The sequence below is a fragment of the Salvelinus sp. IW2-2015 genome, linkage group LG18 (assembly GCF_002910315.2).
Source record: "Salvelinus sp. IW2-2015 linkage group LG18, ASM291031v2, whole genome shotgun sequence".
Taxonomy (NCBI): domain Eukaryota; kingdom Metazoa; phylum Chordata; class Actinopteri; order Salmoniformes; family Salmonidae; genus Salvelinus; species Salvelinus sp. IW2-2015.
This window is the reverse complement of record NC_036858.1, coordinates 682,229-735,418: the sequence shown is the minus strand read 5'-3', so window position 1 is coordinate 735,418 and position 53,190 is coordinate 682,229. Positions and strand designations below refer to the sequence as shown.

The following is a 53,190-nucleotide window of genomic DNA, read 5'->3' as shown; positions in this document are numbered from 1 at the left end:
AACACCTTATTGTAGACCCCGGACACCTATGTAGACCCCGACACCTATGTAGACCCCGACCCCTATATAGACCCGACCCCTATGAGGCCGGCCGGAACCCCTTGTAGGCCGCCGGACCCCTATGGTCGCAAACCGGCCAGCTCGAGCCCCCCCTTATGCTGACTGACACCAGTCCCTGGGTAGTTGACTGACACCAGTCCCTTGGGTAGTTGACTGACACCAGTCCCTTGGGTAGTTGACTGACACCAGTCCCTTGGGTAGTTGACTGACACCAGTCCCCTTGGGTAGTTGACTGACACCAATTAGGCAGTTCTGAAGGGCCAGTTTCAATCTAAGCGGACATCCCAAGAAGGACTACAGCTCCTCGGTCCCTGATGATAAATTGTTGAGAAAGCCTGGGCCGAAGTGGGTCAATGACCGGGAGGAAACCGGGTCATCTAGTTCTCTCCACAGTCCACACTTTGACTGGCATAATGCTACAACAGAGAGCAGAAAGAGCTGCCATCCTGAAGTTTCCCCCCTGGTCTGGGACCTCTGTCTTCACCGGGTGTTGAATTCATAGTTTCGTCGTTGTAATCCCCTGACTGAGGTATTTAACCCTAGTATTCAGCCGACGGGACTAGAAACTGTAGTGAGTGACTGTCTGCCTGCGGGAGGAAGATAGGAGTAGTGTGTTTGATGCAGTGGGGATGGCAGCGACGTGTCAAGGCACATATGCCATTTACAACTGCAGCTTCCTGCTTCACTCCCAGAGCAGAGCAGGCAGTGGTTTCTGACACTACTTGCCACCGGCCCGGGCAGTAAAAAATCAAATACAGAAAAGAAGAATTGATCATTTATGGCAGGCCTGGGCAACTCCAGTCCTCAGGAGCGTGATTGATGGTCACACTTTTACCCCCAGCCCCAGGTAACACACCTGACTCCAATAATCAACTAATCATGATCTTCAGTTAAAAATGCAGTTTAAATCAGGTGTGTTTGCTAGATGGGGTGGATGGGGGGGAAAGTGTGACACCAATCAGGCCCCAGAAGACTGGAGTTGCCCAGGCCTGATTAATGGAGTAGGTGTACTCCACCTTAATTATACAGGCCGATGGGTTACAACATGACTCATGAGTTAGGCTATCATTCAGCGTCATAACCGACTTCACTGGCACGCTGGAGAAGTGTGCTCTTCAAAGATGAATCCCGTTTTCAAGATGGCGTCGTGTGGGCGAGCGGTTTGCTGACGTCAACGTTGGGAACAGAGTGCCCCGTGGTGGTGGAGTTATGGTACGGGCAGGCGTAAGCTACAGACAACGAACACAATTGTATTTTGTCGATGGCAATTTGAATGTGCAGAGATACAGTGATGAGATCCTGAGGCCCATTGTCTTGCCATTCATCCGCCGCCATCACCTCATGTTTCAGCATTATAATGCACGGTCCCATGTCACAAGAATCTGTACACAATTCCTGGAAGCTGAAAATGTCCCAGTTCTTCCACTGCCTGCGTACTCACCAGACATGTCACCCGTTGAGCATGTTTGGGATGCTCTGGATCGACATGTACGACAGCGTGTTCCAGTTCCCGCCAATGTCCAGAAACTTCACACAGCCATTGAAGAGGAGTGGGACAACATTCCACAGGCCACAATCAACAGCCTGATTAGCTCTATGCGAAGAAGATGTCACGCTGTATGAGGCAAATGTTGCTCACACCAGATACTGACTGGTTTTCTGATCCACACCCCTACTTTTTTTTGTTATCTGTGACCAACAGATTCATATCTGTATTCCCAGTTATGTGAAATCCATAGATTAGGGCCTAATTTATTTATTTCAATTGACAGATTTCCTTATATGAAGTGTAACTCACTAAAATCTTTGAAATTGTTTCATGTTGCATTTATATTTTTGTTCAGTCAAATTACTTTTAAATTCTATCATGGAAATACATTTATTTCCTGTTACCACGTCATTTACAGTTTTCTATGCCTTTTAGTTTTCTATGTTGGCCAATTTATCGGTGAAATCTGAAAAGCTACTGTATTCAAGGATTGTTCCGTAAGGTTGTGTTTTTAGGAAGTGATATTCATTCTTGTAGAATCAGTTTCATGTTCTTCCGTATTATTGTAGTGTTCTTATCAAGTTGTTAATGTTCTTAGAATAGGGTTGCAAAAATTCTGGTAACTTTCCCCCAAAATTCCCTGGTTTACCAGAAATCCTGGTTGGAGGATTACCGTATTTCCGGCTTTATTCCCTTGTAAATCCAGGAATTGTCCAACCAGAATTTCTGTAAAACCAGGGAATTTGGGGGAAATTTACCAGAATTTTTGCAACCCTATTCTAATCTTTTATCTTTACAAAATAGAAACGTGGAAAGATTCTGGGGATGAGCATCTTCAATATGTACCCTTACTTCCTCTTCAGTGTATTTAACTATACAATATGTTGTAACTAAAAGCCCTGGGTGTTGAGTTGATACAATCCCAAGGCTGGGAGGTTAAAACCACCCTCAGATTTATGACGATGTAAAACATTCCTTTTTATTCTGAGTTTTACTTGTCCATATAAAGTCTGTTAAAATAATGTCTTCGGTGGAGTAATTGGTATCACCGAAAAATGCCGCCTCTGTGTGTTCCGTTTATAGAAACGGTGTCACAGAGAGTCTGAGAAAGTAGTTTGTTTTTAATAATTTCCCTCTGTGCAGCTACATATAGCCGGTCCCATAGAAGGAGGACACAATAGGAAGATATGAAATTGGATCTAGTGAAATCAAACCCACTACAGCACATGGACTGTGGCAGGTAGCCTAGTGGTTAGAGTGTAGGGGCGGCAGGTAGCCTAGTGGTTAGAGTGTAGGGACGGCAGGTAGCCTAGTGGTTAGAGTGTAGGGGTGCAGTAGGCTAGTGTTACAGTGTAGAGACGGCAGGTAGCCTAGTGGTTAGAGTGAGGGCGCAGGCAGCTATGGTTAGAGTGTGAGCGGCAGGTAGCTAGTGGTTAGAGTGTAGGGACGGCAGGTAGCCTAGTGGTTAGAGTGTTAGGGACGGCAGGTAGCCTAGTGGGTTAGAGTGTAGGGTGGCAGGTAGGCTAGTGTTTACAGTGTAGAGACGGCAGGTAGCCTAGTGGTTAGAGTGTAGGGGCGGCAGGCACTAGTGGTTAGAGTGTGGGGGCGGCAGGTAGCCTAGTGGTTAGAGTGTTAGGGGACGGCAGGTTAGCCTAGTGGTTAAGTGTAGAGGTGGCAGGTAGCCTAGTAGTTAAGTGTAGAGGTGGTAGGTAGATAAGTGGTTACAGCATTGGGCCAGTAACTGAAAGGTTGCTGGATCGAGTCCCGAGCTGACAAAGTAAAAATCTGTCATTCTGCCCCTGAGCAAGGCAGTTAACCCACTGTTCCCCTGAACAAGACAGTTAACCCACTGTTCCCTGAACAAGGCAGTTAACCCACTGTTCCCTGAACAAGACAGTTAACCCACTGTTCCCCTGAACAAGGCAGTTACCCACTGTTCCCTGAACAAGGCAGTTAACCACTGTTCCCTGAACAAGACAGTTAACCCACTGTTCCCTGAACAAGGCAGTTAACCCACTGTTCCCTGAACAAGACAGTTAACCACTGTTCCCTGAACAAGGCAGTTAACCCACTGTTCCCTGAACAAGGCAGTTAACCCACTGTTCCCTGAACAAGGCAGTTAACCAGTGTTCCCTGAACAAGGCAGTTAACCCAGTGTTCCCTGAACAAGGCAGTTAACCCAGTGTCCCCTGAACAAGGCAGTTAACCCACTGTTCCCTGAACAAGGCAGTTAACCACTGTTCCCTGAACAAGGCAGTTAACCCACTGTTCCCCTGAACAAGGCAGTTAACTCACTGTACCCTGACAAGGCAGTTAACACTGTTCCACTGAACAAGCAGTTATAACCCACTGTTCCCCAGGCTGTTACCAGTTCATGAACAAGGCAGTTAACCCACTGTTCCCCGGGAGCTGAAGACGTGGGATGTCGATTAAGGCAGACCCCCCCCCCCCCCTTACCTCTCTGATTCAGAGAGGTTGGGTTAAATACGGAGGCAAATTTCAGTTTCTCCTTTCCTTCCCTTTACAGGTGGGACCTATTTCCTGTATAGTGCACTGTTTTTCAACAGGTCCATAGTGGCTCTGTTCGAAAGTAGTGCAACTATATCTCTCTCAGTCCCCTCCCTCTCTCTCTCGCGCTCTCCCAGTCCCCCTCCTCTCTCTCTCGCTCTCCCAGTCCCCCTCGGCTCTCTCATCTCGCTCTCTCTCCCAGTCCCCCTCCTCTCTCTCTCGTCTCTCTCTCTCCCAGTCCCCCCCTCTCTCTTCCTCTCTCTCCCAGTCCCCTCTCCTCTCTCTCTCTCTCTTCTTCTCCCAGTCCCCTCTCTCTCTCTCGCTCTCCGCAGTCCCCCTCTCTCTCTCTCTTCTCTCTCTCCCCAAGTCCCCCTGCTCTCTCTCTCGCTCTCCCAGTCTCCCCCGCCCTCTCTCTCTCTCTCCTCTCCCAGTCCCCCTGCTCTCTCTCTCTCTCTCCTCCTCCCAGTCCCCTGCTCTCTCTCTCCTCTTCCCAGTCCCCTTCTCTCTCTCTCGCTCTCTCCCCCCAGTCCCCCTCCCTCTTCTCGCTCTCTCTCCCAGTCCCCCCTCCTCTCTCTCTCGCTCTCTCTCCAGTCCCCTCCTCTCTCTCTCGCTCTCTCTCCCAGTCCCCCTCCCTCTCTCTCGCTCTCCTCTCCCAAGTCCCCCCTCCTCTCTCTCTCGCTCTCTCTCCCAGTCCCCCTGCTCTTCTCTCTCTTCCACCAGCCCCCTCCTCTCTCTCTCGCTCTCTTCCCAGTCCCCTCCTCCTCTTCTCGCTCTCTCTTCCAGCCCCTCTCTCTCTCTCGCTCTCTCTCCCAGTCCCGCTCTCTCTCTCTCCAGTCCCCTCTTCTCTCGCGCTCTCTCTCCATCTCCCCCTTCCTCTCTCTCCTCTCTCTCCCAGCCCCCTCCTCTTCTCTCTCGCTCTCTCTCCCCAGTTCCCTGCTCTCTCTCTCTCTCTCCCCAGTCCCCTGCCTCTCTCTCCTTTCTCTCTCCAGTCCCCCTCTCTCTCTCTCTCTCTTCTCCCAGTCCCCCTGCTCTCTCTCCTTTCTCTCTCTCTTCTCTCCCAGTCCCCTCTTCTCTCTCTCTCTCTCTCCCAGTCTCTCCCTCCCCCTCTCCTCTCTCTCTGCCTCTCTCCCTCTCTCTCCCTTCCCCCTGCTCTCTCTCTTCTTCTCCCAGTCCCCCTCTCTCTTCTCCAGTCCCCTCTCTCTCTCTCTCTCTCTCTCTCTCCAGTCCCTCCTCTCTCTCTCTCTCTCTCTCTCTCAGTCCCCCTCCTCTCTCTCTTCTCCCAGTCCCCTTCCTCTCTCTGTGTGTGTTCCAGGTAATAGCCGTATTTGGAAGTCTCCAGGGTTTACTGGCAGCTTGTATTAAAAACACATGTATAGAGCTAAGGAGAGAAACAACACCTGTTTAATCTGATAACAGACAGAGTACAGTACTTCAGGGTCTGATAACAGAGTACAGTACTGTCAGGGTCTATTCAGTACTGTCAGGTCTGGTAACAGAGTACAGTACTGTCAGGGTCTGGTAACAGAGTACAGTACTGTCAGGGTCTGATAACAGAGTACAGTACTGTCAGGGTCTGTAACAGAGTACAGTACTGTCAGGGTCTGGACAGAGTACAGTTACTGTCAGGGTCTGTAACAGATCTCTGTATATGGAGTACAGTTCTGTCAGGGTCTGTAACAGAGTACAGTACTGTCAGGGTCTGATAACAGAGTACAGTACTGTCAGGGTCTGGTAACAGAGTACAGTACTGTCAGGGTCTGGTAACAGAGTACAGTACTGTCAGGTCTGGTAACAGAGTTCAGTACTGTCAGGGTCTGGTAACAGAGTACAGTAGGGTCTGTAACAGAGTACAGTACTGTCAGGGTCTGTGATACACAGTCGGAACAGAGTACAGTACTGTCTAGGGTCTGGTAACAGCAGGTCTGGTAACAGCAGGTCTGGTAACAGCAGGTCTGGTAACAGCAGGATTGGTAACAGCAGGATGTTAACAGCAGGTCTGTAACAGCAGATTGGTAACAGCAGGATTGTACCAGTCTGATAACAGCAGGTCTGATAACAGCAGGTCTGATAACAGCAGGTCTGATAACAGCAGGTCGATAAACAGCAGTCTGGTAACACGATGGTAATCACAGCAGGATTGTAACAGCATCTGGTAACAGCAGGTCTGATAAACAGCATGATTGGAACAGCAGGTCTGGTAACAGCAGGTCTGATAACAGCAGGATTGGTACAGCAGGTCTGGTAACAGCAGGTCTGATAACAGCAGATTGGTAACAGCAGGTCTGGTAACAGCAGGTCTGATAACAGCAGATGAGATTGGTAAAGCAGTCTGTAACAGCAGGTCTGATAACAAGGATTGGTAACAGCAGGTCTGGATAACAGCAGCTGTAAAGCAGGTCTGATAACAGCAGGTCTGGTAACAGCAGGATTGGTAACAGCAGGATTGGTAACAGCAGGTCTGATAACGCAGGTCTGGTAACAGCAGGTCTGTAACAAGCAGGTTAACCAGGATGGTAACAGCAGGACAGGACTCACACTGAACATGAGAACCCATGAGGTGGTTCAGTGGAGTTCTAGGGTTCTGGAATCATGAGGTGACGAGGTGAAACCGTGATGAATTGTGCCCCTCAACATATGCAGACCCAGACATTTAAGTAACACACACACATATTTGAATGAATTCCCCCATTGTCATGCAACTCTGGATAACGGTGGTGTGACCTTGTAGTGGCCTGACAAGCCCATCAGACACGTCCTCTCTCTGTGTGAGAGGGAGGGACAACACAACCAGACATGTCTGTTATATAGCATCTCGGATAGAAGTTACCCTAGTCAGACACTAGACCTACTACACATCCCACTAATCTGAACCCACCTGTCACTAGAAAAAACCCACCTGTGACAGACTGACAACTGAGAAACCCACCTGTCATCTTGAGATCTGAGATCTATACCTCTCACAGACTGAGATCTAGAACCCACCTGTCACAGACTGAGATCTAGAAACCCACCTGTCACAGACTGAGATCTAGAACCCACCTGTCACAGACTGAGATCTAGAACCCACGTGTCACAGACTGAGATCTAAACCCATGTGTCACAGACTGAGATCTAGAACCCCCTGTCAAGACTGAGATCTAGAACCCACGTGTCACAGAACTGAGATCTAGAACGACCTTCAAGAGACTGAGATCTAGAACCCACCTGTCAGAGACTGAACACTTACAGAATCTATCTAGAACCCACGTGTCACGACTGAGATCTACCCCACGTGTCACAGACTGAGATTCTAGAACCCACCTGTCACAGACTGAGATCTAGAACCCAACCTGTCAACAGACTGAGATCTAGAACCCACCTGTCTAATCAGACTGAGATCTAGGACCCACGTGTCACAGACTGAGATTAGGACCCACCGTGTCACAGACTAACTTAGGACCACCTGTCACACTATCTAAACCCACCGTAAACTAGATCGAGACTGAGATCTAAAACCCACGTGTCACAGACTGAGATCTAGAACCCACGTGCACAGACTGAGATCTAGGAACCCACCTGTCACAGACTGAGATCTAGAACCACCGTCACAGACTGATCTAGACCACTCGTCACAGCTAGATCTATGGAGCTCCAATCACAGACTGAGATCTAAACCCACCTGTCAGAGACTGAGATCTAGAACCCACCTGTCAGAGACTGAGATCTAGGGACCCACGTGTCACAGACTGAGATCTAGAACCCACCTGTCACAGACTGAGATCTAGAACCACCTGTCACAGACTGAGATCTAGAACCCACCTGTCACAGACTGAGATCTAGGACCCACGTGTCACAGACTGAGATCTAGAACCCACCTGTCAGAGACTGAGATCTAGAACCCACGTGTCACAGACTAGATGAAACCCACGTCAGACGGATCTAGAACCCACCTGTCACAGACTGAGTCTAGAACCACCTGTCACAGACTGAGATCTAGGACCCACGTGTCACAGACTGAGATCTAGGACCCACCTGTCACAGACTGAGATCTAGGACCCACCGTGTCACAGACTGAGATTAGGACCCACCTGTCAGAGACTGAGATCTAGAACCCACCTGTCAGAGACTGAGATCTAGAACCCACCTGTCAGAGACTGAGATCTAGACCCACGTGTCACAGACTGAGAATCTAGAACCACGTGTCACAGACTGAGATCTAGAACCACCTGTCAGACTGAGATCTAGAACCCACCTGTCACAGACTGAGATCTAGACCCACCTGTCAGACGAGATCTAGGACCACCTGTCAGACTGAGATTAGGAACCCACCTGTCACAGACTGAGATCTAGAACCCACCTGTCACAGACTGAGATCTAGGACCCACCTGTCACAGACTGAGATCTAGAACCCACCTGTCAGACTGAGATCTAGACCCACGTGTCACAGACTGAGATCTAGAACCCACCTGTCACAGACTGAGATCTAGAACTATCAGAAGTTCTAGTTTCCGCTGCGGCTGTTGAAAGGAACTAATCAGAAGTAAACTGTACTTCCCAGTTTGCTACAGGGCAATAACCTCTCATCATTGTCCTGGTTCTAGTCTTGTTCTGCTGGAATGTTCCCTGGTCACATGATGTCATGTTGCTGTTATCTGTGGCTGAATATGGTTTGTCTCTTCTTCCCCTCCAGTCGAGTACTCTTCCCAGGGACGGTCAATTTGAACCTGTGTACTGATGTCATGGACGCCGAGCCCAAGACGGGCCAGAAGAACGCTCTCCTGTATCGTCACTCCTGAGCAGGAGTACTTCATACGAGAGGAGAACAAGAGATCATCAATGGGTAAGTGTGTGTCTGGTGTGTGTGTTCTCTCTGCCTGGACTGAACAGCTGGTGGTTTATCCCAGACCCTGACTAACATTCTGTTCCTCTCTCTCTGCCCAGCTGGACTGAACAGCTGGTGGTTTATCCCAGCACCCTGACTAACATTCTGTTCCTCTCTCTCTGCCCAGCTGGATGACAGCTGGTGGTCTATCCCAGCACCCTGACTAACATTCTGTTCCTCCCTCTCTGCCCAGCTGACTGAACAGCTGGTGGTCTATCCAGCACCCTGACTAACATTCTGTTCCTCTCTCTCTGCCCAGCTGGACTGAACAGCTGGTGTCTATCCCAGCACCCTGACTAACATTCTGTTCCTCTCTCTCTGCCCAGCTGGACTGAACAGCTGGTGGTTTTCCCAGCACCCTGACTAACATTCTGTTCCTCTCTCTCGTCCAGCTGGACTGAACAGCTGGTGATCTATCCAGCACCCTGACTAACATTCTGTTCTCTCTCTTCTGCCCAGCTGGACTGAACAGCTGGTGGTCTATCCCAGCACCCTGACTAACATTCTGTTCCTCTCTCTCTGCCCAGCTGGACTGAACAGCTGGTGATCTATCCAGGACCCTGACTAACATTCTGTTCCTCTCTCTCTGCCAGCTGGACTGAACAGCTGGTGATCTATCCCAGCACCCTGACTAACATTCTGTTCCTCTCTCTCTCCCAGCTGGACTGAACAGCTGGTGTCTATCCCAGCCCCTGACTAACATTCTGTTCCTCTCTCTCGCCCAGCTGGACTGAACAGCTGGTGATCTATCCCAGCACCCTGACTAACATTCTGTTCCTCTCTCTCTGCCCAGCTGGACTGAACAGCGGGTGATCTATCCCAGACCCTGACTAACATTCTGTTCCTCTCTCTCTGCCCAGCTGGACTGAACCGCGGTTGGTTATCCCAGCACCCTGACTAACATTCTGTTCCTCTCTCTCTGCCCAGCTGGACTGAACAGCTGGTGATCTATCCCAGGACCAACAAGCAGAACCAGAAGAAGAAACGCAAGGTGGAGCCCACCACTTCTCAGGAGCCAGGACCAGCAAAAGTGGCAGTGAAGGGATCAGGTATCCCCGAGGCGGGCTCGGAGAATGTTCCAGACTCCAGCTCCATCATCTGGCAGGAGGAGCTGAGCCACAGAGAGGCTGAGGGGGTGTCTTTGTGGCCTGCTCCTGACCTCCCCAGGCTGGGCTCACCACAGCCCTCTACAGGTATGGAGGAACCACGGTACAGGTCACATCTAGCCCCATAGTCTCCATTTATAGTCTAGTGTATATGCTGCATCAGATATATCTGACGGGATTGGAATGGTGTTAGCAAGCAACACAGCTGTAAAAGATTATAACATTACAATTTAGAGATCATCTGTGTCCGTCTTTGACCCTTCACCCCAACCCTTTTCTAGGTGACTGTGGTTCCGTGGCCCGTGGCTCAGACGCCGGCTCAGTCAACGGTGACGAGGTGGACCGAAGTGGCCTCCACGGCTCGGTCCCTCTCGCCCACCACGACCTCCTGTCTCCCACGGGCTCCAGCCTGGGCGGGGTGCCCCGCTGTTTCTCCCCGCTCCCCAGTGACCCCTTCCCCTCTGGCAGCTCCCTGCTGTCCAACGGCTCCCACATTAGTGGGTCGGTCAGCTCGCTGGACTCTGACGCAGGTGGCAACATGGTGGCCAGCACAGAGAGCCACCTGGCGGGGCGGTTAGGGCTGGCCCAGGGAGGGCACCATGATACTCCACGCTCCAGGAGGCTGGAGGCCGAGGCCAGGAAGGCAGAGAAGAGGAGCAGAGTGAGGAGTCCTGGTGAGGAGAGAGAGGCCGTGTTCAGTCCTGAGAAGAGGTGAGTCTGCCTGTCTGTCCTGTCTTAGTTCGGAGAGAGAGGCCGTGTTCAGTCCTGAGAGGTGTCTAAGAGGTGTCTACCCGTCTGTTCAACCAACTGTCCCCTGTATGCATGTCCTGTCTTAGTTCAGAGAGGAGGTGAATCTGACTGTCTGTCCTGTCTTAGTTCAGAGAGGAGGGGAATCTGACTGTCTGTCCTGTCTTTAGTTCAGAGAGAGGTGAATATGACTCTGTCCTGTCTTAGTTCAGAGAGGAGTGAATATGACTGTCTGTCCTGTCTTAGTTCAGAGAGGAGGTGAATATGACTGTCTGTCCTGTCTTAGTTCAGAGAGGAGGTGAATATGACTGTCCTGTCCTGTTCTAGTTCAGAGAGAGGTGAATATGACTGTCTTCTGTCTTAGTTCAGAGAGGAGGTGAATATGACTCTGTCCTGTCTTAGTTCAGAGAGGAGGTAAATCTGACTCTGTCCTGTCTCAGTTCAGAGAGAGGTGAATCTGACTCTGTCTGTCTTAGTTCAGAGAGGAGGTGAATCTGACTCTGTCTGTCTTAGTTCAGAGAGGATGTAATCTGCTCTGTCCTGTCTTAGTTCAGAGAGGAGGTAAATCTGACGTCTGTCCTGTCTTAGTTCAAGAGAGAGATAAATCTGACTGTCTGTCTGTCTTAGTTCAGAGAGGAGGTGAATCTGACTGTCTGTCCTGTCTTAGTTCAGAGAGGAGGTAAATCTGACTCTGTCCTGTCTTAGTTCCGAGAGGAGTGATTCTGTCTGTCCTGTCTTAGTTCAGAGAGGAGGTGAATCTGACTCTCTGTCCTGTTCTATGAGTAAGTTGAATCTGACTCTCTGTCCTGTCTTAGTTCAGAGAGGAGATAAATCTGAATCTCTGTCCTGTCTTAGTTCAGAGAGGAGTGAAATCTGACTGTCTGTCTTAGTTCAGAGAGGAGGTAAATCTGACTGCTGTCTGTTTAGTTCAGAGAGGGTGACTCTGACTGTCTGTCCTGTCTTAGTTCAGAGAGGAGGTAAATCTGACTCTGTCCTGTCTTAGTTCAGGAAAGGAGGTGATTCTGTCTGTCCTGTCTTAGTTCAGAGAGGAGGTGAATCTGACTCTCTGTCCTGTCTTAGTTCGAAGAGGAGGTGAATTCTGACTCTCTGTCCTGTCTTAGTTCAGAGAGGAGATAATCTGACTCTCTGTCCTGTCTTAGTTCAGAGAGGAGGTAAATCTGACTCTCTGTCCTGTCTTAGTTCAGAGAGGAGGTAATCTGACTCTGTCCTGTCTTGCAGAGAGGAGTGATTCTGTCTGTCCTGTCTTAGTTCAGAGAGGAGGTAAATCTGCTCTGTCCTGTCTTAGTTCAGAGAGGGTGAATCTGACTCCGTCCTGTCTTAGTTCAGAGAGGATGTGTTATGTCTGTCCTGTCTTAGTTCAGAGAGGAGGTGATCTGCCTCTCTGTCCTGTCTTAGTTCAGAGAGGGTGAATCTGACTCCTGTCTTAGTTCAGAGAGGAGGTAAATCTGACTCTGTCCTGTCTTAGTTCAGAGAGGAGGTAAATCTGACTCTCTGTCCTGTCTTAGTTCAGAGAGGAGGTAATCTGATCTGTCCTGTCTTAGTTCAGAGAGGAGGATTCTGTCTGTCCTGTCTTAGTTCAGGAGAGGTAAATCGATATCTGTCCTGTCTTAGTTCAGAGGGAGGTGAATCTGACTCTGTCCTGTCTTAGTTCAGAGAGGATGTGAATCTGACTCTGTCCTGTCTTAGTTCGAGAGGAGGTGAATCTGACTCTCTGTCCTGTCTTAGTTCAGAGAGGAGGTGAATCTGACTCTGTCCTGTCTTAGTTCAGAGAGGAGGTGAATCTGATCTCTCTGTCCTGTCTTAGTTCAGAGAGGAAATAAATCTGCTCTGTCCTGTCTTAGTTCAGAGAGGGTGATTCTGTCTGTCTGTCTTAGTTCAGAGAGGAGGTGAATTTGACTGTCCTGTCTTAGTTCAGAGAGGAGGTGAATCTGACTCTGTCCTGTCTTAGTTCAGAGAGGAGATGATCCTGACTGCAATCACTGTTTGTTACCTGGGATATTTTGTCTAGTAAAGCTTTATCTTTTATTCAGGTATTGACATAGGCTGGTAACAGTTAGTGGACTGTCTGACTGCTGGGTTAGACAAGCAGAAGGACATCTGTAGAGAATCCCATGCACGCAGAGATCACAGGTCCCAACCCCCCCCCCCAACACATCTGCGTCAATACACAGACTCTGTCCCCGAGGAAAAGGCTGTATTTGGTGTAATCCAGACAGTGTAAGATGTGTGAATGTCTACGTTCCACAGTTCCTAGTATACTTCACATGGGAATGAACTATGTTGATTATTGCTAGTAATCTTTCCCTGTTTTATCAGGGCTGAGGTTCAACATAAACATCCTGAATAAACAGGTTTTGTTCTTTCCATTCGCTCATCATCCGTTCAGGACTCTGTTCTAGGAAAGGGTCAAGAGGTCTCACACAACACACACACACACACACACCACACACACACACACACACACACCAACACCACAACACAACACACACGGGTGTGCTTCATCCTTTTCCTCCCAGACCAACCCCAGCGCCTCATCCAACATAGTCCTGAAAGGAAAAGAGAAACGAGAGGGCAGAGAGAGGCAGGGCGAGGGCAGAGAGAGGGCAGGGCGAGGGCAGAGAGAGAGCAGGGCGAGGGCAAGGAGAGGGCAGGGCGAGGGCAGGGCGAGGGAGAAGAGGCAGGACGAGGGCAGAGAGAGGAAGGGCGAGGGCAGAGAGAGGGCAGAGAGAGGGCAGGGCGAGGCAGAGAGAGGGCAGACGCGAGGGCAGAGAGAGGGCAGGGCGAGGCACGACAGGCGAGGGAGAGAGAGGGCAGGGCGAGGGAGACAAGGCGAGGGCAGGACAGCGAGGGCAGAGAGAGGGAGGCGAGGCAGGACAAGGCGAGGGCGAGGCGAGGGCAGAGAGAGGGCAGGGCGAGGGCAGGAGAGGGCGAGGCAGGCGAGGGCAGAGAGAGGGCGAGGGCGAGAGAGGGCAGGGCGAGGGCAGGGCGAGGGCAGAGAGAGGGCAGAGCAGAGACGTCCAGTTGACTGACGGTTCATTTGGTTTCATTTGGGAGCTCTGCCACTCTGGAACCCTGCAGCCAACTAGCACTTTAGTACTGAAGTACAGTACCAGTCAAAGGTTTGGACACACCTACTCATTCCAGGGTTTTTCTTTAGTTTTACTATTTTCTACATTGTAGAATAATAGTGAAGACATCAAAACTATTAAATAACACATATGAAATCATCTAGTAACCAAAAGTTACTAAAAATGTGCATATTTTATATTTGAGATTCTTCAAAGTAGCCACCATTTGCATTGACAGCTTTGCACACTCTTAGCATTCTCTCAACCAGCTTCAGGAGGTAGTCACCTGGAATGCATTTCAATTAACAGGTGTGCCTTTTTAAAAGTTAATTTGTGGAATTTCTTCGCTTAATGCGTTTGAGGCAATCAGTTGTGTTGTGACAACGTTGGGGTGGTATACAGAATATAGCCCTATTTGGTGAAAGACCAAGTCCATATTACGGCAAGAACAGCTCAAATAAACCAAGAGGATAAGCCCTACCCTCCGCTGTCGTCTTATCGGCTCTTAACCAACTATGCTATTTTGTTTGTTTTTACGCGTTGTTCGTAACTTGATTTGTCCATAATGTTGCTGCTACCGTCTCTTATGACTGAAAAGAGCTTCTGGACATCAGAACTGGGATTACTCACCTCAAGTTGGACGAGGAGTTCTTCTTCAATGAGTCGGGTGGGATGGATATAATACAGACACCCGACCAGGCCCAGATCCCTGTGATTCGCTGGAAAAGAAAACGTAGGTTTTGCGGAAAGAGATCAGGATGCCTTGTGAGGATCAGGAGACGAGTGGCTAATCTGCCCTTGCCTTCCATTCTGCTAGCTAACGTTCAATCGCTGGAAAATAAATGGGACGAACTGAAAGCACGTATATCCTACNGACGAGTGGCTAATCTGCCCTTGCCTTCCATTCTGCTAGCTAACGTTCAATCGCTGGAAAATAAATGGGACGAACTGAAAGCACGTATATCCTACCAACGGGACATTTAAAAACTGTAATATCTTATGTTTCACCAAGTCGTGGCTGAACGACGACATTAAGAACATACAGCTGGCGGGTTATACACTCTATCGGCAGGACAGAACAACAGCCTCTGGTAAGACACGGGGCGGGGGCCTATGTATATTTATAAACAATTGCTGGTGCACGATATCTAAGGAAGTCTCAGGGTTTTGCTCGCCTGAGGTAGAGTATCTCATGATAAGCTGTAGACCACACTATCTACCTAGAGAATTGATCTGTATTTTTCGTAGCTGTTCACAGACWGAGGCTGGCACTAAYACCGCACACAATGAGCTGTATTCCACCATAAGCAAACAGGAAAACGCTCACCCAGAGGCGGCGCTCAGAGTGGCTGGGGACTTTAATGCAGGGAAACTTAAATCAGTTTTACCTCATTTCTATCAGCATGTTAAATGTGCAACCAGAGGGGAAAAATATTCTAGATCACCTGTACTCCACACACAGAGACGTGTACCAAGCTCTCCCTCGCCCTCCATTTGGTAAATCTGACCATAATTCTATCCTCCTGATTCCTGCTTATTAGCAAAAATTTAAGCAGGAAGCACCAGTGACTCGGTCTATAAAAAAGTGGTCAGACGAAGCAGATGCTAAGCTACAGGACTGTTTTGCTAGCACAGACTGGAATATGTTCCGGGATTCTTCCGATGGCATTGAGGAGTACACCACATCAGTCGCTGGCTTTATCAATAAATGCATCGATGACGTTGTCGCCACAGTGACTGTACGTACATACCCCAACCAGAAGCCATGGATTACAGGCAACATTCGCACTGAGCTAAACGGTAGAGCTGCCGCTTTCAAGGAGCGGGACTCTAAACTGGAAGCTTATAAGAAATCCCGCTATGCCCTCCAATGAACCATCAAACAAGCAATGCGTCAATACAGGACTAAGATCGAATCGTACTACACCGGCTCTGACGCTCGTCGAATGTGGCAGGGCTTGCAAACTACTACAGACTACAAAGGGAAGCACAGCTGAGAGCTGCCCAGTGACACGAGCCTACCAGACGAGCTAAATAACTGCTCGCTTCGAGGCAAGTAACACTGAAACATGCATGAGAGCATCAGCTGTTCCGGACGACTGTGTGATCACACTCTACGCAGCCGATGTGAGTAAGACCTTTAAACATGTCAACATTCTCAAGGCCAGACAGATTTCCAGGAGGTGTACTCCGACAGCCTATAGGGAGAAGGTCAGAGTCCTGACCGTGTGGTGCAAGGACAGCAACTTCTCCCTTAACGTGATCAAGACAAAGGAGATCATTTTTCTACCCAATTTCGTGGTATCCAATTGGTAGTAGTTACAGTCTTTTCTCATCGCTGCAACTCTCGTACAGGGATAGGCGAAGGTCGAGAGTCATGCGTCCTCTGAAACACACCCCAACCAAGCCGCACAGCTTCTTGACACAATGCATATCCAACCCGGAAGCCAGCCGCACCAATGTGTCGGTGGAAACACCGTACACCTGGCGCCCTGGTCAGCGTGCACTGCGCCTGGCGTCGCACAGGAGTCGCTAGTGCGCGATGAGACAAGGATATACCTGCCGGCCAAACCTTCCCTAACCCGGACGACGCTAGGCCAATTGTGCGCCGCCCCTTGGGCCTCCCGGTTGCGACAGAGCCTGGGCTCAAACCCAGAATCTCTGGTGGCACAGCTAGCACTGCGATGCAGTGCCTTAGACCACTGCGCCACCCGGGAGGCTACAAAGGAGATCATTGTGGACTACAGGAAAAGAAGGACCGAGCTACAGCCCCATTTTCATCGACGGGGCTGTAGTGGAGCAGGTTGAGAGCTTCCAGTTCCTTGGCGTCCACATCACCAACAAACCTAACATGGTCCAAGCACACCAAGACAGTCGTGAAGAGGGCACGACAAAACCTATTCCTCCTCAGGAGACTGAAAAGATTTGGCATGGGTCCTCAGATCCTCAAAAGGTTTTACAGCTGCACCTGCGAGAGCATCCTGACAGCTTGCATCACTGCCTGGTATGGCAACTGCTCGCCCTCCGGCCGCAAGGCACTACAAAGGGTAGTGCGAACGGCCCAGTACCGGTCTCTCACTCCCCGTGAATTAATTATTCTCCTTATCAAAAGAGAGGGTCAAAAGAAATCTGTGTGTGGAGGAAGGTTGTCGGTGTATCTGTGTGTTTGTGGAGGAAGGCTGTCGGTGTATCTGTGTGTTTGTGTGGCAAGGTGTCGTGTATCTGCTGTGTTGTGGAGGAAAGAGCTTTCCGGTGCTGTTTATTCATGTGTGTTTGTGAGGAAGGCCTGTCGGTATCTGCTGCTGTTGTGGGAAGGCTTGTCTAAGCGTCCTGCTATCTGGTGTTCTGTGGGAACGCGCTGTCGGTCTTATTGTGGTAGGTAGGTGGAAAGGGCTTCCCTGTGTTATCGTGGTGTTGGAGAGGCTTATCCTGTATCTGAGTGTTTGGGGTGAAGAGGCGAATTGCTCTGTATCTGGTTGTTTGTGGGCAGGCAAGCGCCTGTCTTGTATACTTGTGTGTGTGTGGAGGAATGGCTGTCCCGGGTATCGTGGGTTTGTTGTGGTGGTAAGGCTGTCGGTGTATCATGTGTGCTTCGTGGAGAAGGCTAGTCGTGTATCTTGTTGTGTGGATGTCAAGCTGCTCGGAGTTATCTGGTCTTAATGAAGAAGTCTCTGACGCTTGTATCTTGTTGTTGCTTGAGGAAGGCTGTCCGGTATCCCAAATGCATACTGCTAATTGGTCGGTCGTGGAAGCGGCTTGGTCGTTGTTGATTGTCCATCTTTGCGGATGGAGAAAAATGATAGGATGCTTTTGGGGACAAGGCTGCGGTGGAATCTGGGTGTGTGCTGGTGGAAGGCTGTGCCCTTCGTGAATCTGCTGTGAGGAGCAGGCTGTGTCAGTCCCAGCTGTATTTCTGAGTCTTGTTTTGTCGGGCAGGCCGGATGTAAATCTGTCATGTCGTTTGTTTGGCCTCTGGGAAGGCTGTCCGGTCTGTATCTGTGTTTTGTGGTCACAGGCAGTCTGGTAATGTATCTGTGTAGTAGGATAAGAGCTGCGAGTGTACTGAAACTGCATGTGTGGGAGAAGGCTGTCGGTCTGATCATGTGGTGAGGGAAGGCGTGTCGGTCGTATCTGTGTGTGGAGGGAAGAAGCCACTGGCGGTTACTCTGTGTTTTTGTGGTGTACAGGCCGTCGGTGATCTGTCTGTGTGAGAGGAAGCGCTTGTCGGTGTATCGTGTTTGTGGAGAAGGCTGTCGGTGTATCTGTGTGTGTCGTGTGAATCTGTCGGTGTATCTGGTGTGTGGGGAGGAAGGCTGTCGGTGTAATCTGTGTGCTTGGGAGGGAAGGCTGCGCTGTATCTGTGTGTTGTGAGGAAGGCTGTCGGTGTATCTGTCGTGTGTGTTTGTGGAGGAAGGCGGTCTGGTGTATCTGTGTGTTTGTGGAGGAAGGCTGTCGGGTGTATCTGTGTGTTTCTGTAGAGTTTGAAGACGGTCACAGAGCCTGTCTTTTCTCAAATCATCATGTTAATCTATTTCATTTTGTGCAGTTGATTAAGTAATATATTAATGCTATGTGGATTATGCAATGTTTACTTGTACTAACCCCCCCCTAACACACACACCTACACACACACCAACACACACACCACAACACACACACACACACACACACACCACACACACACACACACACACACCACACACACACACACAACACACACAACACTGCACTATCCAATAAAGTTGTTTTATTCTCTCCACTGAGAAGGAATTCTCTTAGATCCATTTCTTTAATCCACAGTAAGAATAATGTAATAAGTTCAATAAAGGCATCTGACCCTTCACCCTTCTGAACTCTACTTGCTCCCTGTGTGTTCCAGCCGTTCTGGTGATAGAGAAGCTGGGCGCTTGGAGCTGGAGAATCCAGGAGGAGGATGGAGCTGGAGGTTGAGGACAAGGAGCCAGGCGAGCAGGCCGCAGCGAACACAGACGCTTCCACACAGAGTACAACTCCAGGACCGCGGTGTGTGTGTGTGTGCGTGCGTGCGGGCCGTGCGTGCGTGCGTGCGTGCGTGCGTGCGTGCGTGCGGTAACAGATACTATGTCTTTAACGTCATTCAGTTTGAGGTCGATCAAAAGAGAAGTTATTAACTATGTAACACAGCCCTTGCCCAGACATTTTGTCCGTCTGACACAGGACATTGTCTACTTGTTTTAAAGTGTTTTACACAGCAACTCAACGTGAAATAGCTCAGCTAATTAAGTTAGCTGTTGCACATGAAGCACAGATTCTCTATCTCACTACACACACACACACACTCTCTTCACACACACTCACACCACACACATCTCTCTCACAGACACACACACACACCACACACACACACACACTACACACCACACACACACACACACCTAACCACACACCACACACACAACACAGTCCTTTTCCCTGTCAAATCACATTGTAGTTGTCACATGCGCCAAATACAACAGGTGTAGACCTTACAGTGATATGCTTACTTACAAGCCCTTAACCAACAATGCAGTTTTAAGAAAATCCCTAAAGAAGTAAGAGATAAGAATAACAAATTAAATTAAGATCAGCAGTAAATAACAATAGCGGAGCTATTTACAGGGGGTACCGGTACAGAGTCAATGTGTCAATGTGCGGGGGGCACCGGAATGTTGAGGAAATTGAGGTAATTATGTACATGTAGGTAGAGTTATTAAAGTGTTATTATCTATGCATAGCCAGAGTAGCAGCAGCATAGGGGGGGGAAATGCAAATAGTCTGGGTAGTTATTTGATTAGCTGTTCAGGAGTCTTATGGCTTGGGGGTAGAAGCTGTTTAGAAGCCTCTTGGACTAAGACTTGTCGCTCCGGTACCGCTTGACGTGCGATAGCAGAGAAAACAGTCTATGACTGGGGTGGCTGGAGTCTTTGACTATTTTTAGGGACTTCCTCTGACACCGCCTGGTATAGAGGTCCTGGGTGGCAGGAAGCTTGGCCCCTGTGATGTACTGGGCTGTACGTACTACCCTTTGTAGTGCCTTGCGGTCAAAGGCCGAGCAGTTGCCATACCAGGCAGTGATGCAACCCGTCAGGATGCTCTCGATGGTGCAGCTGTAAAACCTTTAGAGGATCTGAGGACCCATGCCAAATCCTTTTAGTCTCCTGAGGGGGAATAGGTTTTGTCGTGCCTTCTTCACAACTGTCTTGGTGTGCTTGGACCATGTTAGTTTGTTGGTGATGTGGACACCAAGGAACTTGAAGCTCTCAACCTGCTCCACTACAGCCCCATTGATGAGAATGGGGGCGTGCTCAGTCCTCCTTTTCCTGTAGTCCACAATCATCTCCTTTGTCTTGATCATGTTGAGGGAGAGGTTGTTGTCCTTGCACCACACGGTCAGGTCTCTGACGTCCTCCCTATAGGCTGTCTCATCATTGTCGGTGATCAGGCCTACCACTGTTGTCATCAGCAAACTTAATGATGGTGTTGGAGTCATGCCTGGCCGTGCAGGCATGAGTGAACAGGGAGTACAGGAGGGGACTGAGCACACACCCCAGAGGGGCCTCCGTGTTGAGGATCAGAGTGGTGGATGTGTTGTTCCTTACCACCTGGGGGCGGCCCGTCAGGAAGTCCAGGATCCAGTTGCAGAGGGAGGTGTTTAGTCCCAGGATCCTTAGCTTAGTGATGAGCTTTGAGGGCACTATGGTGTTGAACGCTGAGCTGTAGTCAGTGAATAGCATTCTCACATAGGTGTTCCTTTTGTCCAGGTGGGAAAGGGCAGTGTGGAGTGCAATAGAGATTGCATCATCTGTGGATCTGTTGGTGCGGTATGCAAATTGGAGTGGGTTCAGGGTTTCTGGGATAATGGTGTTGATGTGAGCCATGACCAGCCTTTCAAAGCACTTCATGGCTACGGACGTGAGTGCTACGGGTCGGTAGTCATTTAGGCAGGTTATATTAGTGTTCTTGGGCACAGGAAATATGGGGGTCTGCTTGAAACATGTTCGTATTACAAACTCCAACAGGGAAAGGTTAGAATTGTCAGTGAAGACACTTGCCAGTTGGTCAGCACATGCTCGTTGTACACGTCCTGGTAATCCGTCTGGACCAGCGGCCTTGTGAATGTTGACCTGTTTAAAGGTCTTACTTAGGTGTTGTACGATTCGATCTTAGTCCTGTATTGATGCTTTGCCTGTTTGATGGTTCGTCAGAGGGCATAGCGGGATTTCTTATAAGCTTCCAGTTTAGAGTCCCGCTTTTTTAAAGTGGCAGCTCTACCCTTTTGTTCAGTGCGAATGTTGCCTGTAATCCATGGCTTCTGGTTGGGGTATGTACCTACGGTCACTGTGGGGACAACGTCATCAATGCACTTATTGATGAAGCCAGTGACGTGTGTGGTGTACTCCTCAATGCCATTGGAGGAATCCCGGAACATATTCCAGTTTCTTTGTTTTGAAATCAGGAGCTTGTGCTTTGTTCATTTCCTGTTTCCATTATGTGGCTCGATTCCCCTGATACTTACTTCCCTTTCCACCCCTCTGGTCTGGCCTGCTCTGCTCTGGCCTGGTCTGGCCTGCTCTCCTCTGGCCTCCTCTGGCCTGCTCTCCTCTGGCCTGCTCTGCTCTGGTCTGGCCTGCTCTGGCCTGCTCTGCTCTGGCCTGCTCTGCTCTGGCCTGCTCTGCTCTGGCCTGCTCTGCTCTGCTCTGCTCTGGCCTGCTCTGTTCTTGCCTGGTCCGTTCCGGCCGGGGCAAACCAACCTCTGTAATAGGAATAACAACAGAAAGAGAGCAATTGTCCCCCCCAAAAACAATCCTGAGAAAAATGTCCCCAGAAGTGAGACTGTTTAGAGCAACTTTTAAAACCTGTACACCAAGTTTGTCCTGTCTTTATTGTCAAGCATGTGTGGAATTTTCAGACTGGCACAAATAAAGGGTGCTTATAGTAAACATCATGCCACCTGCACATACACACTCCCATTACCTTCTCTCTCTCTCTCGTTCTTTCTGAGACACACACACTGCTCCTGGATGAGGCTTGTTTTCTTCTGTGTCAGTGTCTTTGTTTCCGTTCTCTCTGGTTTGGTGAAAGGCTGTTGGGTTCAGGTTAGAAGATGTGTGATTCTGATTAGAAAAATGACTTGTTCTTCTTATGACAGCTGTGCGGAGATCGTATCTCATTTTATCATATGTTAAACTGTTCACATTGGAGGAGTCGATGTTCTGTTCATAAAAACACAAATAACATACATGAAGGCTATTGTATAATGTTTGGATCCTCTGAAATCCATGAGGTAGGTAGGTGTTCTGTACGAGTGCACACTCCAGGGAGAAGGAGGAGCAACGGAATTAGGCTCATGATACATTGATGTGACCTTATCTTCAGATATTGACCATTTTGACTAGAGGTCGACCGATTATGATTTTTCAGCGCCGATACCGATTATTGGACGACCCAAAAAAGCCAATACAGATTAATTGGCCTTTAAAATAATAATAATAATTTAAATATTTTTTTACATACATACATACAGTTGTATGTATGTACATGCAGTGGGGCAAAAAAGTATTTAGTCAGCCACCAATTGTGCAAGTTCTCCCACTTAAAAAGATGAGAGAGGCCTGTAATTTTCATCATAGGTACACTTCAACTATGACAGACAAAATGAGAGAAAAAAAATCCAGAAAATCACATTGTAGGATTTTTAATGAATTTATTTGCAAATTATGGTGGAAAATAAGTATTTGGTCAATAACAAAAGTTTATCTCAATACTTTGTTATATCCTTTTTGTTTGGCAATGACAGAGGTCAAACGTTTTCTGTAAGTCTTCACAAGGTTTTACACACTGTTGCTGGTATTTTGGCCATTCCTCCATGCAGATCTCCTCTAGAGCAGTGATGTTTTGGGGCTGTTGCTGGGCAACACGGACTTTCAACTCCCTCCAAAGATTTTCTATGGGGTTGAGATCTGGAGACTGGCTAGGCCACTCCAGGACCTTGAAATGCTTCTTACGAAGCCACTCCTTCGTTGCCCGGGCGGTGTGTTTGGGATCATTGTCATGCTGAAAGACCCAGCCACGTTTCATCTTCAATGCCCTTGCTGATGGAAGGTGGTTTTCAATCAAAATCTCACGATACATGGCCCCATTCATTCTTTCCTTTACACGGATCAGTCGTCCTGGTCCCTTTGCAGAAAAACAGCCCAAAGCATGATGTTTCCACCCCATGCTTCACAGTAGGTATGGTGTTCTTTGGATGCAACTCAGCATTCTTTGTCCTCCAACACAACGGAGTTGAGTTTTTACCAAAAAGTTATATTTTGGTTTCATCTGACCATATTGACATTCTCCCAATCTTCTTCTGGATCATCCAAATGCTCTCTAGCAAACTTCAGACGGGCCTGGACATGTACTGGCTTAAGCAGGGGGACACGTCTGGCACTGCAGGATTTGAGTCCCTGGCGGCGTAGTGTGTTACTGATGGTAGGCTTTGTTACTTTGGTCCCAGCTCTCTGCAGGTCAATCACTAGGTCTCCCGTGTGGTTCTGGGATTTTTGCTCACCGTTCTTGTTGATCATTTTGACCCCACGGGGTCAGATCTTGCGTGGAGCCCAGATCGAGGGAGATTATCAGTGGTCTTGTATGTCTTCCATTTCCTAATAATTGCTCCCACAGTTGATTTCTTCAAACCAAGCTGCTTACCTATTGCAGATTCAGTCTTCCCAGCCTGGTGCAGGTCTACAATTTTGTTTCTGGTGTCCTTTGACAGCTCTTTGGTCTTGGCCATAGTGGAGTTTGGAGTGTGACTGTTTGAGGTTGTGGACAGGTCTCTTTTATACTGATAACAAGTTCAAAACGGTGCCATTAATACAGGTAACGAGTGGAGGACAGAGGAGCCTCTTAAAGAAGAAGTTACAGGTCTGTGAGAGACAGAAATCTTGCTTATTTGTAGGTGACCAAATACTTATTTTTCCACTAATTTGCAAATAAATTCATTAAAAATCCTACAATGTGATTTTCTGGATTTTTTTTTGTCTGTGTACCTATGATGAAAATTACAGGCCTCTCATCTTTTTAAGTGGGAGAACTTGCACAATTGGTGGCTGACTAAATACTTTTTTGCCCCACTGTACATACACCCATACATACATACACCTTAGCCAAATACATTTAAACTCAGTTTTTCACAATTCCTAACATTTAACCCTAGTAGAAATTCCTGCTGTCTTAGACCAGTTAGGATCACCACTTTATTTTAAGAATGTGAAATGTCAGAATAATAGTAGAGAGAATTATTTATTTCAATTTTTATTTATTTCATTACATTCCCAGTGGGTCAGAAGTTTACATACACTCAATTAGTATTTGGTAGCATTGCCTTTAAATTGTTAACTTGGGTCAAACGTTTTTCGGGTAGCCTTCCACAAGCTTCCCACAATAAGTTGGGTGAATTCTCCTGACAGAGCTGGTGTAACTGAGTCAGGTTTGTAGGCCTTCTTGCTCGCTCAGCTTTTTCAGTTTGCCTACATATTTTCTATGAGATTGAGGTCAGGGCTTTGTGATTGCCACTCCAATACCTTGACTTTGTTGTCCTTAACCCATTTTTCCACAACTTTGAAGTATTTTTGGGGTCATTGTCCATTTGGAAGACCCATTTGCGACCAAGCTTTAACTTCCTGACTGATGTCTTGAGATGTTGCTTCATATATCCACTAAATTTTGCTTCTTCATGATGCCATCTATTTTGTGAAGTGACCAGTCCCTCCTGCAGCAATGCATCCCCACACATGATGCTGCCACCCACGTGCTTCACGGTTGGGATGGTGTTCTTTGGCTTGCAAGCCTCCCCTTTTTCCTCCAAACATAACGATGGTCATTATGGCCAAACAGTTCTATTTTTGTTTCATCAGACCAGAGGACATTTCTCCAAAGTACGATCTTTGTCCCATGTGCAGTTGCAAACCGTAGTCTGCCTTTTTTATGGCGGTTTTGGAGCAGTGGCTTCTTCCTTGCTGAGAGGCCTTTTAGGTTATGTCGATATAGGACTCGTTTTACTGTGGATAATGATGATTTTGTAGCTGTTTCCTGCAGCCTCATCACAAGGTCCTTTGCTGTTGTTCTGGGATTGATTTGCACTTTTTGCACCAAAGTACGTTCATCTCTAGGAGACAGAACGCGTCTCCTTCCTGAGTGGTATGACAGCTGCGTGGTCCTATGGTGTTTATTATACTTGTGTACTATTGTTTGTACATATGAACGTGGTACCTTCAGGCGTTTGGAAATTGCTCCCAAGGATGAACCAGACTTGTGGAGGTAAAAAAAAAAAAAAAATGGCTGATTTCTTTTGTTTTCCCATGATGTCAAACAAAGAGGAACTGAGTTTGAAGGTAGGCCTTGAAATACATCTACAGGTACACCTCCAATTGACTCAAATGATGTCAATTAGCCTATCAGAAGCTTCTAAAGCCATGACATCATTTTCTGGAATTTTCCAAGCTTTTTAAAGGCACAGTCAACTTAGTGTATGTAAACTTTAACAGATGGTCAGTCTGCCACGCAGTCTCCTCGTGGAGTGCAATGTAATCGGCGTCCAAAATGGCATTACCGATTGTTATGAAAACTTGAAATCGGCCCTATTTAATCGGCCATGCCGATTAGTCGGTCAACCTCTAATGTTGACCCAAATGGCTGCTGGAGTGTTGATGTTACGTTTGGTGTTTCAGGAGCAGAGACATGACCTGGGCCAGGACTTCCCTTCCACTCTGCCCCCTCTCAGACGAGCCAAGTCCCTGGACCGTAGGCCACCGAGTCTGTCATGACCGTGAGTACCATTTCAGTCTTACACCTGCATTGCTTGCTGTTTGGGGTTTTAGGCTGAGTTTCTGTATAGCACTTTGTGACATCAGCTGATGTCACAAAGAAAAAGGGCTTTATAAATACGATTGATTGAGTGATTGATTGACTCTCCTGTCGTTCAGTGTTTCTATGTCGCCTCTCGGGTGTGTCTTTCTGACATACTCAAATACACCAGGTAGACTTTTCAACTGAGAACATTGTAATCAGTTAGCGCTGATTGTTTACCCAAGGGGGGTGTGTGTGTGTGTGTGTGTGTGTGTGTGTGTGTGTGTGTGTGTGTGTGTGTGTGTGTGTGTGTGTGTGTGTGTGTGTGTGTGTGTGTGTGTGTGTGTGTGTGTGTGTGTGTGTGTGTGTGTGTGTGTGTGTGTGTGTGTGTGTGTGTGTGTGTGTGTGTGTGTGTGTGTGTGTGTGTGTGTGTGTATAGGGGAGCTTTCTCTCCAGGTCCAGATAGCATCACAATAGTTCTTCTGTTCTCCTAAAGCTGCAGGGTAAGAGGTCATCAGCAATGCTAGGGGACGACTTTCTCCCTGCTGAGTGGAGGTTTTTAAAGGGGTCGTTGGGTTGGTTTACCAGTGTTAAGAGTATTCACGTTTTATTAGGCGTACGTACTGGAGACACGTTCTGTAAACCGTCCGCTGAAATGCTTACCGTCCAGGTTCCTGCTCGACAAGCCAACAGCAGTACTAAAACACAAGGACGTAAAGTGTCTGGGTTGACAAAGGGTGCGGCCTTAGCTGACGATAATGTTATGATAATGTTATGATAATGATGAGTCACGGTGTGCTATGAAACCACTCAATCTTTCAGCCACATGATACTGAACATGTTGATACAGCAGCCCCTGGCTCAGCTGTAGTAATGAAGACATTATGGTACGCCGTGCCTTTTTGTTAGTTTTAATGAAATAGGTCGTCGAGGGATTGTTGTGGTTTATGATCTATTAGTCTGCACCTCTGAATCTTTTGGTTCCTGCTCTTTCTGGCTGTTCTAGTGGCCGGGGTTTTCATGTCTGCGTTGGTGGAGGATTATACTGTAGAGAGTAGTCCAGGGGGCTGTGATGGGTGAAGTGGCTGGGACAGTACAGTCAAGGGGGCTGTGATGGGTGGCGTGGCTGGGACAGTACAGTCAAGGGGGCTGTGATGGGTGGCGTGGCTGGGACAGTACAGTCCAGGGGGCTGTGATGGGTGGCGTGGCTGGGACAGTACAGTCCCAGGGGCTTGTATGGTGGCGTGGCTGGGAACGTACAGTCCCAAGGGGAAAGTGAGGTTGGCGTGGCTGGGACAGTACAGTCCAGGGGGCTGTGATGGGTGGCGTGGCTGGGACAGTACAGTCCAGGGGGCTGTGATGGGTGATGTGGCTGGGACAGTACAGTCCAGGGGGCTGTGATGCATAGTGGAGTAGATACATGTTTCCCCTAACCACTGGTCCAGGGTCAGTTATTATTGTATCCTCCAAATGATTAGTGCTAAGGCAATCTGGTCCTAGGTCTGTGTTCAGGTCTGTGTCCCCGCTCTTTCTCAGACATTAAGTTAACTAATGAAGTGTATTTTTTAGCTATGCAAACGATGATTCAATGATTCTTGAAATGATTCAAGATAATCATTGCAAATATTCAAAATTGCCCAAATACGTCAACATCTATTTAACAAAGTGCAGAAAATGCAGCGTGTTGGAATTGCAATGTTTCTGTCAGCTCTGTACTGTAGTCATCCAGTCGTGATAACTTATACTTTTCTTTCAGCTGTGAGTATGACATGTAAAAGTTAGGAAGTCCTGCGTGGATCTCAAATAGAAGTTGTTTTTAAAAAGCTGTACCTTTGGTCACCTGGTATCTGTGTGTTTCAGCATCTCTTGGTTCGTCTTGCGTGATGTTGATGTGTGGCGTCACTAGACTTTACTGGGCCGGGGCTTGATTTCATTGGCATTTTTAAAAGAGTCGATGTCAAGTGATGCTTTTAGGGATGGTGTGTAACACTGTCTTTTTCTTTGAGATATTAGCTGATGTACGAAGGGCTATATAAAATAAATTTGATTTGATTTGATTCTCTTTTTTCCCAGCCGGACTTGCTGAACTTCAAGAAAGGTTGGATGGTGAAGCTGGATGAGCATGGACAAGTAAGCAACTAACCATACCGACAAACATCACCAAAACAACTCATGTTGTTTTTTTTGTTTTGTTTTTCTTGAAAATCGTATTTTTAAAAAAATGTTGGGGTCAGATCATCAAATCAGGGATTTAGTAGCCGTTCAAACAGTCATCTGAACGTTCACCTAATGCCTTGTAGAATGTTCTAGTGTTCCATGGCCTTTCGAGCCGAGCGTCAGTCCGTCTTTGATGACACCGCTTCGACGGGCGACCGTTGAAAGGGTTATGTGGTGCTTCTCTTTATACAGCAGATCGATGTTCTTTTACAGCTACGTTTAGTGTGTAGACCGGTGCTCCAACGCTGTATATTTCTACAGTTTGCTGCGTTGTTGGAGCTAGAAACATTAGCGTTTCGCTACACCTACGATTAAAATCTGCAATACTGTGTATGTGACCAATAAACTTTTGATTTGATATATTGCACAGTCCAAGTGAACACACAGCTTTCATAGAAATCCTTGCTTTTCAGAGGGCTACCAACATCACTTCAGTATCCTCTTCTATGGGGTTGTTCTGGTATGTGTCTGTGCTGTGTGTAGTGTAGCTCAGTTGGTAGAGCATGGCACTTGTAACGGCAGGGTTGTGGGTTCGCTTCCCACTGAGGACCAGTACGAAAAAAGTATGAAAATGTATGCACTCACTACTGTAAGTCGTTCCGCTAAATTACTAAAATCTTTGTATTGCACACAGAAACCACGCTCCTAATTTCATTGCTCTGTGATAACTCTCACTGGCGCCAAATATAGGTTTTATTCTTCTATATCTGCATTGCATTTTGGGGGTTTTGGCTGGGTTTCTGTACAGCACTTTCTGACATTGGCTGATGTAAACAGGGCTTTAAAAAATCAAATGTGATTTGATTATTCTCGGTCTACTGGACTAACAGAACAGTTGATGTATTCCCAGTGAATTCTGTGTTGAGCTCTCTCTCTCTCTCTCTCTCTCTCTCTCTCTCTCTCTCTCTCTCTCTCTCTCTCTCTCTCTCTCTCTCTCTCTCTCTCTCCCTCTCTCCCCCTCTCCCTCCCTCCCTCCCTCCCTCCCTCTCTCCCTCCCCTACAGTGGAAGAAGTTTTGGTTCGTACTGACAGACCACAGCCTCCGATACTACAAGGACTCCATTGCTGAAGAGGTGACTTTTTTCTCTAAATCCATCCGTACTCGTCAGTCGTGCTAGTGTAACTGTGACCGACTATAGCAAGGGCAGTAGTTATCTTTCAAATAAATGGAAAATGTTCGTCAATACAGTATTGGTTTCCTATTGATAACGTTGTATACTAAACACAAATATAAACGCAACATGTAAAGTGTTGGTCCCATGTTTCATGAGCTGAAATATAAGATCCCAGAAATGTTTCATGTGCACAAAAAGCTTATTTCTCTCCAATTTTAAGCACAAACTTGTTTACATCCCTGTTAGTGAGTATTTCTCCTTTACCAAGATAATCCATCCACCTGACAGGTGTGGCATATCAAGAAGCTGATTAAACAGCATGATCATTACACAGGTGCACCTTCTGCTGGGGACAATAAAAGCTGGCCTCGATCATTGTTTTAGAGAATTTGGAAGTACGTCCAACCGGCCTCAAACACGCCAGGCCAGGACCTCCACATCTGGCTTCTTCACCTGTGGGATGGTCTGAGACCAGCCACCAGGACAGCTGATGAAACTGTGGGTTTGCACAAACTGAATACTTTCTGCACAAACTGTCTCAGGGAAGCTCATCTGCATGCTCGTCGTCCTCATCAGGGTCTTGACCTGACTGCAGTTCAGGGTTGTAACCGTCTTCAGTGGGCAAATGCTTCATAGACGAATTCCGTTTTCAACTGTACTGGGCAGATGGCAGAAAGCGTGTATGGCGTTGTGTGGGTGAGCGGTTTGCTGATGTCAACGTTGTGAACAGAGTGCCCCATGGTGGGGTTATGGTATGGGCAGGCGTAAGCTACGGACAACTAGGACAATTGCATTTTGTCAATGACAATTTGTATGCAGAGACACCGTGAAGAGATCCTGAGGACCGTTGTCTTGCCATTCATCTGCCGCCATCACCTCATGTTTCAACATTATAATGCACGGCCCCATGTCGCAAGGATCTGTACACAATTCCTGGAAGCTGAAAATGTCCCAGTTCTTCCACTGCCTGTGTACTCACCAGACATGTCACCCGTTGAGCATGTTTGGGATGCTCTGGATCGACGTGTATGACACTGTGTTCCAGTTCCTGCCAATATCCAGCAACTTTTCACAGCCATTGAAGAGAAGTGGGACAACATTCCACAGGCCACAATCAACAGCCTGATCAACTCTATGTGAAGGAGTTCTGTCACGCTGCATGAGGCAGATAGTCACACCACGCCCTTTACCTTTTTAAAAAGTTATCTTTGAAAACATGCATATCTGTATTCCCTAGTCATGTGAAATACATAATTAGGGCATAATGAATTCATTTAAATTGACTGATTTCCTTATATGAAATGTAACTCTTTGAAATTGTTGCATGTTGCGTTTTGTATTTTTGTTCGCCGTAAGTACCCATTACCCAGTTTCAAAGGATTGTTCCTGCAACTGGCTGCTTGTATGCTGATAATAGACTATTCTGTTCCTGACTTCACCATCTGTAGTAATGCTGTATTTCAGGCTTCAGATCTGGACGGGGAGATAGACCTGTCTACGTGTTATAACGTCACTGAATACCAGGCTCAACGCAACTACGGCTTCCAGATACATGTAAGCCTCAATCACTCACATACAATCTCAGATTATTTAATGTAGTAATAATGATCTGATTTGCGTTTATCTAGCCATTTTTGTCACTTTTTATTATCAAAAAGCACGTTGTTGTATGGATGTAACAGCCCTTCACTGTCACCCAATAGGATAGCTGTTATTGTACAGTGTGAATCTAATGCCCTAGCTGTCCTCCTCAGACCCAGGAGGGCATGCACARCCTGTCGGCCATGACTGCAGGCATACGGAGGAACTGGATCCAGGCTGTCATGAAGAATGTCAGACCCTCCACCGCTCCAGACGTGGCTAGCAACCACAGCTCCTTCTCCCCACTGGAGGGGCTGGTTCAGCCGGACGTGACCCAGGACTCCCCTTCCTCCGAGACCTCGTCCGTGGAGCGTGAGCCAGGTCCAGGCCCTAAGAAGAGCCGGGCACGCGAGCGCCGACAACAAGGCCGCTCAAAGACCTTCGACTGGGGCGAGTTCCGACCCATTGCCCAGGCTTTGGCCCAGCAGCGMGCCCAGAAGGCTGAGCCCCTGCAGACTGACATAGGAGACCCCGATCGGAACCGGAGGAGGGAGGAACGACGGAGGAGGTATGAATCTGTGACTGGCTCCTCCAAGGACCAACCAGCAGGCTCCGAGGGCGGGAGGATGGACTTTGAGAAGGGGGGAGGGAGTGAAGGCAGCCCTGGGGGTGAGTGCGTGGGTCCCCCCTCCCTGGAGAGGCAGCAGAAGGTGGAGGAGGAGATCGAGCAGCACTGGCAGCAGGTGGAGCAGACACCCATCAGGGATGAGAGGAGGGTACCTCTGCCCCCGACACTGCAGACCAGGGAGACGGCCGAGCTGGAGAAACTGCTGGAGAGCTACAAGAAAGGGGTGGGTGTTTTTATGGGAACCGAGATCAATGTCAAAGGTCAGAGGTTGCTGATAGGTCAGTGTTCACCTTGTCCATTGTACCTTGCCTCTCCCAGGTAGAAGAGCTGAAACTGCAGTTGGGGAGCTGTCACCAGCAGCTCCTGCACTCCAACCAGCARAAACAGAATCTGGAGGTCCAGCTGAGGACGGCTCTGGAGAGAGAGCAGCACGTCCGTTCTGGATACGTCTCCCAGGTAAGCACCTCAGAGCTTTTCTTCTCCTCGGAGCTGTTCTATTCTCTATAGGCAGTCCTGTTGAGTTAACATTTCATGAAGTAAACCGTACAGATTGAGCAGTGTGTGTTTGTTCCTCTTTTCATTTCGTAACCWCCTTTGCATGTTGTATTTTTAATTGTGAGAAAACATCAAACTGACTGACATCAAAGCTACACAACGGCTCCAGAATGTTCCTTTGCATGAGTCCGTTCGTTGCATGTGAGGAGAAACTTCTTGTTTTTATGACTCCTTTTACAGCTTCTTGCTGATGTTTCGTTGTGTTTATAGGTAGGACAGATGTCGCAAACTCATGCATGTGTATCGAACGTTGATGCATTCAATTTAACGATTAACATTTAGATGGATAAGTTTCCTTTTCGGTGTTCCTGTGATGCTGTAAATGGCTCCTTGACTTCAACAGTACAGCCATAGGAGTTGAAATAATGACGTTTGGCTCAGAACTGTATAAAATATGGCTGGTCTCCTGACGATTTTTATTTGAATGGATTTCAGATGTTTTGTTTTCTACTGCTGTTCCAGACCATGCCTTCTTCTCTTTACTGATGTGCGCGCCAGACCTTTATGCAGATTATATTTTTCTGTTGTATTTTTGCTTGTGTGTATGTGTGTGTGTGTGTGTGTGTGTGTGTGTGTGTGTGTATGTGTGTGTTAGAGAGCGGGTCAGAGTGTGTCCGTATGGAGGGCTAATGTATGCTTTTTTTGAATTCTTCACCACTTATTGTGTAAATCTGAGTTTTATCAAAGATAGTTGGTTTGCTTGGATAGCTTGTGTAACAAATACAACTTTGATTCAGTTCAAAAGGGATGTTTTTGTGTTGACGGCTTTGATGTTTAGAAAGGGAGAGAATGTGGTTAGTTTATGCGGTCCTTTGCATTTTTTTGCTAAAGTAAAAAAAAAAAAGTCATTTCAGGGGAAAATAATTAATTTCCTGTTCGTGTTGTTTTTACTTATTTTTGGTTTTAAGAAGCAATTTTCATGTTCATTACACTGATTTTAGTTCTGACCTGCATTGTTATTGCTATTACGCAATGAAATGCGATGTGATGAGTGCCTTTTTGAGAAATGTTTTGTGAAGAGCGGAAAGAATTCAGAAKAAGGATATCTCAAGAACATAGTTTATTCCAAGAACCTGGTATGCCTCCCATCTCTAATTAAACCACCTAGCTAGCACTAACTTTGCATTACTTACCCCATGAATTAACTCCTTAACCATTTAATGTGCATGCTAATTTGTGATTCACTAACCATGGCCATTAAATCTCTTTCCAGCGCTCTAATTCTCATAATTTGGSCTAATGATAGAAGCTGTAATGTTTTTCATCGTTATTGTTAAATGGCATAATGTTGAATTCAAAATTATATACGGTACCGGTCAAAAGTTTGGARACACCTACTCATTCAAGGGTTTTTCTTTATTTTTACTATTTTCTACATTGTAGAATAATATTGAAGACATCAAAACTATGAAATAATGGAATCATGTAGTAACTAAAGTGTTAAACAAATCAAAATATATTTTAGATTCTTCAAAGTAGCCACCCTTTGCCTTGATGACAGCTTTGCACACTCTTGGAGTTCTCTCAACCAGCTTCATGAGGAATGATTTTCCAACAGTCTTGAAGGAGTTCCCACATATGCTGATGCAGTATGTACTGGAGCTGCTTTTCCTCACTCTGCGGTCCAACTCAGCCCAAACCATCTCAATTGGGTTGAGGTTGGGTGATTGTGGAGGCCAGGTCATCACTCTCCTTCTTGGTCAAATAGCCCTTAACAGCCTGGAGGTGTGTTGGGTCATTGTCCTTTTGAAAATAAAATGATAGTCCCACTAAGCGAAACCAGATGGGATGTGTTCACTGCAGAATTCTGTGAGCCATGCGGTTAAGTGTGCCTTGAATTCTAAATAAATCAAAGACCGTGTCACCAGCAAAGCACCATCACACCCCTCCTCCATGCTTCACGGGGGAACCACACATGCGAGATCATCCTTCACCTACTCTGCGTCTCACAAAGACACGGCGGTTGGACCAAAAATCTCAAATTTGGACTCATCAGACCAAAGGACAGATTTCCACTGGTCTAATGTCCATTGCTTGTGTTTCTTGGCCCAAGCAAGTCTCTCTTCTTCTGGTGTCTTTAGTAGTGGTTTCTTTGGCAGCAATTCAACCATGAAGGCTATTCACACATCTGTCTTCTGAACAGTTGATGTTGAGATGTGTCTGTTACTTGAACTCTGTGAAGCATTTATTTGGGCTGCAATTTCTGAGGCTGGTAACTCAATGAACTTATCCTCTGCGCAGAGGTAACTCTGGGCCTTCCTTTCCTGTCGCGGTCCTCATGAGAGCCAGTTTCATCATAGCACTTATTTTTCCAACTGCACTTGAAGAAACTTTAAAGTTCTCAATTTTCTGTAGTAGGCTGAACTACGATCGTTCTTCTTTAAAATAATGACCCACAGACTGTCATTTCACTTTGCTTATTTGTGCTGTTCTTTCCGTAGTATGGACTTGGTCTTTTACTAAATAGGGCTAGCTTCTGTATACCACCCCCTACCTTGTCACAAAACAACTGATTGGCTCAAATGCATTCGGAAGGAAATAAATTCCACAAATTAACTTTTAACAWGGCACACCTGTTAATTGAKATGCATTCCAGGTGACTACCTCATAAAGCTGGTTGAGAGAATGCCAAGAGTGTGCAAAGCTTTCATCAAGGCAAAYGGTGGCTACTTTGATGAATCTGAAATATAAAATATATTTTGATTTGTTCAACCCTTTTTTGGTTACTACATYTGTTATTTCATAGTTGTAATGTCTTCATTATTATTTTACAATGTAGAAAATAGTAAAAAATAAAGGAAAACCCTTTGAATGAGTAGGTGTGTCCAAACTTTTGACTTTATATTATGATTTCATAATGTTTAATTGCTCTGAATCCAGAGGGGAATAATTGATGTATTACCTAAAACAATTTAGCTAGCCTTTTTCACCCCTGCTGTGTGTGTTAACCAACTTTCTGGTCCCCTTTTCCAAGCTGGAGCTCCCTTTGGTTCTGGAGGCTGATATCGAGCCCCAGACGAAGAGGCCGGAACTGGTTAGTTCTCAAGCGCAGAGCTTAGCAAGGAAGTATCAGGAGACCAAAGAGCTCCTGCAGCTYCAAGAACTGAAAAAGCGTAATATGCAGGCACAGCTTGGRCTCTCGCTTTCCCACCTCTCCATCAAGGAACTTTACCTTTCCCACCCCCAAACAACAGCCCCTCTGGAAAGCCTGCCTTCCTCAGAGCCGCCCGTCAAAAAGACTGTTAGKTTTTTGATCGAAGATAGTGCAGACAGGATTCAAGAGCTAGAGGACTTGATATCAGGAAAGTCCCTGACTCTGAAGGGACTGGTTAGATTGCTACGATCTCACAGTGAATTCTGCCTGCAGGGTAGTCCGGAAATAGGACAACAGGGTAGTTGCCAGAGGCTTTTGGAGAGCTGGAAGTTTCAACAAGAGGTAGACAGCGAGACCATGAGGCAGAGCTTGGCCAGGGCGGGCGAAYGCATCCACAGTTACGAATCYCMTCTCCTGGCCATGGAGGACATGCTAGGAAGGGATCAGAAGGTGGAGAGCCGGAAGACCCCTTACGGACCACTGTGTCAAATCGAAGACCACTCGAAAAGCCACGAGTTCACTGTACGGGCGTTGTCCCACAGGGTTGAACTTCTAAAGAGTGAAAACGAAGCGCTGAACCAGCGCTATCAGGAGATAGTGAACCAACTAACTGAGGCAGATAGGGAGATCGACAGGCTCAAAGCTGAGTTGATCAACCTGCAAGYTGGGAAACAGCACCTACTGATCCTAGAGGAGCTGAACGGKGTCAGGGCCAGACTAGCAGAGAGCCAAGCCAATGCCGTCGACAGGGAGTTCTATGAGAGAGAGCTGAATGAGAAGTCATTGAAGCTTCATGAGGCCCTTGTCACCTTGGAGGTGCTAGAAAGCAGCCTGAATGACACGGAGAGAAGACTGCAGCTGAAAGAGGCCACTCTCAAAGGTCTGGGATTCCAGATGGCAGAGGAAGGTGCTCKTAAGGAGAAAGGGCAACTCAAAGAGCAGCTGGAGGCAACAGGGGCCAAGCTATTGGAAAAGGAAGAGCTCTGTAGAGAACTTCAAGCTCAGAACATTGAATTTCAAGCTAGAAACCAGGAATCGGAGGGAGTCCAGAGTCTGAAACTTTTAGAGGCAGAGAATGAGATTAGGATGTTGCGAGCAAAGTTGGGGGTAAAGGCAAAGTCGGCTAGGGGAGAAAGAGAAGTGATTGTTAGTGAAGACTTGATGCAGACAGGTGAGAGGAAGGTAGCAGACAAAAGTGTTATAAAGCAAGTAGTAGGTGAGATAAAGATGAAGTCTGAGGCCCTTAGTCGGGTGTTAGAGGTGTTAGTGAAGCTCGATGTTAGTGTGGAGAAAACACTAATTGATCTGAAAAGCTCTTTACATATCACAGACTGCCTTGGATACTTTGAAGAAGAGCCAGATGAAGTAAGTCAGAGAGTAATGAAAAGGTTGGTATTAGAGGCAGCGTTCTGGAGTGGTCTGTTGAACGCTTTAGAGGTTAGCCCATGCAAGACTGAAGGTGAACGTGCATGTAGTTTTGAAATGCGTGTYGTACAGCGTACGGTAGCTGAGAAGAGCATGTTGCTGTTGATGAACAGGATTTGTCCTCGACCCAAGATGGAAGTTGATAATGAGATGACTGTGACTGCACAGACCATGCGAGCAGACCTTTCGAATTGGTGCAGCTGGCTTGATAACGACACCAACACGCTCATTTTGAAAGATCTAACAGAGGCATTGCAAGAGAAAGTGTATTTGTTTAACCTAATTGCCTCCACCATTGAAATGTCCACGAATGACACCCTCCTGTCCTTGGTCCTAGCTAGCTTTGATTCCGGCAAAGTTAAGAAACAATGGTCTGAGCACCTTGAAGACGCAGCCACGGAAGCTCACATGGCCTATCTCATCAGCAGGCTGAASTTCCAACACGAGAAAGAACTGAAAGAAACACAGGTTGAGAAACTTCAGATTGGCAACTCTGACTGTGCCAACTGCTGTCTATTGAGAGAACAGAACCGAGAACTCCAATCCAAATTGGCGGATCAACAGAACCATATGCAATGCCATGAAGGCACTATGAGTGAAGACACTAGACCAGTAACACACATTCAGATCGAAGGGGAGCCCATTGACTCCCTGGACAAGGCCATACAGCTGCAAGACATGGTAGCCAAGCACAAGCTGGAGCTGAGGGAGACCAAGGACGTCTACACACAGGTAACAGAAAATCTGCGACAGGAGGTGGCAAAGGTGTCCGAGATATTGCGTCTAGAACGTGAAGAAAACGTGAAGGAGATCGACTCTCTGACTGTCTGCATGGAGAACCTGAAGAAGAAACACGAGACAGAGAGGATCGTCCTACTGGAGAAGTTCCATCATCAGATGGATGTCACCCCAGGAGCAGGCTATCCCACTGGGGCAGAGGATGGGACGATGTCCCCTGAGACCTCCACAACCTCCGCCCTCAAGGAGCGCATCCAGGAGCTGGTGGCCCAGGTCTCGGCCATGACAGAGGAGATGAAGCGGAGGGAGCTRCAGGGCGACGCAGCTACTCTCCGGCTGAAATACGACAAAGACCTGGAGAATCTGAAGGTGGAAGCCGTTCCTTGTCCTTTCTGTTCCTCCGTCCGTGATGCCTTGTCTCCTTGTGGCACCCTCCAGACCCCCTCCTTACCTCCCTTACCCCCCCTTTCCTCTGTAGCCCTGCTATCCTCACTCTGCTTGCTTTCCTTTGTATATCAGTATCCTCCAGTGTTGCATGGTGACTAATCCACTGTTAGTGCATGTGGTTGTTGACGCTACTTGTGCGCTGAGGAACCCGTTTTGTTTGACAGGAAAAAGGTTAGTTAACCAGAACTTATTCTCCGAAATACCAACTGGAACATTGTTTATGTGGGAGGCAACCCATCTGCTTAGGGAGACCAACCAGAACCTCTCTTACAGTCCCGTGAAAGTCAGGCTGACAAAGAATTCAGGTCATGTTATTTAGTGTCTATCAGCATATTTACACATCCAATGTGAAATTATCATCCCAGTAGGTATAGCTGCTGATGAAATGAATTCCTCGGAAGCTACAGTTTGATTTGCTTCATTACAGATTCCTTTCTTCAGTAGGCGTCGTATATATTAGAAGTGTCAAATACAAACGGTTGAAGCCCTTTTTAAAGCTGTCCACCTATTGTTGTCCTCAACAGATACATGATTTAGATAATCGGGTGGACATTTTGTTTTTTCTTGAGGAGGAAGTTTAAATGAGCTGCATTTGAAGGTGCATGGGGCTTACCTCTTTTCTCTTTTTGATGTGCTTTAACTGACAACAATTAACTTTTCCCCCTTCTGACATGCTGAATGAACTTATAATAATTGACAGGCTATCAAAACATTGCAGAATGCTTGAAGCGTAGACATATTTGCAATGCAGATGCTTCTACACCTGCATTGCTTGCTGTTTGGGGTTTTAGGCTGAGTTTCTGTACAGCTCTTTGTGATATCAGCTGATGTAATAAGGGATTTATTTGATTGATATTTACTTTCTTGGAAACTTCAAAAAAGGCATATTAACCACATTCCACCATGATCATATACCTAGAATCTTTGGTAATGTATGTGAACATATAGTTACCCAGATGTTTTTATGCGTCATAGATCCTGTCTTTTGTTTTATTATTAATTTAGACTACATAGAATTCATATATAAAAAAAAAAAGAAAAAATGTTGTCCATTGTCATGGTCTCTACATTACGTTGTAGACGTTTATAATAATTACACAGGTCATTTATAATCAGGCTCCAGCTTTATATGAATCGTTTTAAGAGCTGTTGTTTTCTGCGTGTTTATATTAGGCCTGAATAGAGACGGTTTCTAAGCAGATGACATGGTCTCCTACTCCGGTTTAGAACACAGCTTGGGAACACAGTTTGGGAACAGCGTTTGGGAACACAGCTTTGGGAACAACAGCTTGGGGACACAGCTTGGGAACACGCTTGGGGACACAGCTTGGGAACACAGCTTGGGAACACAGTTTGGGGACACAGCTTGGGAACACAGCTTGGGAACACAGTTTGGGAACACAGTTTGGGGGACACAGCTTGGGGACACAGCTTGGGACACAGTTTGGGGAACACAGTTTGGGGACACAGTTTGGGAACACAGCTTGGGAGCACAGCTTGGGGACACAGTTGTGGAACACAGTTTGGGCACAGTTTGGGAACACAGCTTGGGAGCACAGCTTGGGGACACAGTTTGGGAACACAGTTTTGGGGACACAGTTTGGGAACACATTTGGGGACACAGCTTGGGACACAGCTTGGGAACAGTTGGGAACACAGCTTGGGGACACAGCTTGGGAACACAGTTTGGGCACCAGCTTGGAACACCAGTTTGGGAACACAGCTTGGGACACAGCTTGGGACACAGCTTGGGAACAACCAGCTTGGGGACAACAGCTTGGGAACACAGCTTGGGAAACACAGTTTTGGAACACAGCTTGGGGACACAGCTTGGGAACACAGCTTGGGGACACAGCTTGGGGACACAGCTGGGAACACAGTTTGGGAACACAGCTTGGGGGACACAGTTTGGGAACACAGTTTGGGGACACAGTTTGGGAACACACAGCTTGGGAGCACAGCTTGGGGAACAGTTTGGGAACACAGTTTGGGGACACAGTTTGGGAAGACAGCTTGGGAACACAGTTTGGGAAACACAGCCTTGGGGGACACAGCTTGGGGACACAGCTGACATGAGTCGACCTGCGCTACACCAGGTCTTTTGTTGTTGCTGCCGGTGATGTAATCTTTGTATTGTTGTTGTGTGTGGAGACGGACGGGTGGTAGCATTTTTGCGGTCCTCTTAACAGTAATAACCTTGTAATATCAGTAATACCGTTTTAGCAGTGCTCTTCCTGGTCCTTGAGGACAGGTTTCATCCCTGGAACACAGTCCCTCCAGTCAGACATACTTTATTTACATGTACTTGTATACTATACACCAGCCACTCCCCTAAACAGGAAATGGCCCCCACGAACGCACTTAGACACACACACACACACTAAACAAAGGGCAGGTGTTGCTTGCTGTGATGTCACAGTAGGAAGTGCCCCCAAATATCCAGCCAGTGGGGGGTTGGCTCAGTCTCAAAGTTTGTTCCCTCCTGGGCCAGTTTCCTGAGCGCTGTGAAAACASACTTTTTAGGAATAGAGAGAGGGAGCATAGGACAGTACTCAGATTAGCAGCACTGAATAGAGGACGGAAGTAGGTTTTGGGTCGAGCTGGTCGGGAAGGCCATTCAAATCCCCTCTTGCGGAAACATGCACTGTAATTATAATAGCATTGTGAGTGGCTCTTTCTGGAACCGTGTTGATCAGACCCTCCCCAGCCTTCTTTCTCTATACCGCTAAAAGGTGTTGGTGCGAAGCTGCCAATCCTGCCTCATTTGACACAGACAGGCTGGCCCAGGGACAGTACGATGGAGACACACCAGACTCCACTGTCTGTCTGTCCCCACAGAATCAGCCTATTATCCAGTGTTCTATTTGGTGTCATCTTAACCTCCTACATTCCACCAAGACATCCCCAATATAAACAGATTAGACGTTTTTCACATTATAGACGGCTAACAATATGACGCACTATGACACAAACTCAATTTGTAATAGGTGTTTTATGAGCGAGCGGCCCGGATTTCACTTGGCTTCAAATCTTGGCAGCGGTTGAATACCTTCACTGTTGCAGGGATAATTTGGCTACAGAACACAGCCTTCTCAATCACATTGTGTTCTCGCTGCCTACGCATTTCTTCAACGTATTGTGTATTCTGTACCAGAGGCTTATGTTGTTAATAGCTAAAGTAGCTAGCTTGGTGTTTGTCGTCAGTGATCAGTGAATAGATGGTCAGCAGTWGGTGGCTGGGGTCAGGAGTTCTGGATCAGAGTTGTTTGGGCTTTAACTAGATCCAGAGTTTGACCAGGAAAAATACTCTATAACTAGGGTCCAGAGGTTTTCCTAGTCAAGTCACATGGTCAGGCAAGAAACTCCTGGCCCTATAGCTTATGGTTTCATGTAGATTCACTTTTCACTGATTCCCCTCCATTGATAGGCCACCTGTGAGAGGGGCTTTGCTGCCATGGAGGAGTCCCACCAGAGGGTGATTGAAGAACTGCAGAGGAAAAACCAGAGAGCGCTGGAGAACCTACACGAGGAAAAGGAGAGYCTGCTAGCCGAGGAGACTGCCGCTACCATATCCGGTCAGTAGTAATTGCGATAGCYGCTAACGCTAACCCTATCAGCAGTAGCACCTTGGTAATCATATAGGCCTAGTGTCCCATGCTAGCAGTACCATCAGGCTAACATTAAGTATTTTGTTCACTTGTGTACACAAATCCACAATTGTGAGTTYCCATGGTCTTTGGGTTCTGCTTTATAAAACAGTGGATTTTCTTTCTAAAACTACACGATTATCTAATGTGGTCCGGCTACGCTTGATGATCTCTCCTAAATAACAACGTTCTTTGTTTTGGTTGTTCCAGCAATCGAGGCGATGAAGAACGCCCACCGGTCGGAGCTGGAGAAGGAGCTGGACAAGGCCCGCAAGTCCAACAGCAACACGGAGAACGCAGACATAGAGGAGATATGCAGGCAACACGAGTAAGTTAGCATATCATTATGACAAGATGGCACCGACTGACACGTTCYCCGTGTTGCTAGCTCCTAGCCAACTTTGCAGTCTTTRGTTTATTTTWGTGTTKTTTTTTACTTTATTTGCTCAAAATGTTTCTAGTATTATCTCCTATGACCGACGAGCACTCCTGGTCATCAGATCGGCGGTTACTCGCCACAAATTTGACAGATTCGACTTTCCAGAACTGGACCCTTTGTTCAGTTCTCCCAAAGCAGTTCCATTCCTTCCAGGAGCCCTACCAAAAAGAGAGCTAGTGTTCTAGTCAGACTAAGGAGAAGGGCAAATCACCTAATGCTTCCTAGTATTTTACTAGCAAATGTACAGTCTCTAGACAATAAGTTACAAGCTCAGAGTGAGGATTTCCTACCAACGTTACCAACGTTCATCATTATCAATTTTTTTTATTTTTTTTTATTTTTTATTTTACCGTTATTTTACCAGGTAAGTTGACTGAGAACACGTTCTCATTTGCAGCAACGACCTGGGGAATAGTTACAGGGGAGAGGAGGGGGATGAATGAGCCAATTGTAAACTGTAATCAATAACTCATGGTGTGACTGTGGTAACTTACAATTCCTCGCAACTTTCTGTTCTCCCGCTCTGGAATACCTCCCGATTACATGCCGACCCCACTATCTCCCAAGATAATTCCCAGTGGTTATAATCACGGCTGTATACCCCCAGCACCGATCCTCCCATGYGGGCCCCCGCTGCTGTAGAAGACTGTGAGCTCTAGATCTCTGCGGCTGACGTCAGTAAGACCTTCAAGCGTGTGAATGCTCTCAAAGGAGCCGGTCCAGACAGTAWCCCCGGCAAKCTCCTCAGAGCATGCGCAGACCAGCTGGCTGGAGTTTTCACGGACATATTCAACCTCTCCCTGTCCCAGTCTGTGATCCCCACATGCTTTAAGATGTCCACCATTGTCCCTGTACCCAATCAAGCAAAGGTAACCTGCCTAAATCACTATCGCCCTGTAGCACTCACTTCTGTCATCATGAAGTGCTTTGAGATGCTGGTTCCAAYAACCAAATCAGCTCCACCTTACCTGACACCCTGGGCCCACAAAAATCTGCATACGCTCCAACATATKCACAGATGACGCAATCGCCATTGCCCTACACACTGCCCTATCCCACCTGGACAATGTGAGAAAGATGTTCATCGCCTACAGCTCAGCGTTCAACACCATAGGCCCCTCCATGCTTGACACTAAGCTCAAGGCCCTGGGTATGAACACCTCCCTCTGCAACTGTACCCCAGGTGGGGAGGGTAGGCAACACACCTCTGCTACACTGACCCTCAACACGGGGTCCCCCAGGGGTGTGTGCTCAGTCCCCTCCTGTACGTCTGCATGGGCACGTACGACTCCAACATCATCATCAGGCGACTGAAGAGATTCAGCATGTGTCCTCAGATCCTCAAGAAGTTCTACCGCTGCACTGTCGAGAGCATCCAAGACCGGCGGCATCACCGCCTGGTACAGCAACTGCACCGCCCTCAACCGGAAGACTCTACAAAGGGTGGTATGGACTGCCKAATACGCTCCCTGCCCTCCTATTATATCTACAACAGGCGATGTTTGAGGAAGGCCCGGAAGATCGTCAAGGGCTGCAGTCACCCGAGCCGTAGACTGTTTAGTCTGTTACCGTCTGGGAAACGGTATCGGAGCATCGGGTSTCGGACCAACAGGCRCCGAGACAGCTTCTACCACCAGGCCATCAGACTGCTGAACAGCTATGTCTCCCTGCACAGACCTAAACCTTAGAGCCTATTGCACCAGCCAACTGTAGATGTGACTGCACCTTTTATACCTGTTGGAAACTAGATGTGACTGCACCTTTTATACCTGCTGGAAACTGTGGACGTGACTGCACCTTTTATACCTGCTGTAAACTAGATGTGACTGCACCTTTTATACCTGCTGGAAACTAGATTTGACTGCACCTTTTATACCTGCTAGATACACTCAGATGTGTACTAGCACTATTTATACCTAAGTTCCTGAGAAATTCTAGATGTGACTGCACCTCTTTTATACTGCTGGAACATACTTTTGACCTGACACCTTTTTATACCTGCTGAAACTGTGGATGACTGCACCTTTTATACCTGCTGGTAAACTAGATGTGACGTGCACTCTTTAATACCTGCTGGAAACTAGAATGTGACTGCATCCTTTTATAACTGCTGGAAAACTAGATGTGACTGCACCTTTTATACCTGCTGGAACTAGATGTACTGCACTTTATATACCTGCTGGAAATAGACTTGCTGACTGCACCTTTTATTACCTGCTGGAAACTAGATATCGTGACTGCACCTTTTATACCTGCTGGAAACTAGATGTGACTGCACTTTTATACCTGCTGCCATAACTAGATGTGATTGCACTCTTTTACCTGTGACCGCACTGGTATTTTTACCTGACTGGACACCTAGTGAATGTGACTGCACCTTTTATACCTGCTGGAAACTAGATGTGACTGCACTTTATACCTGCTGGAAACTAGATTGACTGGCAACCTTTTATATCCTGCTGGAAACTAGATGTGACTGCACTTCTTATACCTTGCTGGAACTAGATCGTGACATGTTCACCTTTTATACTGCTAGGAACTGTGAACGTGACTGCACCTTTAATTATACCTGCTGGAACCTGTGGATATGTGAACTGCACCTTTTTATACCTGCTGGAAACTGGTGGACGTGACTGACACTTTTCTATACCTGCTGGAAACTAGATGTGACTCAGCACCATTTTAATCCAACCTGCTGAAACTATGTGGACTGAGCACCTTTTATACCTGCTGGAAACTAGATGTGACTGCACCTTTTTATACCTGCTAGAACTGTGGACGTGACTGCACCTTTTATACCTTGCTGGAAACTAGATGTGACTGCACCTTTTATACCTGCTGGAAACTGTGGAGTGACTGCATTTTATGACCTGCTGTAACTACCGATGTGACTGCACCTTTTATACTGCTGGACACTAGATGTGACTGCACCTTTGATACCTGCTGGAAACTAGATGTGACTGCACCTTTTATACCTGCTGGAAACTAGATGTGACTGCACCTTTATACTTGCGTGAAACTAGATGTGACTGACACTTTTTATAACTTAATTTTATAAATCTGTTTTTTTATATTGAAGTTCAAATCCAACCAGCGCCATGGGAACGAAGGTCGGGCAAAGCCAGTATGTCACTGTGACTGGCTGTGCTTGCCAGCTGTAACCAGGGCAACTGGAACTAAGGTGGCGACTGCGTGCCTTGCCAAATGGAATTACAGACCGACACAGTTCCAGCCGTTGTCTGGGGGTTATTAAGGAACTGATTAGCAGCAGTCTGGCCCAGTCTGTCTGGGGGTTATTAAGGAACTGATTAGCAGCAGTCCTGGCCCCAGATCTGTCTGGGGTTTAATTAAGGAACTGTTAGCAGCAGTCTGGCCAGTCTGTCTGGGGGTTTTTAAGACTGATTAGCAGCAGTCTGGCCAGTTGTCTAGCCTCTGAATACACTGAAGCTCCAGTGTCAGGCCAGAACTCAAATATGAAGGAAGCAGTTGCTGTACTGAGTCTGGTTTTCCTTACATGTTTTTCCTACTCACCACAAAAATGAATGGAGTTTCTAGATCTGTGTTACTGTTTCCTTTGGTCAGCTATTATGATGGAAAGTGTTACAGCGTGGTCTTTTGGTTGAGTTTCCTGAGGGTGGTAAATGTATGGTGTTGATTGGCTGAGTGTGGTACTGAATGGTAAATGTATGGTGTTGATTTACTGAGTGTTTTCCTGTGTTCTCTCTCTTTCCCTCTCTGTCTCTCTCCCTCTTTCCCCTCTCTCTCTCTTTCCCTCTTGCCCTCTCACTTTCCCCGCTCTCTTTCCCTCTCTCTCTATCTTTGCCTTTCCCTCTCGTTCTCTCTCTCTCTCTTTCTCCCTCTCCCTCCCCCATCTTTGTTGTAGAGAGGAGCTGTGTTCGTTCCAGAGGGAGATCGAGGTGCTGTCTGAGCAGTATTCTCAGAAGTGCCTGGAGAACGCCCACCTGGCCCAAGCCTTGGAGGCTGAGAGACAGGCCCTCAGACAGTGTCAGAGGGAGAACCAGGAGCTCAACGCACACAACCAGGTACACACACACACCCAGGCACTAATAAACACCCAGGTAATAGTCCTCACACTTACCATGACATCTAATGTGCCTTGTGTCTGTAGGAGCTGAACAACCGTCTAGCTGCAGAGATCACMAAGATCCGCTCTATGGCCGCTGAAGACGGGGGTGGAAACACCTGCAACATCACACATGGGAAGGAACTGTACGAGCTAGAGGTAAGCTCCGCTCCAGGTGAACATAAGATTGGACGATTTGAAGTCTTCCTGTTTGTTGAAAGGGGACATTGCTTTTATACACAGCTGAAGTTTACCCCTTAAATCTTAGCGTTTTGATCTTTCCCAGGTGATGTTGAGGGTGAAGGAGTCCGAGGTCCAGTATCTGAAGCAGGAGATCAACTCTCTGAAGGATGAACTCCAGGCCGCCCAAAGAGTAAGACCCAAGTTACCTAAAACAGCTTTTTAMCACTTTTCATTGTATTTTATGCTATTTTCTCATTTTATGCTGAGGTTGTATTCCTCACCCTACCACCTTAAACGATGTATCATTTGTCCCTCCAGGATAAGAAGAATGCGACGGACAAGTACAGGGACATCTACACAGAGCTGAGTATCGTGAGGGCCAAAGCAGAGCGAGACCTGGGGAGGCTCAGAGAGCAGCTGCAGCTGGCCCACGAGGCACTGGGGGAACCATCACTGGAGGATGTGGAGAGGGCAGGAGGATACGGTAGGAATACAGAACACTTTCTAGCCTTCTGCTACTCCATTTGTGTGTTCCAAATGGAACCCTACTCCCTATCTAGTGTTCCAAATGGAACCCTAGTCACTAGCTAGTGTTCCAAATGGAACCCTAGGAACTAGCTAGTGTTCCAAATGGCAACCCCTAAGTTCCCTATCTAGTGTTCCAAATGGAAACCCTTCTCCCTAGCCTAGTGCTTCACAGAAGGAACCCTAAGTCCTATAGTGTTCAAAAGAAACCCAGTACCCTACTTAATGTCCAAATGGAACCTTCAGTCCCTACTTAGTGTTCCAAATGAACCCTAGTCCCTTACTTAGTGTTCCAAATGGAACCCTAGTACCCTACCAGTGTCCAAATGGAACCCTAGTCCCCTACTTAGTGTTCCAAATGGAACCCTATACCCTTCTTAGTGTTCAAATGGAAACCCTATTACGCCTTCCTAAGTGTTCCAAATGGAAGCCCTAGTCCCTACCCAGTGTTCAAATGGAACCCTAGTCCCTAGCTTAGTGTTCCAAATGGAACCCTGAGTCCCGAACCTAGTGTTCCAAATGGAACCTATAGTCCCTACCTAGTGTTCCAAATGGAACCCTAGTCCCTACTTAGTGTTCCAAATGGAACCCTAGTGCGCTACTTAGTGTTCCAAATGGAACCCTAGTCCCTACTTAGTGCACTACTTATGCCCTGAGCCTTTTGTTTCAGTCTTAACAAGTTTAGTGGTTGTTTCACTCATAACCAATGTGTGGCAATGCCTCCAACATTTGCATATGATGTCTCATAGTACAGACTGTCTCTGACCTGCAACCCATTGACCTCCTTACAACAACCAGCCAGACAAGTAGATGTATTACAGTAGTGTCTATAGTATACTGTACATAAGCTGAACTAGACACTTTTRCCCCCCAGGACTTGTCTTTGAAGTAGTTGTCTTCTCTCTCCTCAGATATCATGAAGTCCAAAAGCAACCCTGACATTCTCAAGATGGCGGCCGCTGCCGCCAAACGCACCGAGCGCACCATGAGGTCAAAGGTATAACTTATTAACGCCTGAGTAAGACATCTTAATGTGTTTTACGCAATCGAGAAGTCTCCCCACAGCTGAAGGTTGTGTGTGTGTGAGAACGGTTCAGTTGGAACCAGGTGCCATTGAGCTGTGACACACTGCCACCTTCAGGTTAACTACTGCATTACACTGCAACTTTTGAATTCCCCACCAGGTGAATGTACTGTATTGGGTGGCTGCATTGGCCATATGAACATACAACACTTTTGTCATATTACTCTAAAAAACCTTTAAACAAATCCCTTTGTGCTATTTGATTGTGGGTTAAAATGCTTCTATAAYAGAGAAGTGTACCAACATGTGACGAGATGGGTCTCCCCCAAAGCCCCTTCTCGGTCTGTGTCTGGTGACATGCCCATGGCCAGCTAGGGCTGCCTGAGAACCTATAGGCCTACATTTCTCCTTATGGTCACATACCAAACCAGACTACCACCAATAGCAGTGTATCCATTGGTGTACCACCATTTTGTTTATGTGTTCACCCTTCAGCAGTGTGTTACCCAGAAATAATCACTACACCCCCTTTCTGCTCATTCTAATGGTCTCCAACGTCCTTCTGGGTGTGTATAAAAGACTTGCATTATTATTCCCCACGTTTATGGTACGGATGAGGGGTACGGATGAGGGGTACGGATGAGAGAAAAGCCCTCTGCATTACTAGACCCTCTGGACTCTTGTTCTTTCCCTCCTCTGAATCTCACACATTAACAGTCAAAATCACATTTTGATTATGCGTTTGAATGGGATCACCTGGTTTTGGTACCAGTGGGCCTAGAGAGAAGTATCAGTTTTACCAGTGACGGAAATTAGTGCACCTCTCTGTTTGCATCGATCTGCTTCCTCGTCAATGATTCAGTCCTGTCTACCTGAAACTCTACAGTTAAACCGACCACGGTCATAACAGTCTTCCCCCCCCCCCTCCCCTCCCCCCCCCCCCCAGACTTAAGGAAGGGCTGACTGCTGAGCAGCGACTCCACCTGTTTGACAAAGACACTAAGGAGTTCTGACAGCGTGGCCTACGTCACACCGCTCCAGCCACCTTGCAGCATGTTTAGAAAGGCCACTCTATTTTACCTCTGTGATTARMTATTTAGAAACACACTGGTCYCCACACACATGTCGTGTGTGTATATATTAAAAAATAAAACATGGTATGAAGATTTGAAGTTTATGTCTAGACTCATTCCATGCACTTTAGTTACTGTGACATTTTGGTTTTTGGTTTTTTGTCTTACAGTAAATTCTCTGTACGGTTTTTAATGAGGCGTCTATCATCTAACAAAGATGGCCTGTAAGCTACTGTTTGGACTCCTTAGTCTGTGTTAATAGCCGAAGGATTAAGTATGATGTTGTAAAGGCTAAACACAACTGCATAATYATGATGATGATGGAATAATTACTTACATAAGCATAACCGTAGGAACAATCTTGCCTTCAGGCCTGCGTGTTATGCTAGGTGAGGTCAGTGTTCACATGCTGTCGTTTCCCCTCTATCCCCTTAACAAAGCTATGGAAAGAAAATGTTTGCCTGCATCATTGTACAAGTAAACTATCTGTTACGTTGGATGTTGCTCCTTCATTGCCTGATGTGTGGACTTGTTATATGATCATTATTAACATCATAGAATGTTTTCTGAAACAGGACAATTTTAAAATGACCCCTGGAAGGCGACTGCTGAACGCATACAGAACGAATGGGATTATCTGATTTATGATATAAATATATTTACATTCTTCTCTCTGTAATCGTATTGGCACAGCTGTATGGGAGGATGATTTGTTGGAGTCGGTTATGTCTGTAGTCTTGTTCAGTGGCAGTCCCTTTGTATTTATTTATGTGGGGGGGTTTTGTCTCACATACCAATRCCTCTGTATTCTACTGTTGTAAATATACAGCCAATGTATACCAACTGACAACCGGTTTATTAGCAATAAATATTTTTGCACCCTGTGTTCAGTTTGAGTGTTTTAATCTACTAAACTGTGTTAATCTTTCTCCAAACCGATTTAAAACGAATTATACACCGCAACACTTTTCTCTCAAGGGCCCCAGTCAAGTATTTTTATTTTTTTCCCTGCTATTTAATTGATCAATTGCCCAGAGAGAACACTTATAGGGCCTATTGAAAGTCTACACAGCCCGTGCACATACTTCACATTTTGCTGCCTTTAAAATTAAAAGGCATTCAATTGGATTTCTTTCCAACAGATCTACACAACCTCCACTTGAATAGAACTTTTCCCAGGACTTGTCTTTGAAGTAGTGTCTTCTCTCTCTAGATATCATGAGTCAAAAGCAACCTGACATTCTCAAGATGGGGCTGCGCCCGCCAAAGCAGACGCGACACTGAGGTCAAAGGTATATACTTTAATTCCAACGCCTGGAGTAATACTCATTAATGTGTTTTACGCATCTAGAGAGTTCCCGCACAAGCTGAAGGTTGTGTGTGTGTGAGAACAGTTCGGTTGGACCAAGGTAGCCATTGAGCTGTGACACAATGCGAACTCAGGTTTAACTACGGCATACACTGCAACTTTTGAATTCCACCGAGTGAAATGTACTGTATTCGGGTGGCTGCATTGGCATTATGAAATGAAACACTTTTTGTCATATTACATCTAAAAAAACTTTAAAGAAAAATCTTTGTGCTAATTTAACGATTGCTAGGGTTAGAAAATGGCCTTCTATAGAAGAGAATGTAAAACATGGTGACCGAGAGTGGGTCCCCCCAGCTTTCAGTCAGTCTGTTCTGGTGACAATGCCAATGCGCCTAGGCACTGCCCTGAGAACCTAATAGGACTAAATTTTCATTATGGTCACAATACAACACAGATAGCACCATAGATGAATATGGAACATTGTTACATTCTTGTTGTTTCACTTCAGAGTGTGTTACCAGAAGATAATCACATACACCCTTTCTGACTCATTCTAATGGTCTCAAGTCCTTCTGGGGTGTATTAAAAACTTGAGCTTATTATCCACGTCTATTAGTGAGCGAGATGGAGGAGATGAGAAAGCCCTCTTCAATTACTAACGTTGGATACTTAGTTCCTTCTCCTTACTGATCTCACAATAGTTAAAGTCAAAATCACATAAATTTTGATATATGGACGTGAATGGAATCACTGGTTTTTGGTACCTAGTGAGGTAGAGAGAAGTTATCAGTTTACCCAGTCGGAACGGAATTAGCATGCACCTTACTGTTTGCATCGATTGTTCGTCAATGATCTCAGCTGTCGTAACTTGAAATCAACAATAGTTAACGCTGACACGGTCCATTAACAGTTCTTTCTCCCCCCCCCCAACGAGTTTAAGGAAGGGCATGACTGTGAGCAGAGATCACCGTTTGACAAAGACATAAGGAGTTTGACAGTCGTGGTACTGCACACCGCTCAGCCACTTGCAGCATGTTTAGAAAGGACTCTATTTTTTGTGATTATTATTTAGAAACAACATGGTAACATAACATGTCGTGTGTGTATATTATTAAAAAATAAAACATGTATGAAGATATTGATTTATGTCTAGACTCATTATTGCACTTCTGTTAGTGTGAAATTTTTGGTTTTGGTTTTTTGTCTTAATAAATTCTCGTTACGTTTTTAATGAGCGTCTATATTTAACAAAAGATGCCTGTAAGACGTTGTTTGGACTCCTTAGTCTGTGTTAATAGAAGGATTAAGTATGATGTTGTAAAGCTAAAACAAACTGATAATGAAGATGATGATGGAATAATTACTTAAAGCATAACGTTCAAGAACAATCTTGCCTTCAGGCCTGCGTGTTATGCTAGGTGAGGTAGTGTTCACATGGTGTCGTTTCTCTATCCCTTAACAAAGCTTATGAAAGAAAAATGTTTGCATGATCATTGTACAAGTAAACTATCTGTTACGTTGGATGTTGCTCCTTATTTGCCTGATGTGGACTTGTTATTGATCATTATTAACATCATAGAATGTTTTCTGAAAACAGGACAATTTTAAAATGACCCCTGGAAGGCGACTTGACACGATACAGAACGAAATGGGATTATCTGATTTATGATATAAATATATTTACATTCTTTCTCTTGTAATCGTATTGGCACAGTGTATGGAGATGATTTGTTGAGTGGTTATGTCTGTAGTCTTGTTCAGTGGCAGTCCCTTTGTATTTATTATTGGGGGGTTTTGTCTCACATACAATCCTCTGTATTCTACTGTTGTAATATTACAGCCAATGTATACAACTGACAACGGTTATTAGCAATAAATATTTTTGCACCCTGTGTTCAGTTTGAGTGTTTATTCTACTAAATGTGTTAAATCTTTCTCCAAACCGATTTAAAACTAATTATACCACCGAAACACTTTCTCCTCAAGGCCCAGTCAAGTATTTTTTTTTTCCTGCATTTAATTGATCAATTGCAGAGAGAAAACTTATAGGGCCTATTGAAAGTCTACACAGCGTCGTGCAAATACTTCACATTTTGCCTGCTTTAAAATTAAAAGGTTCAATTGGATTTCTTTCCAACAGATTAACAAACCTCCACTTTTCAAAATGAAAGAAAATTAGAAATTTTCGAATATGTTTTTAAGTATATAACTAAATCAATTTCCCAACTCGTGAAAAAGTACTACTGATATACTAACAAAGCTACTTGTGCAGTATAGTGAATGTGTAGTTCCATGCATCTAAATATACAAGTAGAGTTTTGCGTGGTTCCATAGGAAAACACTAGTTTCAGTAATCAAGTAGATTCAGGTTTCGTAGTGAAGAAAACACATATTTCCAGTAATCTAAGTAGATGTTTTCAGTCGTCAGTCAAATCAGTATAAGAGGTCATGAGCAGGAAACTAGTTCTCAGTAATCAAGTATACGAGATTTGCATGTTCAGACGAAAACATAGTTTAAGTAATCAAGTAGAGTTTGCAGTGTTCAGTAGGAAATACAACTAGTTTTCATGTAATAAGGTAGATTTCCAGTTCAGTAGAAAAAACTAGATTTCCCGTAACAATAAGAGTTTTCATGTTCAGTTAGGAAAACACCTAGTTTAGCAGTAATTCAAGAGATTTGCCCAGTGTTCCATAGGAAAACACCTATTTCAGTAATCAAGTAGAGTTTGCAGCTGTTCAGTAGGAAAACCTAGTTCTCATAATCAATAGAGTTTGCGAGTTCAGTAAGAAACCACTAGTTCCAGAATCAGAGTAGAGTTTCCCGTGTTTCAGGAGGAAACAAACACTAATTTCCAGTAATCAAGTAGATTTTGCGGGTTCAGTAAGGAAAATTCATCGAGTTTTCCAGTAATCAAATCGAGTTTGCGTGTTCAGTAGGAAACACTAGTTTCCAGTAATCAAGTAGATAGATTTGCAGTGTCAGTAGGATACACTAGTTTCCAGCAATCAAGTAGATAGTTTGCTATATCGTTTCATACGGAAAACATAGTTACTCCAGTAATCAAGTAAGTTGCAGTGTTCAGTAGTGAAAACACTAGTTCTAGAATGCAAGTCGAGTTTGCATGTTCTAGTAGAAAAACACTATGTTTCCAGTAATCAAGTAGAGTTTGCAGTGCTTCAGTAGGAAAACTACAGTTCCAGTAATCAAGTAGAGATTTCCGTGTCTATAGGGGAAAACACTAAGTTTCCAGTAATCAATAGAGTTTTGCAGTGGTTCAGTAGGAAAAACTAGTTTACATAATCAGTAGGAGATTTTGCCGTGTTCAGTAGGAAAACATAAGTTTCCAGATAAATCAGTAGAGATTTGTACAAAGAATTGAATGTTGAGTAGTGA

At 46.3% G+C, this 53,190-nt stretch overlaps 1 protein-coding gene and 1 pseudogene across 1 annotated transcript; both read left to right on the top strand.

The window, feature by feature from the left end:
- The first annotated feature begins 6,646 nt into the window (after positions 1–6,646).
- LOC111977485 (myosin phosphatase Rho-interacting protein-like) lies at positions 6,647–18,810 on the top strand (annotated as a pseudogene).
- Positions 18,811–25,538: 6,728 nt separating this feature from the next.
- On the top strand, positions 25,539–49,368 carry LOC111977481 (uncharacterized). Its single transcript, XM_070448223.1, is given in 16 exon segments — positions 25,539–25,668; positions 25,671–25,690; positions 27,784–27,840; positions 28,931–28,999; positions 30,506–30,595; positions 30,796–31,473; positions 31,569–31,706; positions 34,780–37,431; positions 40,937–41,084; positions 41,367–41,484; positions 45,479–45,638; positions 45,725–45,838; positions 45,966–46,052; positions 46,181–46,346; positions 47,299–47,384; positions 48,358–49,368. Coding segments are annotated over 16 exon segments (4,716 nt in total). The 5' UTR covers positions 25,539–25,541; the 3' UTR covers positions 48,364–49,368.
- Positions 49,369–53,190: the final 3,822 nt, after the last annotated feature.